The sequence below is a fragment of the Nansenia antarctica genome, assembly GCF_963989245.1.
Source record: "Nansenia antarctica genome assembly, chromosome: 8".
Lineage (NCBI taxonomy): Eukaryota > Metazoa > Chordata > Actinopteri > Argentiniformes > Microstomatidae > Nansenia > Nansenia antarctica.
Window position 1 is genome coordinate 48,023,765 of NC_137678.1, and position 60,948 is coordinate 48,084,712.

The 60,948-nt window shown below is 43.9% G+C and overlaps 2 protein-coding genes and 2 pseudogenes across 4 annotated transcripts in view; 1 reads left to right on the forward strand and 3 right to left on the reverse strand.

The window, feature by feature from the left end:
* Window positions 1-10,942, reverse strand: part of LOC308164317 (exportin-1-like) — a 20,726-nt pseudogene extending 9,784 nt beyond the window's left edge. Inside the window, exons 1-16 of the transcript in view lie at window positions 10,934-10,942; window positions 10,260-10,332; window positions 8,259-8,320; window positions 7,937-7,981; window positions 7,026-7,207; window positions 6,585-6,633; window positions 6,369-6,488; window positions 5,843-5,973; window positions 5,231-5,389; window positions 4,661-4,858; window positions 3,722-3,854; window positions 3,303-3,484; window positions 2,050-2,206; window positions 1,762-1,925; window positions 1,364-1,498; window positions 914-1,097 (exon numbers count right to left, since the gene is read on the reverse strand). The product of the transcript in view is annotated as an exportin-1-like (transcript). The remainder of the gene's footprint in view (window positions 1-913; window positions 1,098-1,363; window positions 1,499-1,761; window positions 1,926-2,049; window positions 2,207-3,302; window positions 3,485-3,721; window positions 3,855-4,660; window positions 4,859-5,230; window positions 5,390-5,842; window positions 5,974-6,368; window positions 6,489-6,584; window positions 6,634-7,025; window positions 7,208-7,936; window positions 7,982-8,258; window positions 8,321-10,259; window positions 10,333-10,933) is intronic.
* A 146-nt stretch (window positions 10,943-11,088) lies between these two features.
* Window positions 11,089-14,670, forward strand: LOC308164319 (F-box only protein 47-like; the record flags this gene model as incomplete). Its single annotated transcript, XM_080538440.1, has 10 exons — window positions 11,089-11,263; window positions 11,467-11,619; window positions 11,875-11,951; window positions 12,117-12,194; window positions 12,280-12,388; window positions 12,501-12,674; window positions 12,872-13,012; window positions 13,939-14,081; window positions 14,235-14,394; window positions 14,573-14,670. 10 exons carry the CDS (start codon window positions 11,089-11,091, stop codon window positions 14,668-14,670), a joined length of 1,308 nt encoding a protein of 435 aa, XP_080394566.1.
* A 7,807-nt stretch (window positions 14,671-22,477) lies between these two features.
* Window positions 22,478-43,954, reverse strand: LOC308164320 (putative ATP-dependent RNA helicase TDRD12; the record flags this gene model as incomplete). The annotated part of the gene is made up of 13 exons (XM_080538441.1): window positions 22,478-22,979; window positions 23,178-23,350; window positions 23,464-23,539; window positions 23,948-24,178; window positions 24,380-24,558; window positions 24,743-24,824; window positions 25,009-25,262; window positions 25,815-25,943; window positions 27,939-28,130; window positions 28,884-29,011; window positions 29,504-29,657; window positions 29,950-30,135; window positions 43,913-43,954. 13 exons carry the CDS (start codon window positions 43,952-43,954, stop codon window positions 22,478-22,480), a joined length of 2,328 nt encoding a protein of 775 aa, XP_080394567.1.
* Window positions 43,955-43,972: 18 nt separating this feature from the next.
* Window positions 43,973-58,448, reverse strand: LOC308164321 (non-structural maintenance of chromosomes element 4 homolog A-like; annotated as a pseudogene). The gene is made up of 15 exons: window positions 58,253-58,448; window positions 57,641-57,721; window positions 56,658-56,788; window positions 56,261-56,412; window positions 55,773-55,872; window positions 54,855-54,940; window positions 54,642-54,736; window positions 54,400-54,448; window positions 53,770-53,852; window positions 52,963-53,025; window positions 48,412-48,569; window positions 48,144-48,268; window positions 44,761-44,818; window positions 44,493-44,617; window positions 43,973-43,980 (listed from the first exon to the last, which is right to left on the reverse strand). The product of its transcript is annotated as a non-structural maintenance of chromosomes element 4 homolog A-like (transcript).
* Window positions 58,449-60,948: the final 2,500 nt, after the last annotated feature.

Genomic DNA, 60,948 nt, shown 5'->3' on the forward strand with positions numbered 1-60,948 from the left:
GTGTTCTTTTTGAGCTAGGTGAGCCACTGTAGTTAGATGAGAAAGGCCTTATAGGTAATGAAGTGTTCCCCTGTCAGAGGAGTAAGTGGTGCCATGTCTGTACACCGGCGTTTGTTTCTCTAAAGCTCTATGTTGTTACCAAACGTTTTCTCTGCCCCCATTCCTATTTGGGAATTATACGTCTAAAAGGGTTTAGACATAACAACTAGGGCTGTCACATCGTGTTACTCTCTGCAGAGTGGAGGCCAAATATTGCCAAATACAGCCAAAATATTGTGAATTCTTAAGACGCATATGAAAAAGTGTTCATTAATTTTGATGAGGAAAATAAAAGAGAAAATACAATAAAAAGCTAACAGGTTCCAGGTGTTGGAACATATTTTTGGGGAAAATGTGACCACCATAAAACACACACACACACACACTTCAGTTTGACAGTGCTGTATACTGTATATGCACGCACGCACGTGCACACACACACACACACACACTTCAGTTTGACAGTGCTGTATACTATATACGCACACACACACACACACACACACACACACACACACACACACACACACCGTTGGTCTGAATTGATTGATTGAAAACCTTTATTGTCCCCAATGGGGAAATTTTGTTGTCAAACAGCTCAGTTAGGGCAGACAGAAAACATTCAATAAAATACATAAAACAGTGCAGGCTCAATAAGTAAAAAGTTCCAAGTTCCAAAGTTCCAGCTCCAGGTCTCCCCCACCCTGCAGGGCCTGGTTGTAGAGTCGGAGTGCAGCTGGAACAAAGGACTGTCCAAATCTTTTTGTACTTTGACGGGGGAGAACAAATCTGTGGCTGAACTTGCTCCTCATCCCCGCCAGCTCGCAGTACATCGGGTGGGAGGGATTGGCCAGCATGGCCGCCAGTTTTTTCCCCATCCTCTGAATGGCAGCTGAGATGTTTTCGCTCAGACACTTGTAGACGTTGAGCATGTCCAGGTAGATGCGGTCCAGCTGAATGACGAAGGGGTGGCCCACGGCCTTGCAGGCTCTCACTTTGGTCTTCAGGATGCTGCCCAGCTGTTTCACCGTTTCTGGGTCCTTCAGGATGTCCACATTCTATCATGGTGGGAATGGGTACATTAGTACATTTATTTTCAAATTGAAAAGGAGTGGCGTAAAGTCACCCAACAGCAATGTGAAAGACTGGTGTAGAGCATGCCAAGACGCATGAAAGCTGTGATTGAAAATGCAGGGTTATTCCACCAAATACTGATTTCTGAACTCTTCTAAGTTAAAACATTAGTATCGTGTCGTTTAAAAAAGAAAAAAAGAATCTGTCGGGCTCTATATCCAGTATAGAACATAGCTGGTCTGTGTCTCACCTTGGTGGCCTGTTGGATGATGCTGTCCCACACCTGGTTGGGTAGCAGCATGTACTTCTCTATCAGGTGCTCCTGGACCGCCTGGTCCGTCTGAGCCCCGATCATGTAGCCTACCGCCTCATAGAACGTGAGAACCTGGAGACACCGACGACCACACACCACACACACAACATGAACATAGAGAGGACAACGGTTAGCACAACAACTCATCTAGGAATCATGAACAGACACTGAAAGACTTTTTTGTTCACTAGCAAGTCTTTATCTCGTTTTATTTCTATCATTTTATATTCGTTATTTGGAACAGGTGTGTTGGTCAAAAGCCTGCTAACCTAAAAGCTACCCAGGACAGCTGATGAACCCTACATGAGTCCATCTGTGTCTAGGCTGAAGCTGACCTGTTGTGGTTGGAGGTCACAGATGATGGTGTTGATGTTGTTGAGGATCTCGTCGATGAAGGGCATCACCTCGCCCACCTGCACCTGGACAAAGTGTCGCCTGCACTTCTGAGCGATCTTGATGAACGTGTCGCACGCCATGTCTTGTACACCGTCATGGGTCACTTGAGGAGGGAGAATAAATAAGAAACAGAAAAAGAGACTGAGACAGCACTAACACACAATCTAAAAACCACCGATACCCTCTTCCTCACTAACACCAACGACCAGATGCAGTGGTTTCCTCACCGTGCATGAACTCAAACAGCTTGTTGACCACGGTTTTGAGGAACTTCCAGTGGGCTCTGAGAAATCGAGGATACTGGCCAAAGATGTACATGATGTTGGAGGCTATGATGGCCTTGTTGTCCTTCCCTCTCTTCTGTTCATACAGCCCCCGTAGATCCTGTGAGACACACACACAGACGAGTGGTTAACAAAGCGGTCCAATTTCCCACGAATCAAGCAGTATCGGGTCTAATTGTTATTTGGATTGCTTTCTTTTTCAAAATTGCTTTCTAAAAAATGTGTTAAACATAGGGATGGGAACCGATAACCGGTTCCGTTGAGAACCGGTTCCAAATTGTTTGATGCATTGGAATCGTATGCCTCAGAGGTTATTGATTCCTCTTATCGATGCCGGCATGTTTTGCGCGTGCGCTCACAGTTGCTCATTACAAAAACGTGTGCGTCATGATGACGTCAAACTCTTTTTTTTAATTAATGTTCAAATATTATACACTGTGTTCAGAGACGCGAGATAATAAAACAGCTGCGTTAACTCTGAAAACCTGTGTTGTTGTAGTGCCTGATAAGACATTTTATTTATTGAGAAGACATTTACTTTTACTTTTGTGACATAATTTGCACCACAGCTAGCCCCTCCTCATCACAGATGTGGACAGGAAATAACTGTGATTGGCTTGAACCCTACCTGAGGGCGGGACTGATTACCTGTGTATAAAAATCCATGTTTCTTCTCTGTCTGGACTTTTTCTGAGAATGATTTGACTGACAGACTTTGTCTGTCATGCTTGTAAACTATTCTCCTTTTGCATAAGACAATTAAATACCGTTTCTATACAATTTGAAGAAACCAGGCTACCTTTCTCTATTTTCTATTTAGATACTTAAATATTTCCCTAATAGTTGTCCTACTTTTTTTTTTCTACCCAGAAAATGTATCAGGAATCGATCAAGAATTGAACGGATAAGCAGAATTGATAATAGGGTATCAATAGCACCTTATCTATTCCAATCCCTAGTTGTACACATAAAGATATATCTTTATCTTTTACATTGAAAAAATATGTAAATTTAAGTTATTATTAAATGCAGTGTTATTTTGTTAAATGCATAGTACAATAAAGTGCAAACTTAATCAAGCACACATCAAATACTAAGTAGCCGATTTGCCATATTAATCCAGGTCTGAAATTGAGCCACATTAAAGCCTATTTAATCTCCACAGTGCCCTATAAACCCCTCCCCATCGTCCCTACCTTGATAACAGTGAGGAGGAACCTCTTCTCATCCTCCTCATGCATGGCTCCACTAATAGATCCTATAGCCCAGCACAACGTGTTGAGGTTCTTCCATGACCACTCTGTCCCGTTGACCTGGTTATGCAGCTTCTCTGTCATGATTCGTTCTGTGTCTGCATAGTCCAGATGGGTCAGGTACACTGGAACATTGAGGGTTAGGGTTAGAGGTCAATAGAATACTGGACACCCTCCACCATGGTGGGCTGCTTAGGAGATACTCCCAAAGACGGAAGGAGGCAATGATGAAGAGATTCAGTCAGAATACAGTAATGGATTTGTGGAGATGAATGTGCACGCACACACGCACACCACACATACGCCACACACACACACACACACACACACACACACACACACACACACACACACACACACACCGAGAGTCTCTCTCATGTTCTTGTAGAGGTTGATGGAATCTGTGTCCTTCATGAACTCTCTGACCACTTCCCCCTGGTCGTTCTCTACTACGAGGACTGGCTTGGCCATCCGACTCACCATCAGCGTACGCACCTGTTACGGGAGATTACAAATTGTCAACACACACACACACACACACGGCATGTGGCAACTCACACATACGCTGACTACATGCCAACGCACACACAAACCCTGATCACTTGACCGGCCACACGCACACAGCGTGCGCCGTTGGCTACGTGTGTGTGTGTGTTCACACATTTTTAACTGTACTAAAAGTAACTCCATGGATATGATGTCACCATGCGTTCCCCCACACTGCAATCTGTATGAAATGGGAGCCTTACTGTGTGTTCCGTAGGCTTCCATTTAGTACAGATTGCACTTGGTCATGGTGACATCATATCCATGGAGTTTTCAAAGTGAAATTCCAACTGCCTTTCATATTCCATTGCTTATTCAGTTACGTTTTTTTCTTTTTTCTTTTTATGTATTGAACACAGTTAAACATGTGAGCCGTCCCCACAACTTATTGAGACACAGAATTTGTTCCAGAAATGGTGGTGTATCTGAATAATTAATACTCATTCATCAAATAAAAAAGAATCCAAGCATCCATATCATCTGATGCATGTATAATCATGTATAATCTGTCTATGTCGTTGTCTGATGTTATGCTTTGTGGTTTTTGTATTCTGCCTAGGGACTACATTTTTATTGACGCGTTGATGTGTGAAATGTTGATTAATGTGCACTTTTCCTGTCAACAAAATTGCTAAATGAATTAATAGATAAATGCCTCTGGCAGTTTGGACAGGCGGAGTTGTATATTTTGAGCAAGTAATTTCACACACACTGACACTACGGTGCATGTATAGGCTACATGGGTCTTTCCTCACCTTGGAGAGCACGGGAAGGTAGAGCTGTCTGCGGGGCGGGACGTCAAAGTGCTGGCTGCCTGAGAGCAGCGGGGAGGTGGAGGTGGAGAAGGGGCTCTCTCTGTAGAGCTCGGCTGCCAGGTGGTTCCAGTACTCCAGGCAGATCTTGAAGATCTCCGTCTCCTCCACCTCCGACACCAGCAGCATGTAGTGCAGGGCCTGGGGGATGGAAAACATGGACATTTGCAGTTAAACGCAAAGAAGTCAATGGACTCGGATGAGAGTTTGACCACGTTCAGATAACGAAGAAATGTGAAGTGTAAACACAGGTATTGGTTATGTATCACATAAGTAGGTATAAACAATCTTAAACAATTCCATCATGTCGCTAAAGGACAATCCAGGCTTATTTCGATAAATGTCGCGAGATTTCCAACTCTTTTCGATTTACTTATCAAAATAAGCCTGGATTCTCCTTTCGCAACGTTGATGGAATACCCCCCTGATGACAGAAGATCGGAGTCAGATGTTTAGGACCGCTGGGTAAACAAAGGTTAGCATACAGTCTCTGGGGGCATGGATTCCTCTCACCTCCATAAGAGTCTCTCGGAGGTTCAGTCTCTTCTCAATGAGCTGGCCGTGCTCTTTGAGGAAGGTGCAGAGAAACAGGCTGAGGTTCTGGATGAAGTTCTGCTCGTCGTCTTTCCCATTGGAGTAGGCCAGCCGGATGTTGGTGTTCAGGGGAAGCATCTAGGGGAGAGAGACACGGAGGATCTCAACACCCAAGACATTTGTGTTTAACTAGCCTACAAACAAGTGTGTGTTTGACTGTGTGTGGGTCTTTAACACTAGGACAGCCGTGCCTGTTTCACCTACTCTTAAGGCTGCCTCGGGGGTCATGACCGTAGTCTTTAGAATGGGAAGCTGTGCCTCTTGTAAATTAGCCTGCCTCCTACACAGCAAAACTGCTAAATATACTATACTAGTTTATCCTGATGTGATTTCGAAAATGTAAGGATACTGGGTGGTAGAACGCACATATCTAGGAAAAGTCATGAAAGGAGGGTCCTGAAATTTGATCGAGTGCAAAGGTATACATTTGTCTTTTTACTCACTTGGTCAAATGACCCCATCCATGGCTGTTCTAGTGTTAACTATTTGAGGGAAATCACTGTGTGTGTGTGTGTGTGTGTGTGTGCCCACCTGTTTGAGCTGACACATAGTGAGGGTGAAGAGAGTGACGAACTGCTCCTCGTACTGGCTGACGCTCACGCCGGCGATCTCCGTCAGGCCCTTCACGTTGTCACGTTGCGGAACATTGGCACGTTCAGGAACTACAGGAAAGCAAAGTGAAACGGGTATTTATTTTATTTATTTAACTTTATTTAGCCATGTTAATGTTGGACAGGTAAACACTATGGTTATAACTCAACCTTGCCGTTTGAGAGGCTACCTGCAATTCTTGCTGCAGTGGTTACCAATATTTGGTATTACATATCATATCATATATTATTATATTGATATATGAATTATTAAATGCAATAATGGAGCACTTTGAGCTGCAACGTTTGCAGGAAAAGCGCTATACAAATAAAAAGTTATTATTATTATTATTATTATTATTATTATTATCAGATAGAGACAGTTGGCAGGGGACCAGTTTGGAACTAGGCAGTGACCATTAACTGGTGTCTGTATGTGAGTGTGTGTATGAGGCCTATGGGGGTACCTTGTACACAAGTGTGCTGATGAGTTTGGTTTCAAATATATATCCCAGAGGAATCCAGTTGAGAAATCGCAGGAGGGTCTCCAGAGTGGAATGGACCAGCGGGGCATTCTGAGAGTTTTCCTGGTAACAAAACATAGTTAACGGCCGACCAAAGACAAGGGGAGATCAGTGTAAATGGTCTGTTGTTGCAAAACACTGGGAAGGGGCTTCACCTACCATAACAAACTGGCAGAGATGGAACATTTGGGAGAATTCGTTGCACATGCTGAAAGAAAGAGGAAACCATAAAGTTGACAAAAGGACCATGGGAACTCTTTATGATAGTGGGCTCATGGGAAAGCGTGATCGGCGAGGAAATCATCAAACACATCGTTGGACAGATTACAATGCAATGGGTTATTCACACTTCAGCCGGACTGTTCTAACCATTTGCCCTGTTCACATCTGAACGTTCTACCATAGACTTCTGCACACCACTAAATGTCAGTCTCTCTTCAAATCAGGTCAGATCATACACTGTTTTTTCTCTCTCAATGGGTTGCCTCGTAACCAATCAGGTTACTAGTGTACAGGTGCCCAGATATGTGAGGTGAAATCTATGTGAGGTCCATATATATTCGCCTTAAGGGTGTGTACGGGGCAGTAGTAGCAGCACACCTGTCTTTGAGGTGCTTGGCCTTGACCTGGGTCATCTGGCCGCTGGAGAAGTCGAAGACCTCCTCGCTGAGCAGTTTGAGGATGATCATGTTGTTCTGGCACAGGCTCTCGCTGGTGCGGCTGGCGCCCACGATGTCGCTGATGAAGGTGGGCCAGTGCTTCGGCCACTCCTGCTTCAGGATCTGAGCGTGGTGGAGGGGAGGAGGGGTCAGAACACACAGCCCGATGTCAAGCTTAGGGGATACACACATGTACAGGATGTACAGGCACACATACACACGTGTAAAGTCAGACCATAGACCAACCATAGATGATCTGTCCAGAGACCAAAACAACGTCAGCAAAAACATTTAGGGACACAGTCAGTGGCTGGCTTTCCACAGTGGGAAAATGCATTTTCGATGGCGCTTACTCAGTACCTATTCAGTGCTTAAACCTCAGACTTTTTAGCTTCTTCTACCCCCCTGGTGCTTATGAGGCCAAACAGGGTTTTGCTGGGAAACACAGCAAACCTTCTTGCGACAGCATGTATGGATGTGCCATCCTGGAGGAGCTGGACTACCTGTGCAACCTGAATGGGCTGCAGGTAGCGCCTCGTGCTACCAGTAGTGCCAAGGGCACTAAAATGCAAAACTAGAGAAAAATCAGTCAGGAAGGAGAAGGAGAGAGAAATGGTCTGTGGCCACCACCTGCAAAATAATGTCCTTTTTGGGGGTTGTCTTGCTGTTGCCTCTCCTGTCTACCTGTTGTCGCTTTCATTTGCACCAAAGCAGGTGAGATTGATTAACAATCGTTTACGCTTCCTAACTGGACAGATCGATATCCCAGAAGTTTAATTGACTGTGAAAATTGAATTCATTTCCTATATTCTTGAGATCTAATTGCCCCCTCCCACACCTCAAAATTCTTACCTGAACAAGGATCATGTTCAGCTTTCCGATGTACACTTTTTCTTTCTGAAACACAAATCAGACTATCATCTAACACAGGCATAAACCTTAAGTAATGCTGTAAAAATGACAATGTTACAGATGTCATTAACAGTATGTCTCTGCTTGCTTACAGTCATTGTGAATGTAGATGCAAACCTAATTTAACTAGGTCTCTAATGAGCCTGATGTATGCTGGCTGTATCCTTCGTACTTTAAGACATTAATTCAAAACATAGAGACATATGATTGTAACTTTCCTTGATCTCCCAAAATCATAACAGATACATTTGGCATTACTCACCTCAACATTTGTTGCATCTGACGAAGTCTTGATAATAAGACCAACCACATGCTTTTTAATCCCTGCAAGCAGAAAGAACAAGACGTGTGAAAGTCTCCCATAAAAGGGAGAATGGTTCTATACAACCATCCCTTCATAGAGGGCTGCCTGGACCATCCCTTCATAGAGGGCTGCCTGGAAAACAACTATTGTGTCCATCTACAAATAACACCACCTTCTGGTCCAGTGCACATAGGTGAACCCTGAACAGATCATCTAGCATGGTGAAGAGGCAGTTAGCAGAGTGTTTTCCTCTCTCTAATCCAGTTTGCAGTCATGCATGCTGCAGATAGTCTTAACCCTGTGTTAACGCTGTGTGGCTTTGGAGTGGTTGAAGCTGCAAAGAGCTGTCTATGCCAGTTGCTTTACTGTCTTTGGAACTACTGATTACATACAAAGTAGAATACAGTAAAAGGTGCATTAAAGAGGCCCAATCATTTCTAATTGATGGACAATACATTGATGGCTACATATGCTGGCTACATTTTGACTTAGACAGATTATAACAACAGACAATAATCTATACAATATATTATATATATATATGCAGCAAATGTGTTGGCCGCCCAAAAAATGATGATAATGTTATCATTGGTGTCTGCCATGTTTACATTTTGTATAGACTTTTAACTGACCGTTCGTAAATTAACTGAAATCAGAGTGCTCAGAAATCAGCAGTGAGGTACAACTCTAAGGTAAGAGGGGGAAATGACATGCACTGCATTGGGTTTGCCACTTGAACAAACGTCAGGCATCTACAGTAAAGTGGGAAGTCACAGGTCAATGAGAAAACACATTGTAGGGGGGAACATGAACATGACTAACTTGATTAGTTCTATTTCTGTTGTCACATAAAAGAAAAACATCCAATTCCAATTACATTTCAGGAGTCTTATCAAAAGCCAGAGGTACAGCTCTTTCAAACCTTTTGTGTGATTCTTTTCCATCTTTCTTTTGTCTATGTCCAGATCACAGATCTATTTCCCTGATCTACATTGCAGTGAGAGCATTACTGGGTAAGGATAAATAGCAGCAAACAACAAATCAGTTTACCGAAAAAAGGAATGTCAGCCTAAGTAGTAAGGGAGAAAACATGGAATTATACACTTTCGTTGAACATGTCGGTTTATCATATCGGCAGTAATTAATACAACAACAAAACCTGGAAGGTATAGAGTTATAACAAACTTACTTTTTTAAGATTTTCAAAACAATTGGCTAATTGTCCGTTCTGTACTGCTGTCAGTTGACATACTCTACATAGGACTATAGACGCTAGTCACAGTGGATGGAGCTTTGGCTGCGTGAGGACAGACAGAGCTTCTATGATTAAGTGGCTCTTCTATGTCAACAATTGAGGAAACAAATAGATAATCTACCAAGATGCCCAGCCCTTACCAAGATCTAAAAGACCTCTAAACAAACAGAGCAGATAGATACTGCAAACCAAGTGTTTGCAAGTTTACCTTAGGATGCTACACTAGGCTTAACGTCTTTGCAATCCCAAAACAGCAGTTTAGGTCTTTTCCTCGTGTAAAGAAGTGCCAGGGTGCAGAATACAACCTTTCTGCAGTGGTGAATACAACCCAGCCAAGCAGAAAACCACCCGGCATGCTTAGCAGGGGACACCACTCAACTTGGCAACCGCACGATGGGCAGTAAAAGGAGTGTGTCTCTGGCACAATTAAGGCTTTTCACAGTGTCAACAGCAATATTCCAAAGGAGGTCTGAATGAATCTGCCCATAGTTTTTCCAACTATGAGCAAGTACACATCGCTCAATGTCATCATGGTCAACTCACACATCTAAAGGGATATTTTCACTCTTGTTTTCAGTCTTTTTAAAAAAAAAATATGACAGAAATAGTAGAGATTATGACAGGAAGGACGGGTGAGAGAGAGAGAAGGGATGATTGTTTTCAGTCTTGAGCAGGTAGAAGCCAGGTGGGTGAGCACAGCTTACCTTCGCACTGATTTCGGGGCAGAATCTTCCATCGCGTTTTGATAACCGTTTCCAGAATCTGCAGAGCATAGTACTGTAATGCATAACATACAGTCACACTCTCTCGCCTTAAGGCTACAGCATTAATTTACATTAAACTATTGTCAGAAGTTGACGAAATGACTTCAGTTGTGAACAACAGCAAATAAAGAGTCGAATATTATTATTATTATTATTAGTAGTAGTAGTAGTAGTAGTAGTAATGTTTACTTTTTGCGCCAGATGATGCAGCGCGAGCTGATCGTATTTCGCGGTAGCGCTCCTTGGGTGCGTTCGTGCATTTGCTCTGAGAGCGCCGGAACGCACACTGGGTTCAACGTCATAAACGGACCAAGTAATTTGATTGGACAACAGGCATTCCATGAGTGCTGATCAGATTTCCAGAGCGTATTTACGAACGCACCCCTTGTTGTTCAGCGAGTGTCCTCGCGAGGGAGCAGGAACTGTGCAGCACACAAGCTCAATAGCGGCTCGCCGGCTGAGGTAAAACTGTTTGTGACTTTAGTTTAGATAATATTATAGTATATATATTATATTGTCTCATGTCAGTGGTGTCAATATTTACCAGAACACATAACAGCTTGTGAAGGAGCATTTAAAGCTCAGTAAGGCAACAATTTCAAAGGTTTATTGACAAGTGCCATTCTCCTCAGCTAGGTAAGTTCATGCAGCTATCCTAGCCAGCAACTTTTCAGTTTGTGGCTAACCACCAAGTTTAACTAACTAACTATTTCCTTTCGCTTCTAGATTATTTGCGGGACAATAAAGGCTTGACAGTATTCCAGTTATTATGGCGAAAGTGACAAGGAAATTCACGGTGACCCACAAGTATCACCGCAGACGCCGGCCGTATCCTGTCAGGACCATCATGACCCGCAGCCAGTGTCGTCAGGTTCGGGCCAGCGACTGTTTCTTTGAGCGGCTGGCCCCCGAGGTCTTTGACATGATCCTGGACAGACTCTCTGGTGGGTTCTGTTTGCTTTGGACATTTTTCAGGATGGGTGAATTATGATTATTTAGATGAGACATATCTATGAGGCTGAACTATTCTGATTGAAGCCGTTACCAGGGGCAGGGTACTAAATGGTCTTACATATGTATAGCTCGAATGACGTGCATCTGAATTAATGAGATGTTTCTCCCTGCCTCATTGTTTGTTGTGGTAAAGTGTTGCAGATCAGTGTGTTGAGCATGGTGTCCAAGGCCATCAGTCGCTACATCATGGGCTATGTCTCCACTCAGACCTGGAGGAAGAGGACCATCGTACAGGGGTGTCATCACTCCACCGAGGTGTCCTCACTAGAACACTACACATCGCTGGGTGAGAGGCTCCTCAACAGCTTTATTTGATTAATTTACCTTTATTTTACTTAGTTGGTTGGCCAAGAACACACATGTTTATAATAAACAAATATTCAGAGCCACATTATTTCTGCTGTAATTCTTTATCAGGTAGATAGACCAAAGTATTATTTCTATCTCCTTTCATAGGGGGTCCGATGAGGAAAGCAAGTGGTCCTGGTTGGCAAATATAGTCACTATGTTACATTCTTGTTGTTTTTGCTCATTGTTTTAGGTTTATTGTTCAAGAGATGTACCCTCTTGCTGCCAACAAAGGATAGGCTAACGTTCATATATAGCAAGTTTTCACAGGTAAGACAGAGAGGTGAGGGAGGACAGATGAGGCAATGTTTAGCTGTGTGTGCTCTACAAACATTCTCACATTTCTAAACAAACCAAACAGTTGACAACATTGAATAGATTGTTATTTTCTAGTTAACCTTACTTAGACTAACACAGTTGTTACCTCCCACTCAGGTTCCTTGCTTCATGATGGAAGAGTGCATTCAATCAGTGCAATGCCAAGGCTTCTCCAGCTATGGAGCGTTTCTACAGGTGAGAGCCTAGTTACAAAGAACATCAGACAATTTAATATCAAAGGCTGAATCCTGTATTGAGATGGTTAATGTTTGACTGACAGACATTGATAGCCGGCTGGAATGAGCTGGAGTGTCACAGAGTTTTCAACTTCCTGTGCGACTTCACAAATCTACCGCAGAAAATCATGTCAGTGGTCACAGGAAAGCCAGGTGAGTGTCTGTCCCTATAAGAGAGAGAGAGAGAGAGAGAGAGACAAACAGAAAGGCTAATTGAAAGAGTGTGAGAGACGTGAGTGATCCGTATGTCTTTTTTCTCCCTCAGGTTCATGTCAGCTGTTAGAGCAACAGATCCGTCTGTTCTGCAGACAGGTTCTGTTGGACCCCTGGAAGAACCGCAAGCACACTCTGTTCTGGCTGACCCGCATCCTGAAACCCTGGCCCATTGTCAGCCAAGCCCGGCTGCTGTTCATCCTCTACGGACCACTGCTACCAGACGGTGAGAGGGACAACATGGGCCTTCTCGGTTTCTACCTTAAAAAAACTGGTTGCACTTTTGTACAGTATATAAATCACTTGTTAGTAATTACATGGTGAAATTCTAATGTTAATAATAACAAATGAAATGCTTGTTTTTTGGTTGGCCAGAGTTGCAAGGGAAAGTGTATGTGTAGTGTAAGGGAATGTTCTTTCCAGGTTCGCTAGGCTGGCAGGAGCAGCTGCGTGCTGGGGTGGCCCAGCGGGACCTGGCCAAGGCTCTCATCCTGCTAAACAGCGACCTGGAAGCCAAAGATTGGACCACCGACACCATAATGGCCATCCTGGAGGAGCTCATAGGTAACTGCAGTAGCCCAGAGGACTTGGCAACTTTTAATGATTATATTTTACACACCCAGGAATGGTAGACAAACCTTTTACACTATTTTGTCTGTATACTGTATATACTGTATGTCTGGTCAGTCCACACGTACAGTATGTACCATTACCATAGGATTATAGATTTCACTAAGCAAATGGTGCGATGATGACTGATGTATAGATGATTCACTTACCTTAAGCCTGGTACACATATAAGGATTTTCTGATTATCTGAGAAGGACCCCACACATGAAGATAAAAAAATCATGGATTGAACAGTCTTGATCGTATTGTGTGTGGTGTGCTCCAATATACAACCACATGCATAAAGATCTGTCCTCCGACAGTCTGGAGTCTCGCGTGAACAGGGTAGTAGTACCCTGACTGACCTGTAGAGGCAGCCATGTGCTACAGGGAAAATAAAGTGCAGAAGAACGAAAAGAAGAAGACGCGTCAGTCAGCTGGCTTCTTGAGTGGCTACATTCCATTCCACGTCACAATCGGACTTGGGAGTTGTCAGTTTTGACCACAGACAATAAGACTTTTGATCGTAAATATTGAACACGTTTAATATTTACGATCGTCGGCCCCGACCATTTTCCGAGCAGATTGTCGGGAGAAATTGACTCTTAACACACCTCACACCACAGAATAATCTTGTAGGATAATCTTTAGAGCCATCCGATAATCAGGAGTTTGCTGTCCTTGGTCGGAAGGGGGGAAATTGGGCCAAAATCGCCCAGATTATCTTTATGTGTGTACCGGGCATGCGATAAATGTACTTCGCTTGTAAGTCGCTTTGGATAAAGGCGTCTGCTAAATGTCAAAAATGTTAATGTAAAGTGTGAATGCTGTGTGTATGAATGACAGTTGTTTTGTTTTGTGCTGGTTCTGTTGGCCTCCAGTCCTCCCCCAGGCATGGCACATGGAGAATGTGGCTCGTCTGTTGTTCCTGTGTGGGAACAGCGTGTGCTGCAGCGTGCTGGCCAGCAAGGCCCTCAATGGACGCCTGTTTGAGATCTCACGACTCATTGTGTACCTCGTACTGGTCAGTCACTGCTGCTAAATAACTTTATTATCTGCTCTAGGGTTCCGGTATCTTTTAACCTAAGAGACACATTTCCCCCATTTTGTGCCCACTTATCGGAAGGTACTGCCTGAACCGGCCTGAGCTACTGACATTTCTGGTTCCCCCTCTCAGGTGTGTGAGAAGGACGGGGAGTCCATGAACTGGTCCGTCAAGATGGTGCAGCAGGTGTGTGAGGTGTTCTCCTCCTCTGCTGACAAGTGGTCCTTCATCGAGGCCGTGGAAAACATGTTCTCAGAGGTTGCCATGGAGATGTACGAGATTATGGTGGCTGGTGAGTTGTTATAGGCACTAAGACTATCGTATCAGATCAGGGTCCAGATTCCTTCAAGCTTTGTAGCACTAAAATAATCTTAAAGTTAAGGGCATATTATTTGGGAACACATTAATAGAAAAACAGTGAAAATAAGTAGACATATGCGGATTTCTAACTGTCAATGATCTTGTCACAGATAACGATCAAGAAGACTTTGAGATCTTCCAGAGCCTCTGCAGCCTCCTCAACGCCAGTGCTCACTTCCACACTGTGATTCTCTACAACATTCTGTAGTATTACTTTCTTTCACAACAAACCGGATGTTCTGTCTTTGATTGTAATCTTTGAGAATATATACATTTTTTTGTTATGTCTTTTATATATTTATCTATATCTATCTATATATCTATATCTATATCTATATATTTACAGTATACGTCTGTGTAAACTACTCTTCTGGATAGAGGTGTTCAACTTGTATTGTATTATGGTTATGTATTGATTATACTGTTGTTTCTGTAAGAAATATAAAAACACATTTGCATTATCATCAATTAGCCGATCACAAATGTTAACAATGAATATCTCCTGAAGACAGATGGATAGCCTGGGTAAATTAGGCTGTAAGGGCTTCTCTGGGAATGTGGCAGCAGCATAATAATAATAATAATCATCATCATAATAATCATAATAATCATAATCATGCAAATAATAATAATAATACTATATACATAACACAAGAAACTGACCCAAAAAGGGGGCTGCCTGTCGTGGAATAATATGAAAGACAGATGTGCTCGACACACAATGTGTAAAAGAGAAATAGTAAGCGACATTATTCAGCTTTTCATCAATCAATTCTGATAATTTTCACTAAAGTCGCTATGAAGCTGATCAACTGCCTCCGCTATGACTGCCAGTGTTTCCCCCCGGGAGCTACAGTGAAGCGGATGTGCCGTGTGCCAGGATCAGCACCATGGCCAGCGGCACCACACTCAGCCTGACGTCCCTCCAGTCACCCTGCTTCCAGTGGCGGAGATGTGAACTGAGAGAAAAAGGGCCAATTTTTTTATTTTGTAGTTGGATACCCTGCAGCTATCCTTTGTGAGAATATGCCTCGTTAATGACCTCTTGCTTCTCGCTTAACTAAATGCTCATAGAACACACCATGCTATTGGACTGGGCTAAAAGATGCATTTATACTGTGCTTTGTGTTTTACAAAGCACAATGACACAGGGTTCCCTAACACTCCTAAACAAATAATTAAAGTTTCTTTAATATTTGATAGGCATAAACTGTGTGTGTGTAACCATTGGTCCCCATAGTGTTTAGTGTTCTCTAAAGCTAAAGGTAAACGGTTGCTTCGTCATGGCTGCAAATGCATTGTATAGGGATGTGGTTTTAATTGTATTTGTCTTTTTTCACGCTAGTCTTTGCTTTAGAACCTATATTGAATTGTCATTTGTGAAATGTTTTGGTGATGACATTGATAATAATAATAAGAAGAAGCTACAGTGGTATATCATGCAGATGGTGCGTCTACATGCGTCCTCTACAGCAACACAATCGAGTCTTTTATACTATCAGCAATTAAAAGTCAAAATAGCCCAAAAAGGCAATAATAGAATACAGCCGAGCCCAAGGGCAGTTTGCATGTGTTGCTACATTTGTTTCCTGTTTCACTGTATTGATTTCCCTCTGGCATGCGTCAACAGGACCGGTCGTAGATTCTGACTCTCCGTCTGATTTGTACATTTTCAATCACAAGATTGCTCAACACACTTCTCAGTGAGAAAATTGATTTTCAAGCACATGATTAAGTTTGTCTCCATGTCACCCGGAGACATTTCAAATAAATACACTTTACATTCAGTTGTATTGCATACAAATGCTCACTATTTTCAGATGAGAAAGACACATTGGCTGGCTGTTGATATTTCCATAATAGAAAACATGTTTTCATTGTTATAAGGGTGTAATAGTCCAATACAGTCAAATAGGTGTTTAGCATTGTTAAATGTTACAGCTCTGTTGGGAGACTATAACAAACAATGAGTAAACCATTTCCTCTATCTCTCTCTATATATGCCTCGTATAATATGATATAACAAAACAAATATACAAGAGCTCAAAGGTTGCTGCCTAATGTATGAATTCTTCTGACAGGTCATTATTTCAAGATCCATACGTGTCTACAGTGTGGCTCCATGCACATTGCGATGAAGTTAAAGGGGAGTGGGTGTCGTTTGGTTTAATATACTGTAGTCAGGTAACATACAGTAGCTGCATTGAAGGACGCGTGAACTTGAATGAATTGTGACTTGAGCAACCATTACAGACGCAGTTTAACTTCCGAAAAAGTGCGCCTCTACTGTACCTACAGTATGGGGACCATGTAGATACTTGTACTTGCGCCTCTTGTGGATCGTTTCCCTTCTCATATTTACAATGACCTTATCTGTCTAAATGGCTAACACCTGGCACACCTACCTGTGGGACTGTGCCCACCGCCCTGGCATACTCTTCTATCGTGTAGGTACCCAATTAATGCCCACCTAGAGTCTCATATCCAGGCGCATGTTGTATATTTAAAGAGCATTAAAGCGCAACAACTGTGATATGGTCAAAGCTGTCTTGGGAGATGTAAACGTAATTGGACGCACAGTCTCGATTACTACACAATTTATTTCGAGCATGGCAGAAACCATCTAGGCCAGGGGAACTATGAGGGTGAGTATGCAGGGAAGTGTTAGGAAGGATTTCTTGTTCTGATGTACACTTCCATAACTGGGGCAATCATGTAAAAAAGGGGCAATCATATGGACTAAAGAGACATTATCCTACTGCGGCAGCATAATGACTGCATGCCAATTTCAAATAATATTATTTATAGATGTATGCTTCAATTAACTCTATAAAGATACAGTTACTATACAGTATGTTGCAATCTCTGGGCACTTAACTGTCATTTATCCAGCGGAAAGACTTGTTTTCACTTTAGAGTGCGCATAATGACTATCCTCAGATCATTAGATGTTGTTGTTATGATGTTATCCAATAATGTTATGATACACAGACAGCATTTTAGGACCATGATGTTATGATGATCAGAGAATTGCACAGCTGCAACTTTAGGATGCAGTACACCTCCCCTCCGTCGGCTCAGACAATGGTCTGTACCAGCTCCGCTTGTCACAACTGAACTGGGCAATTTCAAGTTTTTGAAAATGCCAGCTGTAGATGCAGCTTCGCCTTTTATCGGAGCTTTCGTCTGGCTGGCGCCGCTGCTTTTTTCCAGTGAAGCTTCATCCTAGGATTGGCCGCTAATGGTCCCAGCTGTTTGAGTCCGGTTAGCTTGCAGAGACTGCGATTGTCATTGATCCATTGAAGGAGCCTACATACATTACAGGGATAAATCGTAAGTATGGGGCACTAATAGTCGGCGAATAGAATGCCTTTCATTGTTTCACTCCTTGCCTTGTCGACGACTGCATATCACGACCTGCTTCTGTAACACGCTCAAGGTGAATTAGAAACAGTGCCCTCCTCACATCCTCAACTTCTCCCAGATGTACATGATGATGCTGGAGTAAAAGGATGTGAATGAGTGCATTGGTTTACCCATAGGCTCAGGGGTGAAAGTGGTTTGAGTTTCTTACAGGAACTATAGGCTACTACCCCAACCTTCATCGTTTCATATTGTTCTCCTCCCGCCACCAGCTTCATGCATCCCTGAACACACACATCGTGGTGTTGGTGTTGAAATTAGAAACACTTGACAATAATAATAATATAATGTTTAAATTATTTATTTAAACATTATAACAGACTCATAACTCAGACTCTATAACGTAGACTCTCCTATGTGGGCTATCATTTGTGATTGCAACTCTCCTTTTTGAGCAAAACATTTACCACACACTGAACAATTAAATTGTTTCTCTCCTGTGTGAACTATCATGTGTCTCTTCAAGTCTCCTTTTTGAACAGATTTTTTTTAAACACAAACTGGGTAACTCAAGTGTTTCTTCCCAATAACTGAGGTTCATTAATTTCCATCCAGGATCTAGGTCCCTGGGAAAGTGGGAACACTTAAACACTTTTCCACATTTTCCACAGAGGGCTGAAGTAGTTATCCTTGTCTTCTGTGTATTGGCGAGTCATGCAACTTGTTGAGTGGGCTGCTCTTCTTCCTTTGCCTAGCCAAGTCTTCACATAAGGCAGTGGATCCCACTGTCTGCATGGAGGTCCCACAGAGCTGATGAAGAGGAGATTTGCTGCATTTCTTGTTGTCAGTTTTCTCCTATACTCAGTTATGATGTTGTTCATTGTGCTGAACCCCCGTTCACAGTCAGCATTGCTTGCAGACAGTGTCAACTGCCATGAGCAACTTCTTCATCCTCTTAGGAATGGTTCTTCCTCCACTTGCTTTGTATTCAGTGAACCCAAGGTCGGCCTCTTGTCCATTCAGATGTAGGACATCACACAAAGCCCTCACCTCATTATCTCCAAATCGAGCATTGTCGTGGTCCCAGTTGTCAGGGTTGAGGACTGCCATTTGTTTGATAAGGTTATTGTACGCCTCTTTTCGGTTGGCTGCAACACTGGCCTGTGCTCTGTTTGCTGTGGTTGTGAAGAGTCTTTATTGTCTACCACTGCTTGGATGAACTGAGCAGAGTTAATGATGGGAGACCTGCCAACTCTTAACTCCTCTCCCTTGAATTCCATCACTTCCTCTGCTTGGCTGGCTTCAACTGCATGTTGTCCTGGGTAGCGATTGAGGCTTTCTATGCGTTTGATATAGATTGTCATGTTGTCATGGGCCTTTGGGAGCGTGGTCTGTCTGTCCTGAAGAATCTCTGACAAGTTCTTAAGTTCAGTCAGAACATCTGCCATCACTGCAAGACTTTTCAGGAAGTTGATGGAGCACAACTTAGAAAGCAGACCTTTGAATTTGGCCCTGTCTCTGTTGTCCCTTGTGTTATCCTCTGATGCTTCACGGAAATGTTGTGCCAAGGCTGGATAAGACTGCCAAACTGCAGAGACTGCCCTGCATGAAGAAGCTACCCAGCGAACACTGAACACTTTTCTGATCCTCCTGAGGGCAATGTCTAGGTTGTGAGCACATTCACTCAGCTCCCGCATGTTTTTTGGTGACTGGCTATATAATGAATATAGGCTGTCAAGGAATGCCTGGAAGTCCTTTGTTCCCCCCGTCACATCCAGGGCCTGGTCCACAGCAAGCTCCAGTCTGTGATTGAGGCAGTGCCATAGTAGGATGCCTGGGAAGTCATCCTGGAGCAACTTCCCAACACCTGACTTCACTCCCAGCATGACACTGGCCCCATCACTGCCAAATCCAATGAGGACTTCCCTCAGCAACTCAACAGTGAAGCCGTTCTTAAGCAAGCAACCCATAATCTGTTCCTTGATATGAGCAGCAGACATACTATCCAGCTCAACCAGGTCTAATGGAAAGGCAATGGGCTCCATGTCTCCATCAACACTAGCCTTCAGAAACACAATGTGTTGATTTGTGCCCGACACTGGTCGACTCATCAGCCAATACTATGATTTTACAGTTGGCCTCTATTATCTTTTTCAGAAGTTCCTTTTTCATCTGTGATGACACATGCTCAATTATATCAACACAGACTGTTTTGCTGTGCAAAACACGCCCTAAGCTAACATCATTTACTTGCTGCAGGTCAATCAGACTCTCAAAGTCTGTGAAAGGCTTGTTATTCTTGGCCACATAGTATGCTGTCATGAATACTTTGGCAGTAGACTCAAATGCAGACTCCTGACTACTGGCGTTTACGTTCAGAAGTATGTCTTTATTTGCTGTCTGAAGAATCTTGACAGCTTCAGTATGCGCTGTGGAGTTCCTGTGCTCATGGATCTTTTTCCGCAGTGATGAAAGCTGTACTTCCCTTGAATTACCACTTGGGGCTATCTTTCCCTCAGCCCACTGAGTAGCTATGTTGACCCCACGGGATGCCATGACACCCAGATCTTTTACATCATGGCATGGGCTACAGCCTAGCCTTCCATTTTCAGCATGCAGCCATTCATTTTTCTCCTTGCACTGTTTATACTGTTCTTCTTTCCATACATTAGGGTAAGCAGTAGGAGGGCTAGCAGCATCGCCTGTTCTTTCTTCTGAGTAGGGAGAGGGACCTGCTGCTTCTTGTTGAGTCTCCTCTTCCTCCCTCTGGCCTTCAACTGTTTTAAATTAGAATAACATTTACAACTAAATTCATCAAAAGACAGTCAAACAGTCTCTGTCTTTGAATTGTCAGAACAGTGGGCAGATACATTAATGAACAGATTATTAGTAAAATAAAATATCTCAAAATGTATCCTACAATGTGTAGGATACATACAAAATGTTGTACTGTATGCACACAGACTGTGTTCTGAGTAAGCCACTGTCTAGTTTGCTAGTAAGCTAACTTCATGTCCATTCTCTGGTAAGTTAGCATCATCACCTGTGTTTGCATCTGAGGGTGGGTTTTCATTTTGCAGAGGTTCTGCCTCCCCCCTCTGGCCCTCAATTTGCTCTCTCCTTCGAACTTTAGCCACATTATCTGCTTCTTTATCTCTCTCCTTTCTCTTAAACATTTGACTTATTGTTCGTTGCATGTTTCTTCTCCTCAGGCCCGTCACTATGGTGACGCCCACTCACGTGTGATTATGGCCCATTAGTCTGGAACGCACGTCGAACGTTCGAACGATTAGATTTTGATGGGCCGTTGATGGCCCGGTAAGATTTGTACACGATTTGGCATGACAGCGCCCCCCCCAACTGGCGACCAGATATAACAAAATAATATATATATATATCATAATAATAATAATAATAATTATTATTAATCTTCTATATTTTATATTAAATGAAGACATTAAAATTGAGAAACAATAGTGTGTTTTTCATTTTGTTGGAAGGGATTCTAGTGACCAATCATTTGAAAAGAAGTTGAAATATTGCACGTTACTGCTTGAATATTAGGGCTACTACTAGCCTTGCTAGCCCCCCTATGGCTACTGTTCCTGTTGGATTAGTGGTGGAGCTGTCATGCCAAAACCTGGCAGCTGCCAAATCCTGGCAGGGCCATCAACGGCCTAATCGTTCGAACGCTCTTGCTAATCGTTTGCTAATCGTTCGAACGTTCGACGTGCGTTCCAGACTAGGGCCAAAATCTGACCGCCTGTGACGTCTTTCTACTGCGCTGTGTTTACTACCGCAGCTGATTAATGTGTGTATCTTAAACTGCGAAGACAATTGTAATCTTCTTGCACTTGAATAGCATTAAGGTTGATGCAGGCTTACTAGTCAGCTATATCATATATAACATTTTATATGAAAACACCCGCTAGCATGCTAATTTCACACGTAATTCGCTCTGAGAATGAGAGCTTTATTGAATTGGTATGATTGTATACACGGCATGACTTTTCATACACCTAAACCAGTAGTAAGGCACATGACATGGGCATGAACATCACCGTAGGACCGGAACACCTAATCTTACAAGACTGTTAAAATAACGCACAGCAGACAGGAAACAGAACTAAATTATTATTCGGCTCATAATTCATAAAAATTAAAAAATGGCGCAGTCCCCCAAAAAATAAAAAAGTGGCGCAGTCCCACTCTTACATTTAACTTCATTTCTACTGGATAGAGACAGTGGAGAGAGACAGTAACGAGGAGAGTAAGGAGGAGAGGGCATATCAGCTCTTTATTGGCTGGATTCGAATGCCAATATGGGCAGATGTGCACTGTAGGCCGTGGTGCGAGACCACTGGACCATCCAAGGCCACACAGAGGTGGTTTTAATCACATTATCACATGATTATTTAATCACATTAACAGGGCTGCATGGCTGCTCCAACCCATTAACATGGGCTGTATGGCTGCTCCAACCCATTAACATGGGCTGTATGGCTGCTCCAACCCATTAACATGGGCTGTATGGCTGCTCCAACCCATTAACATGGGCTGTATGGCTGCTCCAACCCATTAACATGGCAGCCAAAATGAAACTCACACGAGCCGCTGAGGTTGACGCAGCCAGTGAAATCGAGCCCTTAGTGTCAGTTTTTGACGCCCCTTCTCTCTGGGCAAGAAGAAGAAACAAACCTCAGTGTTTCAGTGGCGTTTTTCAGGTTGGCTATGAGGCTGTTCCACTGTTGCATCTTTGGTTGTGTTGCGACAGGTACTGGGGCCTCGCATGGCTCCGGGGAAGCCAGGACCTCTGTCAGGGCCTGGGCTGGTTCTGTCAGGACCTGGGGTGGGTCTGTCAGGACCTGGGTGGGTGGATCTGTCAGGACCTGGGATGGGTCTGTCAGGGCCTGGGTGGGTGGATCTGTCAGGACCTGGGGTGTGTCTGTCAGGACCTGGGTGGGTGAGTCTGTCAGGACCTGGGTGAGTGGGTCTGTTAGGGCCTGGGCTGGGTGTGTCAGGGCCTGGGTGGGTGGGTTTGTCAGGACCTCCTGGTGACAGTGCATGCTCTTTATGGCTGCTCTCATCCGGTGGGCCAGGGTCTCCTCGGCAGCCTGCATCCTGTCCTCCAGAGTCACCTCAGAGCCCTCCGGCCTAACATGACACACACACACACCCACACTATTAATGGGGAGCCAGTTAAGTGCTCTCAGCAACTATTGGGGAACTAGGTTGAGATTGAGAACGACAAATCTCTCTATCATATAGAAACGAAATGCCACGGGTCCCCTGACGTGTTAGGAGGTCATTAGGATGTCTGGTGTGTGTGGTGCTGGAAGCCTCATCGCTCACCCCAGGCTGTGAGTGACCTCCCCAGCGCCGGCGGGCACAGCCCCCCGGCAGAGCTCCTTCAGCAGGTCTAGGTGGTGCAGGTTGCTGGTGCCCATCCCTGTGTTCAGGATCTCGGCGTGGACGTTGTACTCGTTTATGGATATCTTCAGGCCTGGCAGACGGGTGGTTCTCACCTACAGACATGCCACACAAGGGTTAGGCTAGGAGTTCAGTTGACTTTGAAATGAAGTAGAGATAACTCTGGGTTATCAAGTTGCTATAGTGCTAAGTGTAATGTAAAGCCTACCATGGGATCAACAAAGACGGTGTTTCCCAGACACAGAACGACCTTGGCTTGGTGATGCAGGCCTTTGATCTTCTGACTGAGGAGAGATGGTGAGCCCAGAGTGGGTAAGTTACACCCTTGGAATGTCATTGTATGATGTTCTTCTACAGCAGGGGTAGCCAACACGGTGCCCGCGGGCACCTGGTCGCCCACAAGGCCAACGCTGAAGAATATAACAATGTTTGCGCGACTGTGCAGGCGCAATGCGAGAGAGTTTTTGCAGGGTGAGATGTCTGCAGATGAAAGTAAGCAAGTTGAAAGGTTAGCAAATATAATTGCTGAGTGTTCTGACAGAGAACGTTGGTTCAAATTGGTCGTTATTATTGTGACTAGAAAGTGTCTGATTATAGTTCCATGGTGTGAATAGTGTCAAAGAACTAGCAAGCTAGCTAGCTGGTCTGCTCATCTCCGTCTCTTTTGTACATAGATTTGCGAATCGTGATACTCGAGTCCTGTGACTGTACTGACCTTGGGGTTCCAGTCCACCTCAGCGTCGACGGGCTTGGCCCGGCACACAACCATCTCCACGGCCTGGGGAGGCAGGCTGTGGAACTGAGCAGGCAGCTGCAGCAGCTGGTGGGCCTTCGTCTCCTGCTCACGCCCCTCGTCCAGGAACGCCACCGTCACGCTGGAGAACAGACACCCGGCCGCCTCTGGCACCGAGGTCACCCGCACTCTGACAGAGACGAACGTCAAAGCGGGGAGACGGTTAAGTCTCTCAGAGGAGCCGCCTCTTTGTTGTCTAAGCACAGAAACACACTCAAACGGGACTTCTCTCTGAGTCACCCGATTGTTGACATTGAGAACATCGTTTCATAGCTGAAATTTGTTCATTTGTATTCATGTTGGGTTTGGTGGGGGGGGGGGGGGTTCTGACCTATGATAGGCTTCTTCTTCTTGTACTCCATAGAGGCCTCCCTCTAGCACCTCCTTGGCATACAGCTTCTCCTTGGCGTAGTGAGAGACCATCTCTGCAGCCAGGCTCTCATAACAGTCGTCTTTGTTGCTCACAATGCGGCCATAGAGGGAAGCGGTCTTGATGTGCAAGGGCAAAACCTTGGATGACAAATAGGTAAAAAAGGGAAATATTGCGAGTGTACATACACAGATAAGCATGTTACAGTTAGAGGTTCATCTCATTGTGGAAGATAGACAAGCACCCACTACCACCCAAATAATATACTCTGAATGACATTTGGACCATAGTCAAAAATGTGGTGAATCATAAACTATGATTCACCACTATAGTTCCTGAGTCTTGATGAAGTGGGCGGTCCTGTTTAGGGCTGATGCTGTGTCGATAAGGACAAACACTACTGTCCCTGCAACAGAAAGAAAGTAATTAAGCATTACAGAATTCAGTTCCACTTCACCTTTCTTCAGACGCATACCTACGAGCAAAATAGCCAAATCCAGGGTTCAGCTAATTACAGTTGCATTTTAGCAGATTATTAATGTCAAATCAAGTACATTTTAGGTCAATCCGTCCATATTCTAAACACTGACTTGCAGAAGCCGAAGCTCTTGGGGTAGCTGCAGAAGGGCCTGTCAGTCTTCTGCTCCTCCTGGGCCTGCAGGACCCCCTGGGCGAAGTGGAGCAGCTCGTGGGGCAGCGATGCCTCGGTGCGCTTCAGGTAGCGCATGACCCCGATGACGTGACGGGCGTTCCTCTCAGACAGCAGGAGGACTGACTTCAGGGGGTGGGGATGCACCCTTCTTGTCCTGTTGAAGAAAAGCCTTTGGTGAGTCCAGACAGCAATCTTGAGGTTGAGAAAGCATACCCAATACAATCATGGTGCTGGGAAATGGGGCACATTTCTCAGACGTTTGCAAAGCAACAGGTATAATAGGCAAATTAAAAGACCTGTGAACTGGGGGGGCGCTAGTGAGTAGTGGATGGAGTAGACGTGCTTTCGAGAGCTCCTCTCCGTTCTGCCCTTATCTATGATGGGCCGTATCAACACGATCAAGATGGTATCGCCCCCTAGATTTTTTATATTTATTTCAGAATCTCCCAATCTTCCTCACTTCAGCATTTTTTAAGAAGTTGGACTCCATTATCTTTCCATTTGTTTGGGGATATAAAGCTCATCGCATATCGAAAGCACATCTGCAAAAGTCCAAAACTGAGGGAGGATTAGGCCTTCCTGTATTTCGTAACTATTTCTGGGCAGCCAACGCTAGGGCTTTGTCTTACTGGCAATGGGGTTTCCCAGGTGAGGCCCATCTGTATCCACTGACCATCTGAGTGAAGCCTGGTCCTTAATATCGAGGTGACTGACGACAAACAAGGTTTAGCTAGAGTGTTGTACCTTAAAGACATGCTCGACCTCCTCTGCAGAGTTAGCGATAATGAGGGTCTTCTGGACCACCTCAGGGTTGAAGTCTAACGAACCAAGCAGCACTGAGATCTTTGTGCATTCCAGACACAACAGGATCATCTGTGGGGAGAAAGATGAGGGAAACATAATCTCAAGTGATTGAAGACTGTAAGATTTAACCAGGAATAGCAGATTTTTGGGGGGATCTGTACACCAATTGATTATGCCAAATAAAGTCTGTTTATGACAACACTAGGACACATGGGGTTTGATAGTTGTACCCAACTGTCTTGTGGAGACCCTCTACCCCCATAACCCTTTGATACCAGGACCCAGTTTGCCTTGCATGAAATGAAACTGTGATTAGGACTTCCCAAGGGATAACATGTCTGTCTTTTTTGTACAGATATAGGCAGTTAATACCCACATGTGTTTTAATTCAGCCTTTGAGCCACAAAAACATTATTTTACATGAAGGCCTAAGCATAAATGTGTGATTTATAGTCCTTAACACCCGATGTTGCGCATAGGCAACATTAGCATTTCAAGTGGTTATACCTTTGACAAAACATTTAAATAATAAAAAATGTATACGGGCAACTCTATGAGCATTTTGCATCCATTGAATTTCACAAACGCACTCTTTTGTGTTTACAGACTTGCGATGTCCACCATTTTTCAGAGAAAACTTGATGTAATCATAACAATCGGCCACAAAAAGGTGGTAGAACATTTTATTAGGATCTCTTGCTCAAGAAAATAATTTACTTTTGTGAATTGATCGTGTACAGACATGTCATCAAGTGTTTAAAGTAGGGCTGTCAATGTTAACACTCCCGATTAATCCGTAAACTTTAGAAAAATGTAACGCAAATTAATCATACTTCATATTACCAAATTCTACTAAGATGCGTAGCATCGATCCTGCTACTTCGCGCATGCTAAGCGAGCGCTCTACCATTCCTCTCACAAGGCCAAAGTGATCTCAAGAGCAAAAGGTATACTTTAACCTGTGTCCTTCTTAGTTTATGTAGGAGCTATAAAAGTATACTGTATTCTGTGATAGCAATTCGAGAATGAAAATAACAGTGATGGGTTTGAAGAAAAAAACTGTCTGAAAGCAAGAAGCAGACTTCTTCTAGTCTTCGGAGACTACGTCTCCGCGTGCTGAAGTACTAAAAGTCGGAACAGCGCCACAAAACGAACTAGTGGTCGAAGACATAAGAGTTTCAGAGTAACTCTTCCCGACTCCGGAGGTCCCTGGTTCGAGACCGGGCGGGAACAACGTTTTTTCCTTTCACCTCTGAGGCGGAGCAGTTACTTACGATAGGGCTTGAGTCAACCGACTAGAATTCAGGCGAGAACAGACGGGTGCAGTCTGAGGTTTGGCAGTTAAGTGCAATTCTGACTGCATAGCTTGAGACTCTTTTACTCTGCACATTTAAGAGATTCTAATCTTATTTAGAAATCATCAAAACTAAGAAATGTTATAATAAAGTAAAACAAATAACAGATTCCTCTAACCAGTATGCCATGCAGTTGTTTTTGTTTTATGCTTTATCTCCCCCCAAAAATACAAGTAAATACTAGTATTTTAAACATGTGATTAATCACAGCCTATTATTGTGATTAACTTGATTAAAATGTTTAATCGATTGACAGCATTAGTTTAAAGACATGGTTGCCTATACAGGGTATATACAGGAATCTTGAGGTTAATTTCAATACCTTTCTAAGACTTTTTAAAGACCGTGTCAATATCCAGACCTCACCGCCACTTGGAGCTGTAACCGTTTACATCAGTGACACCTTTAACTTAACAGTTTGAGTTGTAATAGACAGACCACTATCATACAACACCATTTCCGGTTCATCTTTGTTTTTTAATAGAACTAATAAATTCCCAAACTTTTACTAAAAGTTTTTAGGACTCAAACTCTTTGGACAGAGTCTAATTCAGAAAAATATCTACAAGATTCAAGACCTCATAAAATCGTGATAAGACTTAATACTTATTAAGGGTCTTGATTTTCCCAAAATTGATTTATCAACTTTTAATACTTTTCAAGACACCGCGGATACCCTGCTATATGCAACCTCAAAGGTTAAGCTGACCTGGTGCACGTTGCCGTAAAGTGCTGCCTCCTCGGTCACTGTGATGATGATGCAGGGGTTGATCATGTGGTCTGCCAGGAGCCCCACCATCTGGCTGCTCCAGCGTTTGCCCACGGCGATGATCTGCCTGGGGCAGGAAGCCCGCTCGCTTCTGTCGGTCACCTTCTGGAAGTGCTGCAGAATGGTGGCCATCTGAGAAGGAACAATGCAGTCAGAGAACACTCATAGGGAGATGGTGTTGGCAAGGCTAGTTTACTTGTACAGCACATTTCAACAGGGGCAATTCAAATAACTTTTCATATAGCATTAAAAAATACAGAACAAGGAGGAAAATAAATAGATACACATTTAACTATATAATAAGACAATGAATAAAAAGATATAGATAAGTGTTATTACTGCAACTGTAATCAAGCACTGCTTTTTGGTTATCTGGTATTGCCTTCAGACATTTTGAACCTGCTGGTTATTTTAGGCTTCAGTCATAAGCATAAAATGCCCTTCAAAAGGTACATAGAACATAATTGAATTAATGATTATGTTAATTGTAGTTATTGATCAATAGGAAAAATATATCATATATAATGATAACGTTTTTTGGGCATATCGCCCTGCCCTAGTTGACAGACAGTCCTCCACTGCATCAGGCGGTTGTTCCTCTTTAACTTAGTGAACTCCATTCTAAACATCATAAAATCATGTCTCTCTCTCTCTCTCTCTCTCTCTCTCTCTCTCTCTCTCTCTCTCTCTCTCTCTCTCTCTCTCTCTCTCTCTCTCTCTCTCTCTCTCTCTCTCTCTCTCTCTCTCTCTCTCTCTCTCTCTCTCTCTCTCTCTCTCTCTCTCTCTCTCTCTCTCTCTCTCTCTCTCTCTCTCTCTCTCTCTCTCTCTCTCTCTCTCTCTCTCTCTCTCTCTCTCTCTCTCTCTCTCTCTCTCTCTCTCTCTCTCCTCGTCTGGGGCCTGTGAGTAGAGCAGATCCACCTCGTCCAGCACCAAGTGACACAGCCGCAGGAACATAAAGCAGTTGAAGGCCATCAGACGCACCAGGCTGAAGGGAGTGGTCACAACCATCTGGCCTGGAGACAGAAGGGTTAGGGAATGACATATTCAAATATCCAACAATATACTATACAGTCAATTGTTGGAATTAGGTATTTTTGCTCTAGACCCAGGGTGCCCAATCTTTTTTGAACCAAGATCTACTTTTCAAGTAGCCACACACACACACACACACACACACACACACACACACACACACACACACACACACACACACACACACACACACACACACACACACTTCCCAGCCTGCATAGTAAACGCACAGGGGTTAATTGCCTTGCCACATGCAAGCGCCCTCCTGACCTTCCTATTGCAAGCCGGCCTCTCTAACCTCTAGGCTACCTCTCTAACCTCTAGGCTACCGGCCTCTCTAACCTCTAGGCTACAGTCACCCCCACCGCCGCCCCCCCCCCAATGTTGTAATTCAACCCCCCCCCCCCCCAAAAACAATTTCTATGACTTCAACTAGAGCAAGTCTAATAGAGCCCCCGAGACAGTAGGCTTACAGTTCTTCTGGATCTTGATCGTCTTGGCTTCGTCCTTCCCTAGTCCCACCAGTGCAATCATGGGGTGAAGGGACTGGGCAGTCTGGCATTCCTCCAGCCGGTCAAACACAGTCTGGGCCTTCTCCCACCCCGGGCACAGGATCACTGCTATGGGCTGGGGGGGGGGACACCAGACGACAACAACAACAACACATGGGTATCTTCACTCACCACTTGATCGTTTTACTATGGATTTGTAGTAGTCCAGAAAACCACATCTAAAAATCAGCCTTCTGATAGCATGGAAAGTACTGGAGTTGGAACAATATTGTTCTATTGTACATATTTTAGCTAGTTTTAGGCTAGTCTGTTAATAACACAGACACTCCTACATTGACACTATGGAGACAGGCTTGAGCTTCCATCCTCCAGTCTGGTGTGTGTGTGTGTGTGTGCGCTGGGCTCACCCCGGTGTGTGAGGAGAGGGTGCTGTAGCCTGAGGACAGCTGCATGTGAGCCAGTAACGGGGGGAGGTAGGTGAGGGGCTCGTCTGCGCTGCGGGAGATGAGGACCGTGTCACAGCCCCAGGCGACTGCTGGCCAGCAATAGCTTTCAGCCACCGACGGCCTAGTGAACTTCTGTCTCACTAGGATCTGGAGAGAACACATATGACACATTCTAATGCTTTGGTCCTCATGTCGGGATCCGATGTAATGATCTGACTTTTCTTTCGAAAAATGTGAATACATTTCCGCGTTGTTGAAAATCAATGACACACACGTCGCTAGTCAACTAACACAGCTTGTTTTGTGAGCCTGCTAACAATGTAAAGTAGTGTTATAGTTAACTAGATAGCAGTGGAAATTACTCACCGGCAATCCATTGCCTTGCAGTATTTTGGCTTGACTAGCGAGTTTGTGTTGTGATTCTCAACAACGTTGAAATGTAGTGTTTCAAAAGAAAAGTCCGAACACTTTGATTGGTTGCCGACATGCGGACCAATGATCAGACTGTGTCACATATATTATACACATTCGTCACCACAACATCTGACTTAGACAACTGACAATCAATGAATGTGATTTCACATCTTCCAGATCACATGTAGAAACCCTCATTCAATATTTTTATTAATATCAAATTGTTACAGCCGTAGTGTGTTGCAGGGCTTAAAGTGGGAAAAAATCCTGTGCCTGAAACTTTTTCTTGGGGAGGGGGGTCACAGTTTGAGATATTGGGAGAGCGGGTACAGAAGACAGCTTCTTGTCTCAATGTTTAAATGCATTAATACTATTTTATAGTCAATACAAAATATATGTCTCAATGTTAAAATGCATTAATACTGTTTTATACTCAATACAAAATAAAATAATATATTTAGATGTCTTTAAAAGAACAAACTGATTAAATCACTTAAGGCCAAACTGATTGCATCACTTATCAAGCCACTATCACTATAACAATAGATCAATAGATCTACATCAAGTAGAATACTGATGACTAGTGACCAGTCAAGACCATTGGACTCCAGGATATCTTTGAGCTCCTGCATGAGGGCTGACGAGTTGGCGATGTTTACTTTCCTGCTGACTAGGTGTTGTGTTGTTACTTTGGCCAGATCCTAAAAAAATCGAACAAGGACATTGAGGATTTTGTCCATGTTAAGATTAGTAGCTTTGTCGATATTAATTGAAAACGTTGCTTTTTTAAGCTTTTCACACAGCCGTTTTTTCAATTCCGGGACAAAGGCCATGTGTGTTTAAATAGCTGGCGTGCTGATTGGAAACGGACAGCTTTGTCAGTGCATTTTTGTCTTCTGATAGCTTCTTGCACAAATCGACGAGTGGCTGAGCCATTGTGAAAGACAGATCATGTTCAGCTATAAACGCGCACACTCGGATCTTTTGCTCGCAAACACGGTCGGCCATTGAAGATGAAGTGGTAGGCTACCTGTAGCCGTCGCTCCCGGCAAGGTTGTTGTATGAGCAAGGTTTAAGAAACTTGGCTTCCATTTTAATAGACTCTTACTAAAGTTAGCGAGATAGCGGGCTGCTAAAAGCGAACGTCTCTACAAGCTAAAGGCCAATACACACAGCGTGCAATTTTTGTTGCACCACAACATTCGATTTTGAAGTTTGAATGGAAGTCTATGAGAAAATCTCATCCCAACGCATACGGCCCCGATTTTAATCGCACCGCGAAAATTCGATTCCATTCGTGGATGAATGGGACAAAGCACACGGCGTGCAAGTTTTGTCGCACTGTCAAATTTTGCAAATTTTGTAAAAGTTTGTGGTGCGACGGATTATTGCATCACAATGGGACAATTGGGAAAACTTCAACTGGTCTATCTAAATTAATTGAGTCACTCATAACGGGGAGAGAGACCACTGGAGCTAGCATCAAAACACTAGTCTATTAGGGCAGTGGTTCCCAACCTTTTTTGTCTTGTGTACCCCTTGAGCTGTTTTGCCATGCCAGAAGTACCCCCTCACTCATGCGTGTTGATTATTTCCCAAAAAAATCAATTAAACTCTAACTTGCAAATATAACATTTATTACTGACACACAGAGAGCAAAACCTCTTCTCATGTCTCAAACTCTAAACACATTTTCTGCTTTACACACATTTTGCTATTCAAAATGGCACTTTTTAAATGCACTGAACACGGTTTTCTGCACACAACAATCTGACATAAAGTCACATGTTTGCCATTTCAAAACATTGCCATTCAAAATTAGACTACATGAGCTAATTGGCCAATACATGTGCCACCTGGCCACCTCAATGGTTAATTGTTACCACATGCCCACACACTCACTGAAAATAGAAAAATAAATAATAAATAATAATGAATTTGATTTGATATCTGTTTCTTTTCCCTTTCTCCTGCTCCTCTTTGGCTTCTGTCTGAGGTGCAGTGATGTCATAATTTTCTCATCCCAGAGTCTTGACTGATGGGGAGAGGAAACAGACAAGATGAGACAGGATAAAACTTATCACACACACACACACACACACACACACACACACACTTAAACTTCTTATCTAACTCTACTGATTATTAATGAAATCATTTGAACCACTCCCCTTTAATACATAGATATTTACACCATTGTGAAAAATAGACTCACCCAGTAGCAGTTGCAATTCTTTTTTTCATCAGTTGAGCTTTAATGAGACACTTGAGGTTGCTTCTCTTTTATAAGCTTTGACAGTTCTGGAGGCAGTGTGGCAACAGCAGTCACCAGGCTGCTCTCCACACTCAGTATGTTCCTTGGCTTGGTTTTGATGTGGGTCAAAGCTGAGAAGGTCACTTCACACATATATGTAGATCCAAAAGGCAAAAGTTCATTCAATGCACACTTTCCCAGCACTGGATATTCCTTTTCAACATCACACCAAAACTCTGTCAATGACTTGTCAGCATGTGCCATCTTCAACCCACGATCAGAGGACATGTCCATCAGATTTTCCTGCAGGCTTGCAGGAAGGCTGCTGCTGCTCCTGTCATTCACTCTGAATGGGTTCCTCACCCAGTCCAGTTTTTCTGACTTTGTTTCAATGTCATGAAAGTACTGGTTGAAGTCAGTGTCAAGTTTGGACAGATGTGCTTTAACTATTTTCACCACAGGACCTCTGTCAGCATCAGTGGTGGCGAGATGGCCATCAAGCAGTGGGAAACAGCTCACATCTCCATCCTTACATTTCCTCTCCCATAATTTAACCTTCTTTATGAATCCATTCACTTTGTCATACATGTTAAGGATGTGTGAGTACTTGCCCTGAAGTGAAAGGTTGAGCTCATTCAGCTTAGTGAAGACATCAGCAAGATATGCCAGCTGCGCAACCCACACTGCATCCTCAAACAGGGCTGCAAGAGGGTGGTCGTTTTCTGTCAGGAAAGCAAACACCTCGATGCGCAATTCATAGAGCCGCAGCAGCGTTTTGCCACGAGACAGCCAGCGAACGTCTGTGTGAAGCAGTAGCTGCTCATGCTCTGACCCGCTGTCATGACAAAGAGTTTGAAACAGTCTGTGGTTCATTGGCCGGGACTGAATGAAGTTAATCACCTTAACTGCGTCATCCATAACTGCACTTAACTCGGGGCTCATCCTTTTGCTGGCGAGTGCCTCCCGGTGAATAATACAGTGCATCCACTTAATTTCGGGGTTCACCTTCATCACACGCCCAAGCAGCCCACGCACCTTACCCGTCATTGCTGCCGCTCCATCGGTACAGATGTGACTGCAGGATTTCCACTCCAGATCGTTGTCTTTGAAGAAATACTCCAGATCGTTGTCTTAATCAGAAATATTTCCTCGCCAGTTGTCTTTCCTGGCAGCGTCTTGCAAAACAAGATATGCTCATTTATGTCCGACTCTTCTTTATAACGCACAAAAGCCAGCAGCTGAGCCTCCCCACTAACGTCGGTCATTTCATCTAATTGCAAAGCGAACTGACCTGCTTGCTTCATTTTATCCACCACTTGTCCGACAATATTTATGGACATATCATCAATCCGACGGGAGACGGTATTGTTAGATAATGGTACCAACTTGAGCGTGTCAGCTGCTTTCTTGTCCAGCATAGTTTGAGCCAAAATCATAGCGGCAGGCAAAATCAGATCTTCGGCGATTGAATGTGGGGTTTTTGACTTAGCCACTAGTAATGAAACAGCATAGGACGCCTCCAGTGCTTTGCTTGACACACTTGCCGCTTTTTTCAGTGTAGCCTGACTTGACTTGAACTCTGACAGTTTTCGCTTGAAAAAGTCGTCAGTTTTACCAACAGTTGCTAGGTGTTTGGTGCTCTGGTGTCGCTGTAAATGGGCTGGCTTCATTGAATTATTAGCCAGGACTTCGCAGCAGAAAAAGCACTGTGGCTGTGGTGGATCAGCCGATGTACATGTAAATCCCCACAAAACATATGTTTCCAAATAATAGCGGGGTCCTTTTTTTCTTTTTTTCTCTGATCTGACCGTCTGATCTTCCTCTGATCTGACCGTCTGATCTGCCTCTGATCTGACCGTTACTGTAGCTGGTCGTTTTAGCCATCTGTCCATCTTTGCGGTATACTGACAGGCCTAGCTGACGTGCGCGCGTAAATGAACGTAAATGAACGTGATTTAAATGTGACGTGACTACCGCTTGTGTTACAGTCATTACCTGTCGGGGAGGAACTTAAGTTGCAGCGTACCATTTTAACAACAGTTTATGAAACGACTATATTTAATTATTTTTGGGGAAAGGGAAATAAATTATAATTCCAAATCTTTCCACGTACCCCCTGCAATCCCCTCACGTACCCCTAGGGGTCCGCGTACCCCCGGTTGGGAACCACTGTATTAGGGTACTGTACTGTTATAAACTGTTTAATAACAGCTTCCAATACAAACGGAACCAAATTAATTGTAACAGTTGTTTGTTTCTACCTGGCCCTGGCTAACAAACAAAGAGGTGGCTAGCTGGCTAGCTAACATTTCGGAGCTAGCATCAAAACACTAGTCTATTACGTTACTGTACTCTTATAAACTGTTTAATAACAGTTTCCAATACAAACGGAACCAAATTAATTGTAACAGTAGTTTGAAAAACATTAGTGTAACATACATAATACATACATGCAATTTCAAAGTACAAATATAGTGTTGTCAGGGCTTGACATTAAGCTTTTTCAGTGAATTTATCTATAACTTTGCATACCTGCATTCTTATGAATATGTTGTTTTTGTTTTTGATGAAATACGTGCTTTAGGGAGGGTATTAAGTTATTTAACATGATGGCATGTATTACATGTGAATAAAATATTACTAAAAAAGTATTATCATTGTTGTTATTTGTATTTTGTACTGTGCAGCCAAAAAGGCTATCGTAAATCTTTTAGCAAGTAACGTTATTTATACTTATAATATATACTATACTACAGGTGCTGGTCATATAATTAGAATATCATCAAAAAGTTGATTTATTTCAGTAATTCCATTCAAAAAGTGAAACTTGTATAATGTATACTGTATATATTATATTAGTTTACTCAAAGATCTACGATAGCACGGGGTTGCCAGATTTCTAATCTAGCACGACTGAATGACCAGCCAAATTGTACACACGTTGTATAGACACGGTCCACTGAAAACCGGACATCTGGCAACCCAAAATTAATATTTACTCTACTGTACGTGTATGTAATTTACCGGTAACCTGAATGGATGAAATGGATGACGAAAAGCTCATAACTTGTCAACCAGTCAACCTGACATCTTCAATTGTGGATGGAGCAATCATCTATTTTAACGGTTTGACAGTCAAGGGCAATATATGAACATCACCATCAGCCAGCCACTACACCTAGCCCACAGCTGCCACTATACACATTACTAGATCTACGAATTACTGCATGCATGATTTATTTCCGTGTCATGCCACATAGCTACACGGCACATCTCACATACAAGACGCCTATATTACATAATAATAACAATCGAGCATGTAGGCACAATATTGTAGCGCGAACGCAGGAACATTCGCTGCCGTGTAGTGGTGAGCACCCGGTCTTGCTGACCGCCCCTTGTAGTGGAGTTGTGTGGTGTCCTATGGCCTCGTGTCGGCCCGTATGGTTATGCTGTGGCTCGATATGAGCGTGCTTCTATGTGTGGCTTTATGAGCGTGCTGTGGCTCCAATAGAGCGTGCCTTTTTTGTACACTGTTTGTAATGGTAATTAGGGAAACCAGCTCTAACTTATTGAACTATGCCGTCCTCCGAATCTATGTCCGGCTGATCATCGCCCATAATAATAAAGTGGCTTTTATAATACACCTTTCTGGCTGTGTGTTTTGTGCGCTCCCTCTCCTGACATTTTACCAATACCCCTAAATCAGGGGACCCACATATTTTATCACAATATGTCCAGTTGTATCTTGTAGAAATTGTGGAAGCAAGGCAAGCAATATTGGTAGAGCCTATTGTAATCAGCCTGCCTGGTCCGACTACGTAACAATAAAGTAACAATTGAGAATGGAATGTTGTGGTGCAACAAAATTGCATCGCACGCCGTGTGCATTGGGATGAGATTCTTTATGATTTTCTCATAGACTTCAATGGTGTGAGTTGAAAATGGAATTTTGCGGTGCAACAAAATCGCATCGCACGCCGTGTGCATTGCAATCGAATGTTGTGGTGCAACAAAAATTGCACGCCGTGTGCATTGGCCTTAACATTACACTCATTCAAACTTCTTAAGGCCCGCCCCACTACTCTGCCTCCGATTGGCTAGAAGTCGTTGGTTGGCTTGAGCAATGTGATACCATTGGTAGGCGGAACTGTCTCTTTGCTGAAGATGACTCTTTAAATTACGATTAGGGATGGACGGTTTTTCGGTTAAACCGAAAACCGGGGTTTCTAAAATTAGAAACGTTTTTTTATCAAAACCGTCTGAAACCGGATTATTTATTTTTTTTATTTTTTTTAGAAGAATAAAATAGAATAAGAATAAAACTGGAACATGTCACATATTTGTCGTGTGTGAAAATAAAAATGATACAGTCTGAATCTGCCGCACAATGAGTGAGAGGTTTGGTCAGTTGTGAAGAATAATTGAGGATTAATATCTAATTGGGATTATATTTAAGGGTAACGAATCACTCTATGGGAAAGATAGTTGCCTTCAGTTATTGGTAGATAGGAAAGGTTTTTTACAATTACTCGCTTACATTTAATAAGATCATTTTCGCTGCTCTCTGTAAAGCGCATTGGGTCACTTTTGTGAGAAATGCGCTATAGAAATAAAATGTGATTTGATTTGATATCAATCAATCAAACTTTATTTATGTTCTATAGCACACATCATGCATTGAATGTAACTCCAAGTGCAGTATTTACTAAACCACAATATAATAAAACAAGAGCTATACGGATCAAGAGTGTACTTTGTGCACAGCGCCACTGTGTGTCACAAGTTCACCTTCAGAGCGGGTGTTCAGCGCAGCAGGCAACATTGTAAGTCCGTTCCGAGCGCAGCTGAATCCTGAAAAGGTGAACATGCTCGTGTTTCTTGCGAAGAACCTCGATTAACGGACTATTTAATAGCCTTTATGCTCATTTTTTGTTACTGCCAGTTTTTGTTATTTAGTTATTAGCCATAGGTTGTGAATTAGAATTAGAATGAATGTGATCAGTGATATCTTTGCACAATTGTTTTACCTGCTTGCACTCAATTTGCACTCGTTTGTATTTATATTTATAGATGTTTTTGTTTACGTTTTCTATTCTATTGTATATTCTATGTTGCTCAAAGAATAAAACTGGAACATGTCACATGTTTGTCGTGTGTGAAAATAACAATGATACAGTCTGAATCTGCCGCGAAATGAGTGAGAGGTTTGGTCAGTTGTGAAGAATAACTGAGGATTAATATCTAATTGGGATTATATTTAAGGGTAACGAATCACTCTATGAGAAAGATAGTTGCCTTCAGTTATTGGTAGATAGGAAAGGTTTTTTACAATTACTCGCTTACATTTAATAAGATAATTTTCGCTGCTCTCTGTAAAGCGCATTGGGTCACTTTTGTGAGAAATGCGCTATAGAAATAAAATGTGATTTGATATCAATCAATCAATCAAACTTTATTTATGTTCTATAGCACAAATCATGCATTGAATGTAACTCCAAGTGCAGTATTTACTAAACCACAATATAATAAAACAAGAGCTATACGGATCAAGAGTGTTTGTGCACAGCGCCACTGTGTGTGAAGGCGCTACTGAAAGTGATGACAGAACGCATGTCTCAGAAGATACGCGGTCACTTAGTGACGCAAAGGTAGTTCTGTATTTATCTCTATCTGTATTAGTACATTTATTTTGAAAGCTCTATTTTGACAGCTCTACCATGGGCACTTTTATTTTGATGGGGCATTCTTTGTTGATTGACTTACGACAGTTCAGGACGAGTCAGTCTCGCGGCATGTGGTTTTTATGAAAAGCTTTAAGTATGTTCACTGCATAATTCTAAGTCTAATATTTCAGTGATTATTGAGCAGTATTCAAATATTTAAATACATTGAGCAGCAGCTGAAACTTTGTCTAAGAACCAAGATATTGAGAAAGCAGTTCATTCAATGAAGACGCTGTTCCAAGAGATGATCTTCCGTGCAGGCGTGCACCCTGGATCAGCGGAGCTGGTGTGTTAAGTGTTCATGTGTTTTCATGTATGGTGTAGCTTACAAAAGTCTGCCTTTCCACTTATATTTGTGAAACTAAGTAGCCTAAATGTGTTGCGACTGTGCTTACGGTGTTTTAATGGTGTTCGACACGAGTGTATTGTAGCAGTAGGGCTCAATTATTTGAAATTGGCGTTTTTTTTTTTGTTTTTTTTTTACCTTTTCGGTTAACCGGAAAACCGCGGTTTTAGACTTTGACGGTTTTTCGGTTTCAATAATTGGAAACCGTCCATCCCTAATTACGATGTAAAGAAATAGCATGTGATTTTATTTTATTTTATTGCTCAAAATTCCCCCGTGCCGCCGGAGAACTTTAAGCCCTGCAATATAGCAACATTCTTCAGGATTTCATGCACATTCTACAGCCAGAGACAGATTACATTACATTCTTGTAGCACCTGAAAATGAGAACCCCATATTGCTGCGAGAGACAGACAGACACCACAGTCACACAGAGTTCCCCAACCCTCCATAATGTTATTCATCTTTTTTCCTCCTCCCTCCACCCTTCCTCCATCCTTACGTTTGGTTCTTGCTCTGGAGCTCCTGTAGCTCCGCTCTGGGCTCCAGCTCCTGTTCAGCCTGATTTCTTTTCAGCTTTTCTAAACGATACTACAACTGGTAGATTTGGGCTTCTATTAAGGGGGGGGGGGGGGGGGGGGGGACAATTAGAATGCAGGAAGCTCAGTATAAGTAGTAGCACCTGGAGATATAAAAGCAATTTTCATACAATAGCACAAATAAAATCAACCTGATGGATTGCTTAAATAGCAGAGAAATGCATACCTCTCTATGTGATAGTGGTGCTACTGTTAGCCAATTCTCTCTCCAGCTCATCCCTCATGTCTCTCTCCTGGGACAGCTGCCTCTGCAGCTTCCTCAGTCTGAACTGAGGAGTGTTCATCAGATCCTGCAAGGGAGAGCTGAAGAGCATAAAAGTATTTGCAAAAATGTCTGCAGTGTACAGTACATGGGTGATTTAATTCATCAACACTAAATTCAAATGTAATTTGGCAATACCCATGCCTCGGAACAGGCAATGTACCTAGAGTCTGAGTTGCCGTTGTACCCATTTCAACACCCCCAAAATGACATGATCACAGTAAATGGAAAAGTATACCTGACTGAGGAGGAGGCCACAGTGTGGAGCTGCATGAACTGGACCCTCTGTTTGCGGTTGAAGACAGGCGACTCATCATCCGTGAAAGAGGAGGCACTAGACCCCCATCTACTAGCAAAGGCTGAAACATTTGAGAGAGAGAGAGAGATACTTGCTGTTATTTCAGAACTCTGTGCAGACCACTGCAGGGGCAGTGTTGTTGAATATGAATATGAAACACAGACAAATGTTGTGACTTACTTTTCCTTTTCTTCAGATACTTCTCCAGATCACTGCTCACAGAGGCCGTTCTCGTCGTCCACAACAAAGCGAAGCATGGTGACAAGCTCAAGCTAAGGGATAAGGAATGAGCCACTTATGTATTTACAAATATAACTTATAAATGACATGCTACAGTATGGAACTGTCATTTAAAAACTGCTTTAAATGCTGTGGTTACTTAGGTCTACAATAATGAGGCCCTGTCCCCTACCTCAATGTTATGCCCCAGTGTGTGAAGGGTATAATGATCATTATACACAGCATGGTGGAGCAGCAGTAGAACCACCTGAGAAAACACAACAGGTATGATTGAGCACACAGGGTGACCCCACTAGTAGTAGCGATGCTCTAGTTCTGTCCAGTTCTGTCCGTGAGTGTGGATTACAATTCTGAAACTTGGTCTGTGTTTGGTCTGTGGTGGTTGATATTTCTCAGATGCATTAATATGCTTGCCTTGCTGTGGGATCATGTGATGTTATAAGGGATTGGGACAGTCAGATTGTGCCTGGAAAATCAATAACTGTCATTTATGCAGTGATAAAGCAGATACCTTTGATAGCTCCATCTCTAGGTTTACACCATTACTGAGATGTTCCCAGGAGACCATAGCTCCGTGGTCTGAACTGTACCTGCAGTCTCCTGAAAAATAGATAGAAGGAGAGACATGTGGAGAGTTATGAGGAAGACTGACTGAGAGAGGGAGCTGGCCATCTGGGGAAATTAAGTAAAAGACTACGGCCCAAATTACACTGGAAGCGTCAACCTCGCCTTACCTCAGCGGCTTGTGAGTTTCATTTAGGCGCCCATGCTAATGGGCTAGAGCTCTCACGTGCACCTCATGCTGGCTCCTCCGACTCGCTTGCTATAGAGTCAGAGTCTGGCCTATTTTTCACGTGTGAGGCCGACGTGAAAATTATCTTAACCAGCAACATAGACTACAGTTTCAATGTCTACATCTAAATATGTCTAACTTTTTTTTAAATCAATACTTCCGCTATCTGTTTCAAAGCAGAAACCCCAGGTAGACTATAATCATATTATGTTAATAAGTTAAAAGAACATCATGCACCATGAAGGGCAGTATTTTTCCAGTGATTTCTCCCTCTCTCTCTTTGTTCGGTAGTTTGGTTATTCTCTTGCCACGGCAACATTGTGACGGTATACATTTCCATCTTGCTTATGTTGAGATCGAAGTCGCATGAAATGACATGTCGTTGGCACGATCGCAAAATATTAAAACCAATAACATTCCTGTGGAAATGGACATGCTCTGAATAATTTGTCCACTACTCTTTCTACCGTTCTCTCTCTTGCTCACACACACACATACACACTTTCTCTTTGCTTCTCTCTGTGTTTCCCTGTCTGTGTGTGCATGACTGCGTTTTGCTTATAACCATTGCACTTTTTGAATCGCTCATTAAGGATGGATGACAGTAGAGACTGAACCCAGAACTATTCATAGTGAAATAGTTTGGACTATTGTAACGGTCTCCTTTCTGGTCTTCCGAAGAAAGCGATTGGCCAGCTGCAATGAGTCACAGCAAGAGTTTTAACCAAAACAAGCAGACAAGCTCATATAACTCCTATTTTAGAGACTCTACACTGGCTTCCTGTTAAGTTCAGGATAGATTTCAAGATCCTTCTGCTTGTTTATAAAGCTCTCACTGGCACAGCACCAGAATATCTGAAAGAGCTTTTGCTAGCATATCAGCCCAATAGAGCTCTCAGGTCTTCTGATGGTGGTTCTCTGTGTACCACATGTACAAAAGAAGAGATTTGGTCAATCTGAATGTACAAAGATAGGCCTGGCTGTAGCAGCTACGCATTAGAGGCGTAACAAAAAACATGGGCAGTAGGGAAGACAGAAAGTTCTGCAAAATTCTGCCACGCACACACAGCTAACGCAGCCAGTGTAATTTGGGCATAACAAGGTGCAAGGCATTTGTATTTTGAGTGGACAATCTAACCAGACAGATTAACCTAAACTGATTCTCTTATCCTTGAAAAGTAGTTAGATAAGTAGTCAATTGCACTTGGAAAAGACTGCAAAATGAAGCTTAACTGATTAAGTTAAGGCAACGTATTTAGAAGTGTGCCCCACCTTGAAGGAAGTCAGAGAGCAAGCTCAACCGCGCCTGAATGGGCTGGTCCAGGCAGGACTGAGGGGTCTCCACTCCCTTCCTGTTAGGGAGAAAGCTATCAATAAAGACAAGCACAACACACAAGATCATCTGCACAAAAAGACCCAGATACATGGCTGACTGCTGTGCAGATACATCAGAGAGAATGGAAGCCACACACATCCCCCCAAAAACACACATACTGTGTAGAAATGTCTACCCTACACATAGGGTGCAGAAACTTGGGCACCCCTGGTTTTAATGTCTGTTACAATTAATCTCCAAGTGATTGAAAGCAAACCTGAAAGTTAAACATGACACCTTTCCGCACATTTTAAAGAAAGGTTTCTTTTTATTTCAATGTTTTGTTTTTCTCATTTCTCATTTTTTAAAAAGGAAAAGGGCCCTGTGCAAAGGTTTGGGAACCCTTTTGGATTATTCTTTGTTACCTTTTGAGAAGATGATTACTAAGGCCCAGACCAAGGTGATTCAGTCGTTAGGGCTTCAATGAGTCAGGTGAATATAATTCCAGGGTTGAACTATATATTCTGAAGTAACTCCATGCCTTCTAAAGCCTGACTGTGGTGGCTGTTGTGTCTGGAGTTAAAAACCATGGGTTCCTCTTAACAGTTGTCCAAGGATATCAGAATGAAGAGACAGTTCACTTCCACCATCAAGGAGAAGGCTACAAAAAACTCTCGCAACGTTTCAAACTACCCATTTCCACTGTCAGAAACATCATGAGAAAATGGAAAATAAATGGAACAGATGAAGTCACGGCAAGATTTGGAAGACCAAGAAAAATGTCAAATAGAATGGCCCGAGATCTGGTGAGAAATGCTCAGAAGAGCCCACAGATCACTGCAAAAGATCTGCAAAAAACAGTAGCAGACACCGGTCTAGTTGTTCACAGGACAACAGTACAGCGTACCTTAAACAACAAAGACCTACATGGCAGAGTTGACAGAAAGAAGCCTTTCCTACGACCTCAACACAAAATGAAGCGTCTGAAGTATGCAAAAGAAAACCTTGAGAAACCTGAAGCCTATTGGAACAATGTGCTTTGAACTGACAAAACCAAAATTGAACTTTTTGGCCACAACCAAAGAAGGTATGTTTGGAGAAAAGGGTGAAGCATTTGTAGAGAAGAACAGAAAGACTCTTAGCTGGCTACAGGAAGCATTTGCAAGCTGTTATAGTTGCCAGAGGAGGAGTTACAAAGTACTAGCTGACAGGGTTCCCAAACTTTTGCACACAGCCTTTTTCCTTGTTTTATTATTTTGAAATTGTAAAAAGACAAATCTAAATTAATCTTGCTTCAAAATGTGATGAAATGTGTCATGTTTACCATTTAGAGCTTAGGTTTGCTTCTTTTTACTTAGGTATTAATTGTAAAAGGCATTTTGACTAGGGGTGGCCACATTTTTGCACCCCACTGTAGGAATTTAATGTAAAATATAACCAAGCACATTCGCTTTACTCACAAGTTATGCATTAATCTCAGCAACAACAAGCCATCTTGTAACTGATTGATTTGTAGCAATGGTTGGTCCAATTTCAAGCTGTTGATCTGGAGATGAGAAAAAGGTTTGAGTCTGCATGAACAATTATCAATATCAACTACTAGAGCTTGCTAGCTATGGCCTGTGCCATGTCATATCAAATAGTAAGCTACAGAATTGAGCCTAACTTCTTACTTACCCACTCCAACAGGACCAACACTTTGTCTTCGTCTAGTTCCATGTTCACGACTATCGTCCATTACCAGGCTAAATGGGGAAACATGTCAACACAACAGCAAAAAAGAACAACATGTCAGTCCTGATACACACTTTCCAAGTGCAGATAACTAGCTCCGTATTATCTCGCAACAACAACATTTTAAATACTAGCTAGCTACTTTAGTAGGCTAATAGAATAACAATAACACAAAGTATGTAGCTAGCTACCAATGACTTAGTTAGACGAATAATGATTTGTAAATGAAAATTCTAATGTAGCTAGTTAGGAATCACATACATTGGCTTTACATAGAGCGTTACGACTTTTTACGATACATTTGCCTCAAAATTGGAGCCAGCTTGCTACTTACTTGCGACGTCATCCGTGTTACCACTAATACTATAATATATATTACATACAGACACCACCTCCACTTACATACATACACCTCCTCCGCAGACATGCAGACATACAGACACCTCCTCCACTTGCATACATACACACACTCACACACTACAAAATCGAATACTCTGTGTCCAACTGGAGTCCACAAGCTCACCGCTGACGTTGATAGGGAGGTTCAGGGCTGCTGCCGTGACGATGGACGCACAAACAGTGGCGGCAGCTCCCATGTCAGCCCTCATGGCGTCCATCCCCGAGGGCGGCTTCAGAGAGATCCCACAGCTGCCACCAGAGAGCAGAGAGAAAGGGAGAGAGAGGGTGGACAAGGTATGAGTGAGTGCCTGAAAGGTGATGTCTGTTGTGGTGGAGGTGGTGGTAGGGTGAAGATGATGGCGGTGGTGAAGAAGGAGGTGTGTGTGTTTTACCTGTCGAAGGTGACACCCTTGCCCACCAGCAGCAGTGGAGTGTGTGCTGTTGGGGCAGCTGTTGTAATGCACCTCCAGGAAGACAGGGGGCTCCTCTGAGCCTTTAGGACACACTTAGGAACGCCCCCGTTTTCTGCTCCTCGATCCACTCCAGAGGCGTTACAAGTTTGCTCACACACACAAAGGTTGGTCAACACACACACACGCACACACACAAACAGAGACGCGTACACACACACACTCACACCTTTTATGGACGGTGACCCAGCCATGACACCACCCTCCAACCCCAACACCCTCCAGCCAGCCATGACACCACCACCCTCCAACCAGCCACAACACCACTACCACCCTCCACCCAGCCACAACACCACCAACCTCCACCCTAAAACACTAAACCCTCCACCCAGCCATGACACCACCACCCTCCACCCAGCCATGACACCACCCTCCACCCTAACACACTCAACCCTTCACCCAATGACCTAGCCATAACACAACCACCCTCCAACCCAAACACCCTCCACCCAGCCATGACACCACCACCCTCCACCCAGCCACAACAACACCACCACCCTCCACCCTAACACACTCAGCCCAGCCATAACACCACCCTCCAACCCCACCACCCTCGACCCAGCCATGACACCATCACCCTCCAACCCCAACACCCTCCACCCAGCAATGACACTACCACCCTCCACCCAGCCACGACTCCACCAATCCTAAATAAAATGATTTATTGCCTTCGCTAAAAGTATATTTATTTACAAGTGTTTACAAATATTAGACACCACCACCCTCCCCCCAGCCACGAAACCACAACCCTCCACCTAACCACAACGCCACCACCCTCAATCCATCCATCCACCCAGCCATAACACCACCACCCTCCACCCAGCCACAACACCTCCACCCAGCCACAACAACACCACCACCCTCCCCCCAGCCACAAAACCACAACCCTCCACCTAACCACAACGCCACCACCCTCAATCCATCCATCCATCCAGCCACAACACCAACCTCCACCCATTCACAACCACAACACCACCACCCTCCAACCTCGACCCAGCCATGACACCACCACCCTCCAACCCCAACACCCAGCACCCTCCACCAAGCCATGACACCACCACCCTCCACCCAACCATGACAACACCACACTCCACCCAGCAATGACACTACCACCCTCCACCCAGCCACGACACCACCAATCCTAAATAAAAGGCTTATTGCCTTCGCGAAAAGTATATTTACAAGTGTTTACAAATATTAGACACCACCACCCTCCCCCCAGCCACGAAACCACAACCCTCCACCCAACCACAATGCCACCACCTTCCATCCACCCAGCCACAACACTATCACCCTCTACCCAGCCATGAAACCACCACCCTCCACCCAGCCACAACACTACCACCCTCCACCCAGCCACAACATCACCATCCTCCACCCATTCACAACCACAACACCACCACCCTCAACACCACCACCCTCCAACCCCACCACCCTCGACCCAGCCATGACACCACCACCCTCCAACCCCAACACCCAGCACCCTCCACCAAGCCATGACACCACCACCCTCCACCCAACCATGACAACACCACACTCCACCCAGCAATGACACTACCACCCTCCACCCAGCCACGACACCACCAATCCTAAATAAAAGGCTTTATTGCCTTCGCGAAAAGTATATTTACAAGTGTTTACAAATATTAGACACCACCACCCTCCCCCCAGCCACGAAACCACAACCCTCCACCCAACCACAATGCCACCACCTTCCATCCACCCAGCCACAACACCACCACCCTCCACCCAGCCACGAAACCACCACCCTCCACCCAGCCACAAAACCACCACCCTCCACCCAGCCACAAAACCACCACCCTCCACCCAGCCACAACATCACCCTCCACCCAGCCACAACATCACCATCCTCCCCTCAGCCACAAAACCACCATCCTCCCCTCAGCCACGAAACCACCATCCTCCCCTCAGCCACGAAACCACCATCCTCCCCTCAGCCACGAAACCACCATCCTCCCCTCAGCCACGAAACCACCATCCTCCCCTCAGCCACGAAACCACCATCCTCCCCTCAGCCACGAAACCACCATCCTCCCCTCAGCCACGAAACCACCACCCTCCCCTCAGCCACGAAACCACCATCCTCCCCTCAGCCACGAAACCACCATCCTCCCCTCAGCCACGAAACCACCATCCTCCCCTCAGCCACGAAACCACCATCCTCCCCTCAGCCACGAAAACACCATCCTCCCCTCAGCCACGAAACCACCATCCTCCCCTCAGCCACGAAACCACCATCCTCCCCTCAGCCACGAAACCACCACCACCCTCCATCCATCCACCCAACCAACCTCCACCCAGCCACGACATCACCACCCTCCACCCTGCCACAACATCACCACCCTCCACCCAGCCACAACATCACCAACCTCCACCCAGCCATGACACCACCCTCTTACAAGTGTTTACAAATATTACTGACAACAGTCATATAACATTAACAATGACCCAAAAACAACTGGGGATTAACAAAGGGTAGGAGAAGGACCATGCGAACGGTGTCACAACAAAACACAACCCTATTCTTCCCTACCCCTCTGACCTACCTATATCACATACTAACTAACCTACCCGGAACCTAAACTACCTGCTACAGAACTACGGGGCGTGACACCCGCTCGCTTCTTACCTAATGTTTTTAGACAGCGGTTATCTACGTGATGTAATGTATACCCCAGGGTATCTTACCTAGCCCTTCTCCCGTGGGGAAGAAAAGAGAAAACAGGGGTCCATCAACACACTAAACCCACAGCTATGAACAAAAGAAACAATTTCTGGTAACAGATTATAAACAAACTAGTCAAACAAAACACCACCCCTTCCCTCTCTCGCTACACATGACAAAACACACATTAAGTAGGAGATGATCTTCTGGGTTTGGATGACAACTGATTGAACACAGGTGAGGGCTGACGAGATAACGATGATGGACAGGACCCAATAACCAACAGGGGAGGAACCACATGCACACCACTTCACCTAGGGGGAGACAGACAGAATGAAAACAAAAACAGACACAGGACATAATACAATACATACAAGTCTGTAACACTTGCATACATACAGACACCACCTCCACTTACATACATACACCTCCTCCACTTACATACATACAGACACCACCTCCACTTACATACATACACCTCCTCCGCAGACATGCAGACATGCACACAGACATACAGACAGACATACAGTCATACAGACACCTCCTCCACTTGCATACATACACACACTCACACACTACAAAATCGAATACTCTGTCCAACTGGAGTCCACAAGCTCACCGCTGACGTTGATAGGGAGGTTCAGGGCTGCTGTCGTGACGATGGACGCACAAACAGTGGCGGCAGCTCCCATGTCAGCCCTCATGGCGTCCATCCCCGAGGGCGGCTTCAGAGAGATCCTACAGCTGCCACCAGAGAGCAGAGAGAAAGGGAGAGAGAGGGTGGACAAGGTATGAGTGAGTGCCTGAAAGGTGATGTCTGTTGTGGTGGAGGTGGTGGTAGGGTGAAGATGATGGCGGTGGTGAAGAAGGAGGTGTGTGTGTTTTACCTGTCGAAGGTGACACCCTTGCCCACCAGCAGCAGTGGAGTGTGTGCTGTTGGGGCAGCTGTTGTAATGCACCTCCAGGAAGACAGGGGGCTCCTCTGAGCCTTTAGGACACACTTAGGAACGCCCCTGTTTTCTGCTCCTCGATCCACTCCAGAGGCCTGGGAGAGGGGCGTTACAAGTTTGCTCACACACACAAAGGTTGGTCAACACACACACACACGCACACAAACAGAGACGCGTACACACACACACACTCACACCTTTTATGGACGGTGACCCAGCCATGACACCACCCTCCAACCCCAACACCCTCCAGCCATCCATGACACCACCACCCTCCAACCAGCCACAACACCACCACCACCCTCCACCCAGCCACAACACCACCAACCTCCACCCTAAAACACTAAACCCTCCACCCAGCCATGACACCACCACCCTCCACCCAGCCATGACACCACCCTCCACCCTAACACACTCAACCCTTCACCCAACGACCTAGCCATAACACAACCACCCTCCAACCCAAACACCCTCCACCCAGCCATGACACCACCACCCTCCACCCAGCCATGACACCACCACCCTCCACCGAGCCACAACAACACCACCACCCTCCACCCTAACACACTCCACCCAGCCATAACACCACCCTCCAACCCCACCACCCTCGACCCAGCCATGACACCATCACCCTCCAACCCCAACACCCTCCACCCAGCAATGACACTACCACCCTCCACCCAGCCACGACTCCACCAATCCTAAATAAAATGATTTATTGCCTTCGCTAAAAGTATATTTATTTACAAGTGTTTACAAATATTAGACACCATCACCCTCCCCCCAGCCACGAAACCACAACCCTCCACCTAACCACAACGCCCCCACCCTCAATCCATCCATCCACCTAGCCATAACACCACCACCCTCCACCCAGCCACAACACCTCCACCCAGCCACAACAACACCACCACCCTCCCCACAGCCACAAAACCACAACCCTCCACCTAACCACAACGCCACCACCCTCAATCCATCCATCCATCCAGCCACAACACCACCAACCTCCACCTAACCACAACGCCACCACCCTCAATCCATCCATCCAGCCACAACACCACCAACCTCCACCCAGCCACAACACTACCACCCTCCACCCAGCCACAACATCACCATCCTCCACCCATTCACAACCACAACACCACCACCCTCAACACCACCACCCTCCAACCCCACCACCCTCGACCCAGCCATGACACCACCACCCTCGAACCCCCAGCACCCTCCACCAAGCCATGACACCACCACCCTCCACCCAACCATGACAACACCACACTCCACCCAGCAATGACACTACCACCCTCCACCCAGCCACGACACCACCAATCCTAAATAAAAGGCTTTATTGCCTTCGCGAAAAGTATATTTACAAGTGTTTACAAATATTAGACACCACCACCCTCCACCCAACCATGAAACCACCACCCTCCACCCAACCACAATGCCACCACCTTCCATCCACCCAGCCACAACACCACCACCCTCCACCCAGCCACGAAACCACCACCCTCCACCCAACCACAATGCCACCACCTTCCACCCAGCCACGAAACCACAGCCTTCCAGCCACAACACCACCACCCTCCCCTCAGCCACGAAACCACCATCCTCCCCTCAGCCACGAAACCACCATCCTCCCCTCAGCCACGAAACCACCATCCTCCCCTCAGCCACGAAACCACCACCACCCTCCATCCATCCACGAAACCACAACCCTCCACCCAACCACAATGCCACCACCTTCCATCCAACCACGACATCACCACCCTCCACCCAACCACAACATCACCACCCTCCACCCAACCACGACATCACCCTTTGGTCGTCTTTTACACGTTCATCATGAATGAACAATAACTAACCGGCTAACCCTTTAAACTGAAACAAAACCCCGGAATTGCTAAACGTCAAACAATAGTCCAAACTTAAATAACAAGATAGTAATACGTCATTGTCGCACGCTCTCCAAACACACAGCCAACTCTGCCACAGGTGTCTGTGGTTTCCTCTCACTCATTCAATCATCTGTCACGCCCCCGTGCACTTCCTCAAACTAAACAACATTTATACAAATTAATCAATGGGCAGAAAGAGTGATACTATAGGCATACATGACTTGCACTGGGCAAAATAATTACACCACCATGCATCACTATTGTAGTGTTTGGCAAACTGTTGCGTCGCTGAGTGAGCATTGGTAGATCCTACTAGTACAGACTTTACACTCAAACAGGCTTTCTCTCTCTCGCTGATCTCCTTATCTCAGGTTCTGGATTCACTACACTTGTCTTTATGAATGAGTTAACATTATTTATTTAGAATGATTGAGATCAAAACAATGTACATTGAATGAACAATACTGTTTAAATGCGTTTACGTAGCACTCATCTGATACTGTGACGGCTATGAGTAGCCTGGTTGTCTGTGTGTTTGTGTGTATGTCTCTTTAACAGCCATAGGAGATAAGTCCAGTCCAGAGGATCCCCCCCCCCTTGATAATTGCCAATCAACTCCAGCAGTGGTCAATCAACTCCAGCCAATCAACTCCAGCCGATCAACTCCAAACCAGCCAATCATCAGAGGCCACATCATTTAAAAGACATTGACATGAAAGCAGCAGGAGCTGTGTGCCCACCATTCTTTTGTTGTACTACTTTGTTAGTTTGATACTTGTTAGTTTGATACTTGTTAGTTTGATACTTGTTAGTTTGATACTTGTTAGTTTGATACTTGTTAGTTTATACCTTGTGTTAGAAACCTGTTAGTAATTATTGTTTAAAGAACCATCACGGATGAGTTTATTGTTTATTTTTGTTTGAAGCATTTGTTGTAACTCCAGTTCTGTTTTTCTCAATACCAATAAGACTTTAATTTATCCTTGCTATAATAAAACTCCTTGTTACATAACACCAGTAATACTTTGTTACTTCTTCTTCTCCCTAGCGAACGTAGAACGTAACAGATACACTGCAATACTAATGTATGAACACGTGAGGGCGCTATCATCACGGCCATATAGCAGAAACACTAGGCACGGCGCCATCTGGTGGTCAACTGTCGTCAGCACAACACAAAGCGAATTGGCGAATCCAGAACTTCATGAGAATATTTCCTATTCAGTGGTTGAAACTATCACACATCTGGCACTCCGAATTGTTTCAGCAGCAGTATAAAAAACTGTTATATTTTCCAATGTTTTTATTTATATGAAAGGCCTCCTATTATTGATGAATGTATCCAGCTGTGTAGCAGCACAGTAACATTCCACTCCATGGAATGGAAAAGCAGTGGGATCACCAGCGCCCTCATGTGGACAACATCATAACCTGCAGCCTGCCACCTGGGTGCACTGATACTGTAGCTACAAGGAGGAAACTAGACTCTCAAACAGTCTGGATAGAATAATGGGGTGACATACGTTTTATTGCATAAAAATAGCAGGAATACAATGACCATTTTAGAACAGGAAGAATGGTTGAACTGACTCAGGCTGTAGAGCAAATATAATAATATCAGTTTTCACATGAATGTTTGGCAGAGACTTTTGGCTATGTTTTGTTGATAGCAAAACATGTCTAATATTGATAATCTGACTCCAATGTAATTATCCTATGTGCTTAGTTTTTTCTCCTCATACAGGGTTAGGGTTACACTGGTCAGATCGCTGTCATACAAAATCTCTGCTAGTCTGAGCAGAACAAGGATAGCGGGAGGATAGAAATTAATAATATTAGTGTTTCTGTGTGTCAAAGCGGGAAAAGCAAGGCTAGATGTATGCAAATAAATGATGTATCAATTTCTTCCCCGTGTATGATACTGAAGGTAAATTTATCAATGTTCAAACCTTTAAAAATGAAAGTGTTGAAAAAAAGTTCTGTGGAAAACGTCTGGCCACAGCACATAGTGAGAGGGCTGCCACACGGTACACGTTTATCATGAATGAAAAATAACAAACCGGCTAACCCTTTAAACTGAAACAAAAACCCGGAATTGCTAAACGTCAAACAACAGTCCAAACTTTAATAACAAGATAAAAATACAATACAATTGACAGATTGGTTTGGTTCTCTCCTTCTCTGTGGTAACATTCTTTCGACTGACCATTGCCAAATACCACACACTATCAATGCGCTTACATCTACTGAATTAAAATGTAAGACCTTACCAACACCGGCTTGTTTTCTGCAGAAGATCAAATCTGGATGATGTTTAGCCATTGTAGGCGAACGCAGGGCATGCGATAGTTGTGGCGAACTTTCAACTTTGACCCATACAACTCTATGAACATAAAATTCTTCTTTTCTTATATTCTCTTCTTCAGATCGCAAATTATAAATTATCTATCCTACATAGAAATGATCGTGCTATAAAAAAATAATTGTGAATTAACTAAGAAAATATTAATTATCGTCGCTCAGAAAGGTCAGAACTAAACAAATGAACATTTCCAAAAAAATTGTATTAACAGCTTCTGATGCCTCAATCTGCCTGAGCCTGTGTGCTTGGAGCATGGATTAAGGGCTCCGTTATGTCAAAGACATCAATGAGTTCCTAGGAGACAGAAAACAACAAAGCATGAGATGACATCAAATAAAACAACCTTTTTACAATCAGCTGGTTGTCAAATGTGTGAACATAAATTATATTAACTTGTTGAAAAAGAGCATTAAAAAAGTCCTTTAAGTTATGAACAAAAATATGATGTTTGGTGTGTGAGATAGATGAGCTTAGTGAGTAAGATACAAAGGGTCTGATGGGTACAGAGCTAGAGTGATGGGTATAGAGCTAGAGTGATGAGTATAGAGCTAGAGTGATGGGTATAGAGCTAGAGTGGTGGGTATAGAACTAGAGTGATGGGTATAGAGCTAGAGTGATGAGTATAGAGCTAGAGTGATGGGTATAGAGCTAGAGTGATGAGTATAGAGCTAGAGTGATGGGTATAGAGTGGTGGGTATAGAACTAGAGTGATGGGTATAGAGCTAGAGTGATGAGTATAGAGCTAGAGTGATGAGTATAGAGCTAGAGTGATGGGTATAGAGCTAGAGTGATGAGTATAGAGCTAGAGTGATGGGTATAGAGCTAGAGTGATGAGTATAGAGCTAGAGTGATGAGTATAGAGCTAGAGTGATGAGTATAGAGCTAGAGTGATGAGTATAGAACTAGAGTGATGAGTATAGAGCTAGAGTGATGGGTATAGAGCTAGAGTGATGGGTATAGAGCTAGAGTGATGGGTATAGAGCTAGAGTGATGGGTATAGAGCTAGAGTGATGGGTATAAAGCTAGAGCATCCCTCACCCTCCAGCTCTTACGGCTGATGGAGATGACACACTGCTGTGTGGACGACCCTCCAGCCTCCACCTCCCCTTCCTCCACAGGAGCTGAATCACATGAAGCACTCACATTAATAATGACCCAGTATTATTGAATCACATGCACTCACATTAATAACGACCTGTTATTCCTGCAGAACAACCTGAGATAATTCTTGCAGAATAATGGGAAGGAAGCAACATCAAGAACAGGACTCGTAAACATGAAACCTCACAGATATTACTCCTACCAGGGCGGCTAATACAACCACAACACCTTGTGACGTTAGAATTATAAGGTTCTATCTCCATTTTTGTCAAAATTGAGTTTTTTATATAATCTGATCCATTAGGTGTTTACTAATGCCTGTGTGGTGTTATTTTTTAAATGTTGATTTTTTTTTGTTAGTAATTCATAAAATACAAAGGTTTCATCTCACAAAACATAATGGAATGTAAAAACTTTGACGCTCAATATCTCTGAACTACCCTAAACGGAGATAGACCTAGAACCTTATCATTCTAAGCTCACGACCTGCACACATATTTATGACTCATTAAAGACTCATACACATGCGTACGGAAGGTGTGATGGGAAATGTAGTTTTTTTCTTACCGATACAAGGCAACTTGTCGTTATCCAGGTACATCCTTGCCAAACCATCCTAAGGAACACAAAATATAGGAATACAATAATTCTTCCATTGGCTATGTAATAGTAAATGTAGGAATCTTAAAGTTGTATCTCCCTATGTATATACAGTACTATCTGCATCTCATAAATGAGTAGCAGTGCTGCAGTGGTGGTTGCCCCCCCCATCGATTGATAACTATACCTATCAAACATAAGCCACTCACCCTGATCAGAAAAGACGTATGGAAAATGTTCTCCACTGTCCGCGAGAACGAGTTGGGATCGATCACAAACGCATAATATGAGATAGGTGATGTCGCTGTGAAGAGAGACACAACGGCTATCGATCTGATATACAATTATTAACTTAAATGTAAACATCAAGTCGATATATATAATACAATATAATATATATCAAAACAACAGTCAAAACTCACGGTCATCAGTAGCTTCGCAAGTATCCCAGAATCCTCTCTACCTCCTTCTCAGTTGCCTCCTGGTGGGATTCTTCAAAGTTCATCAACTGCAAGATAAAGTCAAGCAAACTACAGTTAAAAAACATGACCTATTTCCCCCATCTTGGACTCTGGGTGACCTCACTTAAAATGACAAACAAGTGTAAACATGTCGTCCTCCACAAATGATGTAGCGCCACACCGTGTGTGAATTGGTAACAATTAGGTATTCAAACGTATGACTAAAAAGCTACCAGAAAGTGTTGTGCTCCTTTGCTTTTTACAGAGTTGTTGTGTTTATTTGAAAGCGGTCCATAGATTTGAGGTAGGTGGAAAAGTTACCGTTGCTGGCCAAAAGATGGAGTCTGATATGTGATATATAACTAGTAGCACGAGTTATAGTGGTGCTATAAATAGATAGCACTAATGGTGGTCTAACAATGATACTCCACACTGTCTGGACTTGTACCTAGCTGCCTGAAGCTAAACGTTATTCCAACAGCAGTGGAGTTTAGCAGACAGGAAGATGTTAGCTCACGCATCATGTGACTTGGATGAGACGTAGACCCCCCCCTCTAAAAAATACATAAATTAGGTAACATCACTATCCTCCAAACACAAATCGTGAGCTTAGAATTATACGGTTCTATCTCCGTCTACGGTAGTTCAGAGATATTGAGCGTCAAAGTTTTTACATTCCATTATGTTTTGTCAGATGGAACCTTTGTATTTTATGAATTACTAACTCAAAAATGTCAACATTTTAAAAATAACACCACACAGGCTTTAATAAACACCTAATGGATCAGATTATGTAAAAAAACTCAATTTTGACAAAAATGGAGATAGAACCTTATAATTCTAACGCCACGATATGTTGAGTGTGTGAAGTACAGAGACCTGCATGGGCATGGTCCTCTTGGCTTCCTGGCCGGGCACCTTCCTCTGCCTCTCTACCCGTTGCCTTGGTGGAGGTGGCTCTGCCGGGAACGAGCCCAGCCTGGTAGAAAACAGACACTGGGATTAATCAGAGATATACTCTCCATGCAAAAATACAGGGGAAAATCATCCAAGACGATAACAATTAGTTATTATTAGTCAACTTGATCAATTTCTTCCATGCACATAACGAGATGGAGTGGTGTGTGTGTACCCAAGTGCTGCAATAACGCAGGCGTCAAGGTTCACAATAATCCAAAACGTAGGTACTTTACTAGGAAACTCAGGTAAATACAGATACATACGACAGTGAAGGCTCAGGACTGAACATAGGGTGACAATTGAGTCAGGTTTATATGCTGGTCGGATAACAAGACACATGTTGGTCAGTACGGTAGACACCTTTGTCTCGATCCTCACAAAGAGGTGAAGGAGAAGGAGACACTCACATGTAGTGGAAGGTCGGGGCTGTCCTGAAGCAGCACTCTGCTCTCTTAGCCAACTTCTGCCAGGCATCAGCGGGTAGGTAGCCGCCGGTTGCGCCATCCTTCTCTGCTTCCTCCTCCTCATCCTCCAATCGATTCAGCCCCATGAAGGAGAGCTGGGTAATCCATCCAAAACACAAACAGTGTTTCAGCAATCAGACTTATACAAAGTCCTGAACAAGCAAATTTGACAAGACTTGTGACAACCATATCAATAGACATCCTGACATCTGGCTAGTTAAATGCAGATACAATGATATGGTCCCTGACAAAGATACTTTGCTTCTGGGAGATTACTAGAGATGATTTCTATCAGAGTAACTACTATCTTCATCCTCCACCACCTCCTACTCTGACTCACAAGGTTCTCAGTGAAGGCAGCCGGGTCAAAGGTAGATCCCCCAGCATGCAGTTGGCTGGCCTTCTCTTTGCCAAGGTCTGTTGCTAGAATGAGGAGCTGGGCATCCAGCACTGCCTCCCGGGGCTGATGAACTGTGAGGGAAAACAAAGAGCGACGTCATTATTAAAGCAGGAGGGGAAATGGACTGTGAAAGGTGGTGGGAAGAGGCACTTTGCTTATACAGTTCATAGGTCCATATATATTTGGACACTGACAGAACGTTCATAATTTTGGCTCTTTACACCACCACAATAGACTTGAAATGAAACAATCAAGATGTGCAGACGTTCAGCATTGATTGAGGGTAATTTGAGGGTAATCAGATGAACAGTGTAGGAATTTCAACAGTTTCTACATGTGACCCCCCTTTTTTTAATATAGTAGGTTAAACCCTGAACACCATGGATTGAATAGGTTGGAAAACCCTAAAACAAATAGCACACAAAGCAAGGTGGGTAAACTCTATTCACTAAGATAAAAAGGTTCAAACAGTTTACTTGCATTCACTGGACTAACATCACTGATGCCATCGTTGGTATTGTGTGGTTTAAATAAAGTTTAGTAAACCAAGATAGACGAGAGACGCACACAAATAAACAGGTGAAGTTGTTTCTTTGAACAGTAAAGATAATGCACATTATTTAGAAACTATAACCACAGCCCTGAGGTTACAATGTTTGACAATAGAAAACAGGCTTGAACAAAGCCACTTACTCCGCGACGATGGCATTTCATAATTCAAGTGCAACTCCCAAAATAGATCATGTACCGAACAGATGGGCTCACTAACATTGTTTACTTCTTCTTCATTCTGGTTTCTGCCTTTTCCATGGCGTAAAAGAGACCGTCGACAAAATACTTAGGGCGAAAATGAACTTCACAATTTTGGACTCCGGCCCATGCCTTATGCAGAAAGGTGAGAGAGAATATTTATCATAGCATACCTTCTTTAAAAAGTTTGTTGGCCTCCTCCAGAACCTCAGTGAGTTTGTTGTTTTTGGGTTTCAACATGTCCTCTCGGTTTTCTGTGAACAGATATAATCAATGGTCAAGCCAACTCAGTATCCCTGAAAGGTGTCAAAAATAGTTACACAAAGTGGGGGAAATATGGCAGTCCTAAACAAGACTATCATGCTTTATACAACAGTTAGTTCCGACCAAGTAATTTGATTGGACAAGAGGCATTCCATGAGTGCTGATATACAGTATAACAGCACTGGGACCTTTAACTATGTATCACTCCGCCGCACAGATGTTCTACTAAATGACCGTTAATTAGACTACATGTTTGTGTTCAGGTTACTAGGCAACCGTCCATTTGAAGTTCAGTTGCGGAACTATTTTTTGTTTATTTTTATGATTAAATAAACAAACAAATCATAATCTGTTGTCGCTTATTACTGTTAACTAATAAATCGCGCTGTAGAACTGTTGTATAAAAGCAATATCACACTCGAGGTCTGCGGCCTCGTACCTACGACCGAATCACAGCCGTGCTGATATTCAGTATAACACACTCCCTCTCGTGTGATATTGCTTAAGTGTCCTCCACTCACGTTGAACCGTGCTGATGAGGTCTCGGTACTTGCTCCGGATCTCACTCCTTCGAGCCAGGTCATCACCATCATCCATCATGTCTACCGGACTGCATCCTGCCTCATCATCATCACCACCTGTGTCTCCGCCCTTCTCCGCTCTCCCATCCTGTCTGGCCATGGACTCTTCACCTCTGTTTACTGCTCTCCGGCTCATCTTGGACGAATTAGGTGTTCTGTGGTCTTCTAACCTCTTTTCCTCTTCCAAACTGAGACGTGATGGGGGGGGGGGGGGGGGGGGGAAACGTTTGGATTAGTAAAGAAGTGTAGCTAACCCTTCTGTGGTGGATGTTGGATTAAGAATGCCACGGTGATTCACTTAGACAGATATATATATATATATATTGTAAATCGATTTGCATGAAGGCTTCGGTTAAATGTAAAAATAAAAATAAATAAATAAATCAAGTATCGAACAGGCAACCTTCAGACTAGGGCTGCAACTAACGATTATTTTGGTAGTCGACTAATCTGTCGATTGTTTTTTCGATTAGTCGCGATTAGTCGTGTGGCCGCGGCAGTGGCCGCGGGCTCCAGTGCATGTTGTACCTCACCTTCTCAAGTCTGCACACCTGTGAATGTCACCCTGTTGTCCAGTCTCTCTGGCTTAACATACGTTCCCATTGCAAATTCAAATAATGACTCATGAAATATTTGAATTTGGACCTTCCAAAACATTTAATACATACAATAATCAATCTTTGTTTCAATGAAACAAAATAAATAATAAACGGATTTATGCTTCTGCGTCACACCGACGACGCGCCCCTTCCCCGATTACTCACTCAATCCATTGCGTCGCAGTATTTTGGCTTGACTAGCGAGTTTGTGTTGTGATTTTCAACAACGTTGAAATGTATTTCCGTGTTTCAAAATAAAAATCAGAACATTTTGATTGGTTGCCGACTTGCGGCTCAATTGACCAGCCAGTGTCACATATGCCCATGTCGGCATGGGTTCAGATCCATGCCCTGCTGCAATACCCTCTCCTCCTTACTTCCTGTCTTTCACTAAAGTCTCTGTTATGTGATTAAGAAAATAATTGACACACAGACAGACACATACACACACACACACACACACACACACACACACAGACAGACACATACACACACACACACTCACACTCACACACACACACACACACTCACTCACATACACACACTCACACACACACACACACACACACACACACACACACACACACTAAGTGTGACACCTCTTTTCACATCTACTCATCGAGCTGAGTCCAACGGTATGAAAACCTCTAGCACAAAGTAAGTGTGTGTGTGTGTGCGCTTCTCTACTCCAGCTCACACAGCTCAGCACTGTCACCATGGTCACCATACACCCCAAACCCAGGATAGAGGGGCTGAGTGAAGGTGGTCTGGACTCTGTGGAGGAGGGTCATGGTGTCAGAGGAGACGCTGTAGAAGGACAGACTACCTGCCCTGTGATCCCACAGGCACTAGTCACTAGGAAGCATCCATACCATCGGTAATAGTCACTAAAAAGTGTCCCTACCATGGGCACTAGTCACTAGGAAGTGTCCCTACCATGGGCACTAGTCACAAGGAAGTGTCCCTACCAAGGGCACTAGCCACTAGGAAGCATCCCTACCAAGTGTCCCTACCAAGTGTCCATAGCATCCCAACCAAGTGTCCCAAGCAATTGTCCATAGCATCCCTAGCAATTGTCCATAGCATCCCTAGCAATTGTCCATAGCATCGCTAGCACCTGCACTCACCATCAACACCGGAGCACCGCAGGGTTGTGTGTTGAGCGCATTCCTCTACACAAGTCTACACCAACGACTGCACCAGTCCATCACCCATCACTACCTAACTTAAGTACTCAGACGACACAGCCATTCTTGCCCTGCTCACAGACAACCACTCCGCCCTGGACTACCACAGCTCCATCACACACTTCACTAAGTGGTGAGAGGACAACCATCTCCACCTCAATGTGAGTAAAACAAAAGAAAGATGTTGACGCCAAGCAGTTGAAATGGTCGACAGTTTATACTCAATTGACAGTTATACTTTAAAAGGAGCAAACAAAGATTATCCGTCATCCGCAAACTTAAAGGTCTGTATGTTTCCCCCCTTCTTCTCCTACTACTGTACCAGAGCATTATCCAGCCCATCCTCATGTACTGTTCCTCCTGCTTCTTCAACATGCTCACAGTCATCAACCGGGCCAAACTCACACACATCACCAACACTGCAGCCAGGATAATTGGACTCCCCACACCCAACCTCACAGCACTAAACAACAGGGCCATCTCACGCATCGCAACCACAATAAAATGGGACCCACTCAATCTGTACCTCGCCCCACTGCCATCCGGGCGTAGGTACAGAACGCTAAGGTGCAAAAGGGCTCGCTTTGGCAAAAGCCTGATCCCCGCAGTCATTGTTGCCTAATAATAGACCGCGCTGAGTGTGTGTACTTGTGTATCTGTCATGTGTAGTACTGTCTGTTGTTGTCTGTGTTATATGGTGTTGTATGTCTATACGTATGTATACTGTACAGTGGTGTGAAAATGAATTTCCCCCTTGGGACAATAAATCTAATCTAATCTAATCTAGCAAGTGTCCATAGAAATCTAATATAATGAATCAACCTTCAGGTCCCATGAAAGGAACTATGTT